The 72,089-nt window shown below is 46.3% G+C and overlaps 1 protein-coding gene across 2 annotated transcripts; it reads right to left on the reverse strand.

Moving 5' to 3' along the window:
* Positions 1 to 24,545: 24,545 nt before the first annotated feature.
* On the reverse strand, positions 24,546 to 58,140 carry Ggta1 (glycoprotein alpha-galactosyltransferase 1 (inactive)). Of its 2 annotated transcripts, XM_038337183.1 has the most exons (7): positions 58,041 to 58,140; positions 47,805 to 47,893; positions 41,564 to 41,596; positions 39,286 to 39,351; positions 38,198 to 38,299; positions 32,956 to 33,093; positions 24,546 to 26,884 (listed from the first exon to the last, which is right to left on the reverse strand). In XM_038337183.1, exons 2-7 carry the CDS (start codon positions 47,882 to 47,884, stop codon positions 26,191 to 26,193), a joined length of 1,113 nt encoding a protein of 370 aa, XP_038193111.1. In that variant the 5' UTR covers positions 47,885 to 47,893; positions 58,041 to 58,140; the 3' UTR covers positions 24,546 to 26,190. The 2 variants fall into 2 exon arrangements, with proteins under 2 accessions (XP_038193111.1, XP_038193112.1); XM_038337184.1 differs by lacking the exon at positions 41,564 to 41,596.
* Between the last annotated feature and the right edge of the window lie 13,949 nt (positions 58,141 to 72,089).

The raw sequence follows: 72,089 nt of genomic DNA on the forward strand, positions 1-72,089 counted from the left end.
CCCATTCATAGTGGAATGTTGACTGGTATTGTCATTGTGTAGGTCTTGTTTAGGCAACCACACTATTGAGATTTCATGGATGTATCTTCCTTGTATCTAGAAGACATTTATCTTGAAGCAGGCATCGCTGTCCTCTGGCTCTTATACTCTTTCTGCCGTGAAGTTCCCCAAGTCTTTGGTAGAGCTATTGGGGCTGGGCACTATGGTCTGTTTTTTTTTTTTTTTTTTTTTTTTTTTTTTGCCCGTTGTGCATCTCTGTGGTAACCTCCATCTGTTGAAGAAAGAAGCTAATTTGGCGGGTGGTGTAAACTGCATCTGTCAATGGGTGCAAGGATATACATAGAGAATATGGCTAGAAAGTAGATTGCTTTAGGACAAATGGCAGGAGTAGGTTTTCCTCAAAGGTGTGTGACCTCTCCAGTCCCAGGTTTACAGAACCAGGTATGAACTCTCTTCTATTGAACAGGGCTTAATCCAATTAGACAGTTGCTGATTATCCCCAGGTGAAAGTGCCACCATTGCATCATCGGGAGCTGTATTCATCAGGGCTCTCTAAATAAACAGAAGTGAGAGAATTGTGTATTTGTGTTCATCCCATTGGTTCTGTTCCTCTAGCAAACTCTGACTGTCCTGGTCACTCTGCTATTGCTGTGAACAGACACCATGTGACCACGGCAACTCTTATAAAAGAAAGCATTTAATTGGGGTTGGCTTACAGTTTCAGAGGTTTGGCCCACCATCATAGAGGCAGGGAACACAGAAGCATACAGGTAGATATGGTGCTGGACAAATATCTGAGAGCTACATCCTAATCTGCAGGCAGCAGGAAAGGTGACACTGGGCCTGGCTTGGGCTTTTGAAACCTCAAAACCTGGCCCCAGTGACACACTTCTTCCAACAAGGCCACACCTCCTAATCCCTCTCAAAAAGTGCCACTCCCTGATGACTAAGAATCCAAATATACAAGCCTACAGGGGCCACTCTTATTTACACCACCACACTGATTTGTCTTTGTGCCCCTTTGAGTCAATGTGTTGTTCATTCAGAAAACCTATAAATAAAATCTTAGAGGAGATAAACAAGACTTTAAAAGATTTACTAGAAAACACTGTCAAAATGAATGAACAAGTAGGAATTCTTAGTCAAGCAACAGAAATTGCAAAAACAATTGACATTCTAGAATTTTAAAGCATGTATTTGAACTAGGCATAGTGGTGCATGTCATAATCCCAGTACTTGGGTAACTGAGGCAGAGGATTACTATGGGTTCTCGGCCATCCTGGACTACAGAGTGAGTTTAAGACCTGCCTAGGTTACATAGAAGACCAGTCTCAAAAAAATGCATTTGAGAACCAGGTATAATGGAACAGAGGCAGTGTTGTGGGCTACATAGCAAGACCCCATCTCAAAAAGAAAACAAACAAACCAAAAAGTACCCATATGAAACAAAAATATTGCTGAATAAAATTATCATCTGACTAAGCTACAAAGACTAAGAGATCAAATAAAATTCTAATCATCTTATATGAAAAAGAGGAAAATAATTGAGAAAATATCGAAACAGAATTCCTTACCTAAGAGATAATCATTAAGAAGGGTAGTATAAATATATACATATATACATACATACATATGCTTATACACACACATACACACATATATATATATAGCTGGTTTCCTAGAGAAAAGGAAGTGAATCAGAGATGGCTCAGTGAGTATGGGTGCTTGCTGCTAAGCCTGAAGACCTGAGTTCAGTTCTTGGGACCTACCTGGTGAAGGAGAGAGCTGATTTCCTCAGAGTGCTTCTGACATTATAGATAACCACACAGACACATAATAAATATGATAAAACAACTGGTACCCACAGAGACACATAATAAATATGATAAAAGCAACTGTTAATTAAAAAGAGAAAATGAAGCAGAAATCAAATTTAAGCACATTTTTTTCTAAATTTGATTTGTTTATTCTTTTTTAAAATTTATTTATTATGTATACAATATTCTGTCTGTGTGTCTGCCTTCAGGCCAGAAAGGGGCATCAGATCTCATTTCAAATGGTTGTGAGCCACCATGTGGTTGCTGGGAAATGAACTCAGGACCTTTGGAAGAACAGGCAATGCTCTTAACCACTGAGCCATCTCTCCAGCCCTTGTTTATTCTTTTTAACTACACTTATTAACATAATATTTTTATTGATTATTTGGAAATTTTACATAATGCACCCTGATCACATTCACTTTCTAGTCCTCCCAGGTCTATACCCTACCCACCCTTGTAACCTCCCCAAAGGAAAAGAAGAAAATACCAAGTTTAATTTGTGTTGCCCATATACTCACTGGAGCACAGCCAAACTCCCAGTGGCCAGCCCCTTAAATAAAACTGAGTCCTTCCCCACCCACCCCACAGAAGTCATCAACTGTGCAGAACTATACTTCAGCATCCCTATCACAATTTTTAAGAGTTCTCGTCAATAGATTTATGTCTAGACTGTTTCTTTTGGGGGCCTGGAGTGGGAGTGAGAGACGGTCACAGAAACCTTCTATGGTTTTCATTCTCAATGGTGGCCATCTGTGTTTTGTATTGTGTGGTTCCATGGAACAATTATGGTCACTGAAGCATGAATTTCAGGTTTAGCAGCAGCAGGGGAGGCAGCTTCTGGTGAACAGACTGATATTGCTTCTCAAAAGGCCTTTTAAATTGTTATACAATTTACGCCTCTTAACAAGTCAATTTCAGCACACCCAAACCTCTTATCTGGAGTTGTGTGAAGGAGCCAAATGCCCCAGCAATTCTTAGTCATGAGAACTCTTGGTTTTCCAAGTCCTCTTGTAACCAATTTTACAAAGGCTTCCAACCATTCAGGAAGAGCTAAAATAAGAATCTAACTCTTCAAACATAAGGTAACAGTCACAAGAGATAGCATCACAGAAGGCAGTTCAAAGCTTAGGTGTTAACACTCCAGAATTCAAGCCAGATGCAATGCTATACAGCATCTCCCACTACATGTGAGTCTGCAGTCATTGACGCCATGGCAAAAGAAGCTTCCTTGCCCTTTATAGTCAGTGGCAGCAAAGATCATAGACTTCCACGTGGTTTCTGGCTATGGCATGGGTTATGGACATGAACACGACTACTGGTGGCAACACAGAACACAGACATCCCCATGGCCTTTGGTGATAACAGCACTGATAGCAGCACTGGCCATGGATGTCAATGTGGCCTCTGGGGCAACACAGGCCACGGACATGGTTCCCAGCAGCAGTACTGACCACAGACATCAATATAGGCCTAGACCACAGCATAGACCATATAAACCTCCATAGCCCCATAGAAGAACAGGCCACAGACATCAGCATGGCCTCTAACAGCAACATGGGCCACAGCCACCAACATGGCCCCTGGAGGCAGTACAGCCCACAGGCATCTACACGGCTTCAGGTGGCAGCATAAGCCATGGACATCCACATGGCCTCTGGTGATAACATGAACCACTGACATTGATATGACCTCTAGCAGGAGCACAGATCACGGATATCAACACTGCCCTTGGCTACAACATGGACTAGATACCATCATGATCCTTAGTGGAAACACCAGTCACAGACATCAACATAGCCTCTGGTAGCAACATGGCTCACAGGCATCAACATAGCTTCAGTCAACAGCACAGACCATGGATATCCATGGCCTTTAATGGTAACAAAGGCCAGAGACATCAACATAGCCCCTGCTTCAGGAGGACCACAGACCCCAACACAGTCCATGGTGGCAGAATGGTCCATGAACATCAACATGGCCTTAGGCAGCAGTACAGGTCACACACATCAACAAGGCTTCTGGAGGTAGCTCAGGCCTCAGAGATAAACAAGGCCTCCAGCAGCAGCTGTCCACATGAACCTCAGGCTTTGACTTGGCCTGGGACAGTAGCATGGACCACAGATACCAACATGGCCTCTAGGGGTCTTTCAAGGGGGTTCATTCTAAAAAATAAACACTCTTCATTCTGGATATCCTGCCATTGCTCACAAGTAGGGCAATCGTGTGCCTGGGCAGTATGTTCGGAGGCTGAGTCTTCACAGTCTCCAGGAGGCTGCACACCACTCTGCTGGTCCTACTCATGGTGGTCTACTGTAGCCTTCCCTCATGCTGGTCACTACTGTTGCTTCTCTAGATCCCCCTCTCTCCACTGTGAAGGTACCTATCTGTTCATTATCTTTCCCACCTCTCCACTGCGTATTTGTTCATAGTAATGGCATTGGAAACTGCTACAATGAGTCACTGAACTGGTTCAAGGTTTCTGGTGGCAAGAGCATCATGAACACTGGACCACTGCCAATATTCATCTTGGGTATTCTGTCATTGACCTGTGCTGTGGGAACTCCTTTAGCTCCTTCAGCCAATAGCCTTTAAGATACCAGCCCACTTGGGCATGGGCTCTTATACTATAAATGCAGCTGTAAAATGTGTGCTCCCTCTCTTGCTTCTGGTTCTTGCTTCTGGCTCTAGCTTCCAGCTGCTAGACTCTGTTCCTGTTCCTCATTTGTGCAGAGGATTGTGATCTAGGACAATGATCTGTGAATCTCCCCTAAATAAATAACCCTTTATTATATGTAATTCTTTAGTGTGGTATTATTTTGTATCTTCTGCCATCATCTGGCACCTGAACATGGGGACCAGTCCACACTTTTTGGGATCGGTCTGCCAGTCGCATGGCACATTAGGCACTGACAATCTCTCATGGCTCTAGCCAGATGCAGCAGGTGGCTGTTGCTCAGCACTCCCCAGCTCGCGACCCACAGTAACATTTCATGCCCATCCACACACTGCTGCCTGCAATCTCCACAGTGCACATAGTCCACAACTTGCACTGACAGAAAACTTTGGGTTTTTTCTTTAGCCTGGGCCCCAACTCTCAGAATCATTTGATTGCCTTAATAACTGCTCTTAATTTGTTAAACAAAGAATATTTGTCAGTACCTAAGTAAGCAACACTTGCTGATCACTGCTGCTAGCGTCTCTAGCCATGTGGCTGCAACTGTGACACCTGCTGGCCGATAACGATTATTACACCTACTCCAATTTATTGTAATTGCTTTACAACAAATAAGATCTGAAAAACTACAAGAAAATGACTGATAACATCCAGGAGTTCAATAATTATTTTGCTTCTACTATGGATGGTATTCTATAATGCTTATGTGATTTTCCTTCTAGATCCCTTTATTTGATTCTAGGAATTAGCTTCATCAATTTGACAAAATTTTCTGGAAGCATTTGTGCTGTTTAATTTAACTATCAGAATCTGTTGAAAAAAATGGCATGTCCAAGAATGAGACATTATCTATACTGGACAAGTTTCATAACTTGGAATCCTCAGTGAGGACATTAGAACAGAAGACTGGACAGGAGATCCAGACTTTAAAAAAGGTAGTAGTAAAAAGAATTAAAAAGATTGAGGAATTTATTGAAATTGATGAGCAGGGACAGAAGGTACAAGGACAGGATTTAGCCTCATCAGTACATGCCAGACTCTGAGATGGCTTACACAGAGTTTCAACTGCATATCCAGTAATTTCCTCAGAAAGACCACCTGGCAAAAGTACCCTAAGGTAAACAAAGAATATGCATGGGAACCAATATGTATGAGCAATCTTAAAAAAATAAAACAAGCAATAGTTTTTTATGGGCTACATTCACCATTTGTCAGGGAAATGGTGAAAACATGGGCTTCAAGCACTAAAGCTACCCCACACAATTGACTTCAACTAATCTCAGTGGTCCTAGAAAATGGACCTCAGCTGCTTTGGAAGTGTTATTGGAGAGGAAAAATTTTATAGCAACAGGGGAAAGCAAAAGGATTTGAGAGTACACAAATTCTTGGTGAGGGTCATTACTCTGATCCTCAAGAAGAGGCTTGCTATGATGAACACACCTTGTCCCTATGTAGCACAGCAGTTTTAAATGCTTGGGACAGGATTCAGGAACCAGGAAAGAGGATTGAGTCATATATTAGTATTAAACAGGGCCAGAGAAAACCCTTTAGTGACTTCTTACAAAGAATAACTAAGGCTGTACAATTAGGAATGACAGACCCTGAAGCTAGACGTGTACTAATTGAATCCTTGGCTTTTGAAAATGCCAACTTAGAATGTAAGAAGATTTTTGGGCCCTTAAAGGTTTTAGATCAGTACCCATAAATAAATATGATGTGAGAGTCCCCTTTGTGTGCTGTGATTACCAATAATGAATAAAGAAACTGCCTTGGCCTGTTGATAGGGCAGAACTTAGGTAGGCGGGGAGGACTGAATGCTGGGAGAAAGAAAGGCAGAGTCAAAGAGATGCCATGAATCTGCCACCAGAGATAGATGTACTGAAACTTTGCTGATAGGCCATGACCTCATGATGATAAAAAGATGAATAGAAATGGGTTAAATTAAGATGTAAGAGTTCACCAATAAGAAGCTAGAGCTAATGGGCCAAGCAGTGATTTAATTATTATAGTTTCTGTGTGATTATTTCCCGGGTCTGGGCAGCCAGGAAACGAACAAGGGGCCAAGTGGCTCCTTGCAACAAACGTGGCTATCTAAATGCACATAAAACCCGAGAAAGCTTGAAAAGGAATTCTAGACGCAAAAATACAGAGTTTAACACAGCTTCTTGCTGTTTGCTGGCAGTGTGCCACAGCTCCTTTAAGAGAGGTTTTTCTGATTCAGCCGTAGCAGGAAAAAAGCTGTGCCATTTTGAAATGTCGGCTTTCTGGGTTGTGCTGCCACTGCAACCTCCGGCTCTTCCAGGCAGGAGGAGCGGCTACAGAGCATTTGAGTGAGGTTTGTGAGCAGCATGCTGCAACTTGCTTGATGACAACATGGACCAGTTTTGTGCCTGGAACTGGGGTGGTGTCCAGTGGCTCTGCCATATTGGATTGTGCAGAGCGAGCAGGAAGCACTGTATATACCATAGTAATAGCGCAGCTTAAGTTTTAGACTATGCAAAGCAAGCAGAAAGTACCATATATACCCTACTAATGGTACAATTTAAGTTTTTAAGAAGCAGTTAGCATTTTAAGAAGTGCTCCTGGACAGTAAACAATTACAGATAATGCAATAAGGACAGTCTCAGACATAAAAGAACTCTAAATGGGTCATAGTGTTCAATAAATGTACATAGGCTTGGGACAAAGAAGAAAAAGAGATAGAGAGTTGGAAAAGAGGTAAATCGTTAAGAAAAAGTCTTTAAAGACAAAGCATGGACAGTAATAAATTAAAAGGAGTACAGAAAAATAATCCACATTTATTTTGGACTATACAGAAAGAGTTTGGATTATGTATACTATTGTGCTTTCTTTGAATTTTTTGACTGCAGAGAGACATTTGATTCAAGGGACTGCTAAGCTAAGCCAGCATATATACTTCAAAGGTATTTTGAATTCAAAATTTGAATCTAAGAATATGCTACTTTGCAAAAGAGGTTCTTCTTTTGTTTTCACAGAAGATGAGAACCTGTGGATTGCTTCCAGATCAAAATGGCTTGATAGAACAAGATCCCCCCCCCGAAAGGTTGCTGTGAACACCCCCACAAAGAAAATACTTCACCCAATAAACAGCAAAAATAAGTTTGGACAGAACTATACCCATGTTCCCAAATATTGTCTATAAATGTTTGTTTATATTTAAAGGGGGATATGCTATAGAGATTTGCATTGGTATGGATCTTGGTTTATTGATGCAAATTTAAGGCCAGTCTTGTTATATGTATATTTCTGCTTTTGATTAAGGTATTGTGATTGTGTGGTTCATTTAAAAATGTAATGTATAATTAAGAAATATAGGTTAATAGATAATCATCTATAATAGTCAAGCTTGTAGTCGTGTTAGTTAGATTTTCTAGATGTATAGAGATATATTTTAGTTAGATAGGTATTGTTCAAATCTTTCAGAGACCTTCAGAATATGGTATTTAAAATGTTTAAGAACTTAAGACCATTCATGATGGTGAAACACATCTGCTTCTGGCAGAACCAGCTTCTTCAAAAGGATGATGGACATTGAAGAGACTCCTTATGGATTTGGTTAGCTATTTAGGCAAGAAACTGCTCTTGCCTGGACTGCTTCACTGGACATACAGGACCCACAGAGAAATGACTGCTGAAATTACCTAAAGGTGAGACAGTCCTTTGGGGTTCCTGATTCATGAAAGAGTCTGCTAGACATTCTGCAGGAAACAGAAAAATGTGACAGACAAACTGCCAGTATAGGTGGAACTGTCTTTGAAAGTTCCTGCTTTGTGGAAAGTCTGCTGGATACTATGGATCTATAGGCTGAAGATGGATGCCCCAGTGGTACAGAAGAACTTTGGATGACTGTCCAGGCAGTGAGATGTCTCTGTAAATTCTAAACTTTTGGAAGTTGCTTACAATGTACTTCCTGTTTTCATAGGTAATATTATATCCTTCTGGGGTTTTTGATGGAGTTGAAGAATTTATAGTTATAGTTTTTCTTAGTTATGATAAAAGATAAAGTAAATAGAAATATTGTAACTGTAATTCTTGCTTGATACCTGTTTTGTTTTACATAATTTTACTATGTTAAAGTTATACCTTCCATTTATTTATTTATTTATTTATTTATTTATTTGGTTTTTCAAGACAGGGTTTCTCTGTGGCTTTGGAGCCTGTCCTGGAACTAGCTCTTGTAGACCAGACTGGCCTCTAACTCACAGAGATCCTCCTGCCTCTGCCTCCAGAGTGCTGGGATTAAAGGCGTGCACCACTACCGCCCAGCCTTCCTTTTTATTTAAAAGAAAAGGGGAAGTGATGTGGGAATCCCCTCTGTGTGCAGTGATTACCATTAATAAATAAAGAAACTGCATTGGCCTGTTGATAGGGCAGAACTTAGATAGTCAGGGAGGACTAAATGCTGGCAGAAAGAAGGGCAGAGTCAGAGAGACACCATGAATCTGCCACTGGAAATAGACATGCTGAAACTTTGCTGGTAGGCCATGACCTTGTAGTGATAAAAAGATTAATAGAAATGGGTTAAATTAAGATGTAAGAGTTCACCAATAAGAAACTAGAGCTAATGGGCCAAGCAGTGATTTAATTATTACAGTTTCTGTGTGATAATTTCAGGAGCCTGGGTGGACAGGAAATGAACAAGTGGCCAAGCGGTTCCTTGCAACAAGTTGGATCTTGTATACAGTGAATGTTGGAACATTTGACTATAGTAATGAAGCTTGAGTAGAAGAAGCAATTTCCAATGGTATGAGACACCAAAATGCCAAATGTTTTAATTGTGGAAGAACAGGACATCTAAAAAGGGACTATAGACAAGGAATTCCTAGGAATAATGTCTCCTCCAGGAATGGCAAGAATAGGAGGACCCAGCCTTCTGCTATATGTAGGAGGTATGGCAAAGGCCAACACTGAACTAATAAATGTAGGCCAACAAGAGACAGACAAGGCAACCTGGTACTACTGGGAAACTCCTTGCGGGGGTATCTCACAGACCTTAATGTCAAACAAGGTCCAGTCCTTCCTAGTCACTGTGGAGAATATATCTCCCCCCTAAAATTGAACAATCCAGTGCCTACTGTAAAAAAAAAACATACTGTTATGATGATGGAGAATAACCTGTAGGATGAGTAAAAAACTCCAGTAGGAAGTAGGAAACATATATTTTTGCAGACTTCTATAAATGATCAAAGACCAAAGCTAAGAGTACATATAAATGACATTGTAGTTGAGGGATTACTAGACACTGGTGCATGGAGTATTATTATTCCAGAATCTTGGAATCCAGATGGGCCTTTTCAAGAGGCAGATATTTAATTCCTAGGAATTGGAACCCTATTTCAAGTGAAACAAAGCATGAGGTGGGTTGAATGCATAAGACCAGAAGGACAGAAGGGAAAGCTGAAGCCACATGTAGGTAATATTGCAGTGAATTTATGGGGCCATGACTTATTGCAGCAATGGAATACCTAGGTTAACATTCCTGCATCCCCCAAAACTCATGTTTTTGGGAAGGATATTATAAGGTATTATAAACAAAGGTCAGAAGTCATTCAGGCTGTACAAGAACACAAAGAAACTAGCAAGTCTTCAGAGGTACTAATGTCCTTGTCTTTAAAATGGTTAACTGAGAAAACCATATGAATTAAACAATGGCCTTGTATGGAAGAGAAACTGCAGGCTTTAGAACAGCTGGTACAGGAGCAACTAGATGCTCACCATATTGAAGAATCAACCAGCCTTTGGAATTTTTCTGTATTTGTTGTTAAATTTAAATCTGGAAAATGGTGGATGGTGACAGATCTAAGAGCTGTCAAAAAAGTTATCCAACCTATGGGCCCTCTACAGTCTGGAATTCCTCTGACTTTTCTATTACCAAAAGGATGGCCTCTTATAGTTATTGATTTAAAGGATTGTTTCTTCATTATACTTTTACAAAAAAAAAAAAGGATAGAAAAAATTTTCTTTCACAGTGCTTCCTTATAATAATTCTCAGCCTACTAGGAGATACCAGTGGACCATCCTCTCACAGGGAATACTCAATACTCCCACCCTATGCCAATACTTTGTAAGTCAACCATTGGAAATAATATAGAACTCTATAATCTACCATTACATTGGATGACATTTTGTTATCTGACTCAAATGCAGACACTTTAGAAAGAATGTTTGCAAAGGTAAAAAAACGTTTGCCTAAATGAGGATTACAAATTGCTCCTAAAGAAATACAAAGAGGAGATTCTATCAATTACCTGATTATAAAATAGGTTTACAGAAAATTAGAACACAAAAGGTACAAATTAGGAGAGACCGATTATGGACTCTTAATGACTTTCAAAGATTGTTAGGAGATATTTCCAGTCTACTACTGGCTGTTGGGATAACACCTGATCTAACAGTTCATTTAAACAAAACCTTAGATGGTGACAAAGACTTAAATAGTCCCAGGGATTAATAGGTGAAGCACAAAAATAATTGACAGTTGTTGAGGAGAAATTACATGAGGCACATTCAGATAGAGTGAATCCAAATCTCACTTGTATTCTAGTCATATTGCCTTCTGGAATTTCCCCTACAGGAATTTTAGTGCAGAGAGAAGATATTATCTTAGAATGGATTTTTTTTACCACATAAACCAAGTAAAAAATTAAAAACTTATGTGGGAAAAGTCTCTGAATTAATTTTAAAAGGAAAATTGAAACTTCATCAACCCAGCAGAGATTACAGATCCTTTTACTGCTGATAAAATTAAGAAACTATGGGAAGACAATGAACCATGGCAAAGAGCTTGTGCTATTTTTTGGGAGAAATTAATAACAATTATCCCAAAAGTGATAGAATTAACCTTATAAAGAGAACCACTTAGATTCTTACCCAAATTGAACATGATGTACCTCTAACTGGAGCCTGTACATTTTATATTAATGCAAATAAATCAGGAAAGGGAGGTTACAAATCAGAAGAATTAAGGTGGAACAAATCCCTTATAATTCTGTCCAAAAGGCAGAATATATTATTCTCATGGCACTAAGGGATTTTAAATAACCTGTCAATATAGTTACTGATTTGCAATATGCAGAAAGGGTTGTCTTGCATATTGAAACCACTGAATTTATACCAGATGATACAGAATTGACTTCCTTATTCATACAGGTTCAAGACATAATCAGGAATAGGTTTTGTCCCATACATAACACACATATGATCCCATATGGGTCTACCAGGTCCACTAACAAAAAGTAATGCAGAAATTGACCGATTATTGATTGAAAGTATGCTGAAGGCCTCAGAATTTCATAAGAAACATCATATCCATAGCAAAGGTTTAAAGAAAGAGTTTTCTATTACATGGCAACAAGCTAAGGAGATTATAAGGAGATGTCCTAATTGCTTTTTCTTTCTTTTTTGGAGGGGGTTACAAAAGCCCTTTTATAAAGCCATTTTAAAACAAAACAAACCAAAAGGTTTATAAAAGAAAAAGATACAGAAAATAACTTGCTTCTTATGTACTCCAAAAGAGAAAAAAATTAAGGGGACAATTGTTGATAGGAGAGAGGGCCTGCTTTTGGTCCCAGCCACCTAGCTAGCATATACCCAAAATAATCACACAGAAACTGTATTAATTTAAACACTGCTTGGCCATTAGCTCTAGCCTCCTATTGGCTAACTCTCATATCTTTTTTTTTTTTTTTTTTTTTTTTTTGGTTTTTCGAGACAGGGTTTCTCTGTAGCTTTGGAGCCTGTCCTGGAACTAGCTCTTGTAGACCAGGCTGGCCTCGAACTCACAGAGATCCGTCTGCCTCTGCCTCCCGAGTGCTGGGATTAAAGGCGTGTGCCACCGCCGCCCGGCCTAACTCTCATATCTTGACTTAACCCATTTCTAATAATTTGTATGTCACCATGAGGTCGTGGCTTACTGGGAAAGATTTAGTATGCCTGACCTGGCATCTCCATGGTAGTTCTCTGTCCCCCTTCTTCCCAGCATTCAGTTTGGTCTACCCGCCTACCTAAGTGCTGCTCTATCAAAAGGTCAAGGCAGTTTCTTTATGCAACCAATGAAAGCAACATGTAGACAGAAGAGCCTCCTACACCATTTACCCTTTTTCTGTTTAAATAGAAAGGAAGGCTTTAACTTTAACATAGTAAAATTACATATAACAAAACAGTTATCAAGCAAGAATTACAGTTACAATATTTATATTTACTTTATATTTTATTATAACAAAGAAGAACTATAACTATCTATTCTTCAACTCTATCAAAGACTCCAGAAAGAGATAATATTACCTAAGTAAACAGGAAGTGCATTGTAAGCAACTTCCAAAACTCTAGAAATGACAGAGACATCTCACTGCCTGGACAGTCACCCAAAGTTCTTCTGTACCATTGGGGCATCCATCTTTAGCCTACAGGCCCATAGTATCCAGCAGACATTTCCATGAATCAGGAAATTTTAAAGACAGTTACCTTTTTCTGTGTCCTGCAGAATGTCTTGCATATTCTTTCATGAAACAGGAACCCCAAAGGATCATCACACCTTTTGGCAAGTTCAGCAGTCATTTCTCTGTGGATTCTTCACGTCCAGTTTATGCAACAGTCCAGGCAAGAGCAGTTTCTTGCCCAAATGGCTAACCAACTCCATAAGGAGCCTCTTCAATGCCCATCTTCCTCAGGAATAGCTTGGTGCTGCCAGGAGCAGATGTGTCTCATTGTCACCACAAACTTGACTATTATAGAGATTATCTATTAACCTATATTTCTTAATTATACATTACATTTTTTAAATGAACTACACAATCACAATACCTTAATCAAGAGCAGAAATATACATATAACAAGATTGACCTTAAATTTATATCAATAAAGCAAAATCCATACCAATACAAATTATTCATATTTATATCATATCCCCCTTTAAATGTAAAATGACATTTATAAACAATATTTGAGAATATGGGCATAGTTTTTTCTGTTAATCAGGTCTTTCATGGTGTATCTTGTATGCTAGGTTCATCTCAGTTGGCAGTTGAGCAAAGTAAGTTTTTGAGAGTGTACACAGCAACCTTTCAGGAGGGCATGATCTATCATACCATATTTGCCTGGAGGCAATCCACAGGTTCTTATCTTCTGTGAAAACAAAAAAAGAATCTCTTTTTCAAAGCATCATATCCTTAGACCCAAATTCTGAAGTCATAATACTTTTATAATATCCATGCTGGTTTAGCTTAGCAGCCCACACAATGAAACATCTCTCTGTACTTAGCTCCTTCACAGTCAAAAAACTTGAAACACAATAATACACATAATGCAGACTCTCTGTGACTCTTCCATTTTTACATGGCTTATTTATTTTTAATCTATGATTATCTGTACTCTGTCTCTTTAAAGACTTTACCCTTTTTTAAAGCATTAACTTTACTTTATGACTCTCTATACTTTTTTTCTTCTCTCTCCAAAGCCTCTATACATTTTTCGACATTGTGACCCATTTAGAGGTCGCTTATGTCTGAATCTGCTCTATTGTGAATCTGTAATTCTTTACTGACCAGGAACACTTTTGTTTTGTGCTTTTAAAATGATAAGCTCTTAAGAATTAAACTGTGACAATCCCAGGTCAAATACGGGTACTGCCTGCTTGCCCTACCCAGTCCAACATGGCGGAGCCACTTGTGCCTCTGAGCCGTGCGCATTGCAGCGCTAGCATGGCTGAGCTGCTTGTGCTTCTGAGTCACTTGTGCCTCTGAGCTGCAGCGTGCAATTCCCCCTTTTAGGTACACTGTAGCACTTTACTCATAAAACCCCATCTAAATGCTGTCTCCTACAAGAGACAGGGGTTTTGCTGGCAGAAAGTCACCATTTTAAAACTGTGTGGCTCTTTTTTTTTCTAGTACAGCTGAATCAGAAAAATCTCTCTTAAAGCAGGTGTGGCAAGACACCAGCAAACAGCAAGAAGCTGTGTTAAACTCTGTATTCTTTTTGAAGCTCTCTCATATTTTAAGTGGAGTCAGTTTACCACATTGGAGTGCCATTTGCTGATAAGAGAGAGGGCCTGCTTTTGGTCCCAGCCACCCAGCTAGCATATACCTGAAATAATCACACAGAAACTGTATTAGTTTAAACACTACTTGGCCATTAGCTCTAGCCTCCTATTGGCTAACTCTTACATCTTGACTTAACCCATGTCTAATAATTTGTATGTCACCACGAGGTCGTGGTTTACTGGGAAAGATTTAGTATGTCTGACCTGGCATTTCCATAGTAGCTCTCTGTCCCCCTTATTCCCAGAATTCAGTTTGGCCTACCCGCCTACCTAAGTGCTGCCTTATCAAAAGGCCAAGGCAGTTTCTTTATTCAACCAATGAATGCAAAACTTAGACAGAAAAATCTCTTACACCAGACAATGCCAACATGCTCAACAATAATGGATTCTTTTCCTTTCTTTCTTTCTTTCTTCCTTTTTTTCTCTCTTTTTCTTTTTCTTTTTAATACAAAATACAGGCAAAGGATACACACACTTAAAACAAAGTTCAGGAGAAGACAGCAGTCCTGGAAATCCTCCAATCAGAGCAAAGCAAGAGTTACTTTTTTGGTTATATAGATCCATACAGACTGAGATATGTGAAACAAACACCATTACCTGTAGGAAGTAATTTAAAGGGTACTCAAAGAAATGAAATCTGGCAAATTGATATATTCCACTTTATAGAATTTGGAAAATTAAAATATGTACACCACACCATTGACTCAGGTTTTCAATGGGCAACTGCCTTGAGCTGATTCAGTAATCACACATTTATTAGAAATCATGGGTATACCTGCACAAATAAAGACAGACAATAATCCAGCATATGTGTCTAAGAAAATGAAACAGTTTTTTGCTTATTATAATATAAAGCATATTACAGGCATACCAAACAATCCTACAGGTCAGACAGTTATAGAAAGATCAAATTGAACTATAAAAGATATGCTAAACAAACAGAAAGTGATGAAAAATACCCCCGATAGATTGCCTAATGCTTTATTAACCTTGAATTTTCTTAACACAAATGAGAAAGGAACAATGGCAGCAGAGAGATAGAAAAAACTTCTGAATTAAATCAGCTGGTATGTTTCAAGGATGTGCTGACCTCACAATGGAAACCAGGAAATGTGCTCTGTTGGGGAAGGGTCTTCTCTGTTGTTTCCATAGGAGAAGAAAATCTAGGCATACCATAAAAATTAATAAAGATTCAGTTTGAAAAAGAGAAACCTCTTGAGAAAGAGAAGTGACATCCACAAAGGTGACAGCCATACATGTTGTAAGAAGGCCTCATAAGCATTGGGGCAGGGTTCTGTTCTTGTCTTTGCAAGAAAATACTCATCTTCCAAGAGTTGAGAAACCCTGAACATCTAGATGCCTAAAGATGAAAAGATAGATACCCAGAAAGAATCAACAAAAAAAGAGAAATCTGGTTTATGATGCTGTATTATCTGCATGGTAAAATTTGATTATCTGGAAATGTATTCATCTCTACTTAAAGGTAAGAGCTGGCTTTGGAGTTGGACAAAGGCTATCCTCTAAATTCAAGCATGTTGTTAAAAGAAAAATTCAGAGTTTCTGTCTCGTTTCAGGAGCCATCTGGTATGAAACAGAAAGAAGATAGATTTTAAGGAAATATTTTACTTTTTTCCTTGCCCATTTTGTCTATATCATATCTTTCATTGAATATATGTCTATATGAATAATGTTTAAGTTTTCTACAATGAACAGTAGATTTTCCTGCAGTAATCTTTGAAGCTTCCAGGAAGAAGATGGGCCCTATAACAATGACTCCACCTGGTTGATATGACATCATGATGCTGATAGCACATGAGACTGGTTTTGGGGTATCAGCTGCAGAAATGGTTCTTACAACGTTCTGGCCAGAGCTCCAAATAAGAACTTCAAAAAACAAACAAAACAACTCTATCAACTACTCAGAGACAATTTGCAAAAACAGCAAACTTGAAACTTAGCCATCATTTTACTTTTATAAAATCCCATAGAAAAAATGTCACCCCTATGGTAGCTGGAAGCAATTCTAGAAGACAATATCCCTCTCCCAACAAAGTTTGTCGTCATGGTTAGGGACACCATTTAGGGGGTGATTATTACTCATATAGGATTAGGGGTTGGGGTAGAGAGCTCAAAAAATAGGATAATAGGTAGATTAGTGTGAACTTACTCACACTTATAATAGTAATAAAGTGAATACTTGTGAGCTATTATTTATGGACAATTTACATTAAGTATAGATTTTTGTATATTGATGCAAGTTCAAATTATATTTGTTATATTGAATATGTGACTATTTCTGTTTACAATATTTATACACCCATGCAAAGTTATTTTGTTATATTGTATGCATGCATGTTTCTACCTCTGTTTAAGACATTTTGTATACTGATACAATTTTAGGATATATTTATCATATTGCATTATATATCTCTACGTCTGATCAAGACATTTATACATTGTTTATATTTTAAGGTCATTGTCCTCCTTTACTGCACAGTTGTTTAAAGATTGTTTAATATTCTGATATGAAGTCTTAATTTTTGTTATATAGGTATTAAGTATTATAGGTCAATAGTCATTCATGTTTGTCATACTTATAGTCAGACTAATTAGGTTCTTTAGATACATAGAGATTGTATTCTACATAGATAGGTAATCTTCAACTGCTTCAAAGATCTGTAGAACATGGCACTTAAATAACTTAGGATTCTGTGATGTGAGACACGATTGCTCTTGGCAGCCCTGATCTATTCCCAAGAGTGTTGAGCACCAAAGACCCTCCACTTGGAGTTTGTTTTCTTCTTGGCACAACTGGCCTTTGGGCAAGGAACTGCCCATGCCTCAACCACTGACAAAGTACACAATGTCCAGACTGGACAAGCAGGATACAAGAAAAAAGACTGCCAAACCTTGCCAAGACAGGTTAAGATGGTTCTGAAAATGTTCCTGCCCTTGAAAGTAGTCTGTCAATTACTCTATGCCTTAGCCAAAGTTGGTTGCTCCAACATTGCAAATGAGACTTTAGGTGATTACTCAGGAAGCCAGTTGTCTCTGTCATCCACTGTACATTTTGGAAGCTGCTTGATTGCACTTCCTGCCTACTCAAGTAATACTATGAACCTTCTCAGGCTTTCGATAAGGTTGAAGATTAGACAGTCCTAGAATACTAGTTACTGTCCTCTTATGATCTAGCCAAGCCATTTCCAATACAAGATTGAGACGCCTTAGGATAGTATGCTTGTTAAAACATTAGGGTATGTTCCTTGCTTAATATCATTTTATGCTGGCGGTAATTCTAATCTTATACTTGATATCTGTTCCAAGTGTATATAGTTTTATATTGGGTTCAGAACTCTCTTATTTAAACAAAAGGAAGAGATGCTGTGAGAGGTCCTTCAGCCAATAGCCTTTAAGATACCAGCCCACTTGGGTATGATCTCTTATACTATAAATGCAGCTGTAAAGCATGTGTTTGTTCTCTTGCTTCCAGCTCTCACTTCTGGCTGATAGACTCTGTTCCTGCTCCCTGTTCATGCAAAGGACTGTGATCTAGGACAGTGATCTGTGGTCTCTCCTAAATAAATAACCCTTTATTATATGTAATTCTGAACTAGTGTGGAATTATTTTGTATCTTCTGCCATCAGACCAGAGTCAGAGAAATCTTGCCCCCAGGGTACTACACCCATCCCTATCTTTGATATCAGCTGTCCCAAGGCTCAGTGCAAGGCCTTTGTGCTGGTAGGCTGCTAGCAACAGGTGGCTGCACTCTCAGTCTCCTAGCAGGGCAAGCATCTCAGGCAGTAATAGCCTGGGGCAGCTCCATGCTGGGGGCCTGCTGCAGGCCATCCTGCACCTCATCCAGCATGATCTCTGTGCTTACAGCCTGTGGACTGAGGCCAGCAGAGAAGGGTGTAGTTTCGTGTTCTCCACTGCATGCTGTTCTGTTCTGCTACCTTTCCTTTCAATTTTGTGCATCCACTTTTTAAAAGCATCATCCCATGAGACTTCACCCTGGCTCCCCTTTTTAAAGTTGTTTTGGGGCTATGGTAGGTCCTGCAGACTCCTTTTCTGCCACTGTATCTCTCTGTGGAGCCTCCTTGGAGCTCCACTGCTCTGCCGGCAGCCCTGCCATCTTTGTTTTTAACTGTATACTTTTTAAAGGCAGCCTAAATTTGATTCATAAGAAGTTTATTAGCTGAAAAGTTCAAGAATTTTAACAAATCCCAAACAATAAAAATACAAAACCTAAACCAAATAAAAAAACAAAAAATCCAAAACCACACACAAAAAGCAAATTGTTCCACCATAATGCAGTCCTTGCTAAGCTTCTTAGCATACATATCAGAATCACACAGGAAAGCTTAAACTCCTGATGTTCAAGTCCCACCCCATGCAGGCTAAATAACAATCTTTGGGGGTGAGATCCAGATATGAATATTCTCAATCCAGGCAACTCCAAAGTGCAGCCAATTTAGTAAACAAATGTTGAGTGTCCCCTGCCACTAAGAAAGACAAAAACTCCTTTGGGTTGATTTTGGAATTTGGAAGCGGTAACCCGCAGCTGTGAATGTCCAACTGCCTCCCATCCACCTAATAAATGTAAAAAGCAATCAGCTTCCCATGAAGGCCTAGAGGTGGTCTCCAACCAATCTGGGCTACAGGCAAGTTACCTTGCCCCGGTAGATGCTGAGTAGGTGTGCAGTCAATGGGACAGGAAGTTGAAGGCTGAGCTTGTCAGAACCCCTGGAACAAGGGCCACTGAATCCGGCTCACTTCTTTAGTTAGTGCTTGGTTCTTGGTGTGGGTTGTGTTCCTACCACAAAATACTGTAGTCTAGGTGCTTTACAAAAGAAAATTTGTGGCCTCTAGTCCCAGAAGTCCAAGAGTCGGTTACCAGAACCTGCCAAGATCCCAATGAGAGCCTTGTGGCAGACATGCTTTGTGCAGAGAAGCACACGTTTGAGAGATGGAAGGGAGTTGGCAAACTTGCTAACAACCCGGCTCACAGAAACCAGTCTCCTGAGCAATGGTTCATTCCTGGAAAGGCATTAATCCCCATTCATGGCCCAACACAACTCAACACTGCCCCCACTGGGCCCAGATTTCAATTTGAGTAGAACCGTATCCAAACCTTAGCATCCTTGGAGCAGATTACCAATGCGTCTCTCGTTTAACCCTGCATTAATTACTATGATTGCCTCCCCTTTCCTCCATGCCTCTGCACTAACTGCAGTATATTTAGGAGTGATTTAAGCTTACTATTGTCTTCACAAACTGCAGAACACACCTGTAGCTGTCCAAGAAGGACACACAGGCTCCCGCCTTTGACGGTCAGATTTCTGAGACAGCACACTCTAAGGAACTGGCATGTCCTCTGTAAGAATCTCATGTTGAGAAAATGAAAAGACTGAAGACTGGTGCCCAGCAGAGGAGGAACCTGTCTCCTGGAAAGAGCTTTCACATAGTTCCACAGCATGTCAGATCTTCCTTCAGGATGGGCTGAGCTGGGACGTGACAACAGTAAAACCTCACCTTGGCCAGCAATGCCTAGCTATGCATACTCCTTGCTTTCTACTTAAACATAAACACAAACCTGTCAGAACTCCTAGGAAGGGCTCGAGGGTGGATGCCATTGGACCTCTTTATTTGTTCCTCTTCCTAATGTGGCCGCACTGAGTAAATCTTCTTTCTGTGATTTTTACCATGACCTACCTATTTCTTTAATTATCCCAGTGTGAATGTGTGGCCAAGCTTAGCTAGTTGAAGCTGCCAGGGCCCAGACTCTGACCCTAAAAACTCCAATAGTCAAATGAACTGCCTACAGGACCCAAAGAAGCAATCATTAAATACTCTAAGAAATCTGTCCCTTGCTACATCTGCAGACCACCCTGTATCCCCTGAGAGATGGGCTGTGCTGAAATGTTGCAGAATAACTTTGGATCATCGTGGGATGTATCTTGGATATGTAGAAATGATACCTGGATTCACATCCAGAAGTGGCAGCTCCTTCTTGAGGGTGGACACCCAGTTCAACTACAGCCATAGAGTTGGTGGTCACTGTTGTAGAATATTAAGACATGCTACATTTGTCTTAAATGTGGAACATTTGTTTAATGATGCAAAAATGTGTTACATTCTTTTATGTTGCATTTGTTTAACTCTGTGAAGCTGTATTACTTTGCCTATCTAAAACACCTGATTGGTCTAATACAGAGCTGAATGACCAATAGCAAGGCAGGAGAAAGGGTAGGCAGGGCTGGTGGGGAGAAAGAAAAAAATAGGAGGAAAAATCTGGGAAGAGAAGAAATTGGGGGAGTGAGGAGAAGAAGTGAGAAACACAGAAGGAGAAGAGGATGTCAGGGCCAATCACCCAGCTACACAGCCATCCACGGAGGAAGAAGGAAAGAAAGGGATACAGAAATAGAGAAAGATAAGAGTCCAGAGGCAAAAGGCAGATGCGATTATTTAAGTTACAAAAAGCTGGATAGAAACAAGTTAAGCTAAGGGTAAACATTCATAAGCAAGAAAAAAATCTCCAAGCAATTATTTGGGAGCTGGGTGGAGGGCTCCCCAAAGACCAAAAAGTGAAAACCAACCAACAGGTCCCACTTACAGCAACTTTCTTAGGACAGCGTTGTTTTCAGCCTTGAGAGCCTCCAGATCCTTGGTTCGTACTCACATCCTGGTTACAGAGATGTGCTAGTTAGCAAAGTGTTCACAGGGACACAAATGCGGTGTCACAAAAGAGAAAGGAGGGGGAGGAAAAGAAAGGTGGTCCAGGGTCTTGCTGACTTCCATGAGGGCTTTAAATGCCAGTGATGTCACCCTTGTCAGGTTCTCACGAGCCTGCTCGTTAGCACCTCTCCCTTGTCACCAGTAGATCACTGCACCAACCTGCCAGTAAGCTCTGGGGACTTGAACACACCAAGGCTGCTCCCGGTCTTCATAGCCAAGACCAGAACCTCCTTCCCTCTGGACAGTCACAGCCAAGTCATTGTAAATGTTCTGACTTTGCATAACTTTCACAGGGGTGTCCCTTAAGCTTGCAGAGCTACTTCCATTTACATGCAGAATCAGCACCATTTCTACAGCTATGACACCCTCAATAGCAACCAGCAGAGTTTTTAATCACTGTGAGTTTTAGTCACTTCAGAAACTGGGTATCTTTGGAACTCCTGCCCTCTGGTGTCTACTAGGGGATACGCCTTTGTCTGAGCATTGGATTCTAGAAAGAAAGTGAACTCTAGAACTCCTGATGCTTTTTCTTTATCCATTCTTCAGTTGAGGGGCATCTAGGTTGTTTCCAGGGTCTGGCTATTACAAATAATGCTGATATGAACATACTTGAACAAATGCTTTTGTAGTTTGATTGAGCATCTTTTGGGTATATGCCCAAGAGTGGTATTGCTGGATCCTGAGGTAGATTAAATCTCAATTTTCTGAGAAACCACCATATTGATTTCCAAAGTGGTTGTACAAGTTTGCATTCCTACCAGCAATAAATGAGTGTTCCCATTACTCCATATCCTCTCCCGCATAAACTATCATTAGTGTTTATGATTTTAGACATTCTGATAGGTGTAAGATGGTATCTCAGAGTTGTTTTGATTTGCATTTCCCTGATAGTTAAGGATGTTGAGCATTTCCTTAAATATCTTTTGGCCATTTAAGATTCTTCTGTTGAGAACTCTGTTCATTTCAGTACCCCATTTTTTACTTGGGTTATTTAGAATTTTAACGTCTAATTTCTTGAGTTCTTTATATATTTTGGAGATCAGTCCTTTGTCTGATGTGGGGTTGGTGAAGATCTTTTCCCATTCATAGGCTGTCTTTATACATTAGAGTACTACTCAAAAGCGGTAAGAAACAATGACATCTTGAATTTTGCATGCAAATGGATGGAATTAGAAAACACTATCCTTAGAAAACCTGGAAATTGGAAACAGACAAGATATCCTGACAAAATTGGGAGTATGGGGGTGGAGGGAGAAGGGAGGGGAGAAGGGGAAGAGGAGGGAAGAAGAGGAGGGTTGAGGAGAACTTGAGGGAATGGGATAGTTGAGATGGAGGAAGGACAAAGATGAGAACAGCAAAGAGTTATGTTGACTGAGGGAGCCATTATAGGGTTAGCAGAAACCTGGCTCTAGAGAAAGTCCCATGAATCCATAAGGATGATCCCAGCTAAGACCCTAAGCAATAGGAAGGGTGCCCAAACTGGCCTTGCCCTGTAGTCAGACTGATGATTATCTTAAATATCACCATAGAACCTTCGTCCAGCAACAGATGGAAACAGAGGCAGAGACCCACATCAGAGCACTGGACTGAGCTTCCAAGGTCCAGTTAAAGAGTGGAAGGAATGATAACATGAGCAATGAGGTCAAGATCATGAAGGATTCACCCACTGAAACAGTTTACCTGAGCTAATGGGAGCACAACCAACTCCAGCAGGACTTGGAAGGAACAAGCATAGAACCAAACTAGTCCCTCTGAATGTGGTTGACAGTTGCATGGCTGGGGCAGACTGAGGGGCCACTGGCAGTGGCATGGGGGTTTATCTCTACTGCATGTACTAGCTTTTTGGGATCTTATTCTCTTTGGGTAATACCTTGCTCAGCTTAGATATAGTAGGGAGGGCCCTGGACCTTCCACAAAGCAATGTGCCTTACCCTCTCTGAGAATTGGATGGGCGTGGGGTGAGAGGGTGTGTGGAGGGAACAGTGAGGAGGGGAGGGAGTGGGACCTTGGCTCCTGACACTTAATCAGGCCATTTCCCACATGAACAAGATGCTTCCTGCTAGTGAAATCTGAAAGAGCAGGGCACCAGGCTCCGACACTGGCACGAAGGACATTTCTTGGGGTGGGGTTTAGCGCCCTATGCATCTGTGCATTGTGAATCCTTTAGAGGTGCTCCTTATATCTACCCACTAAATGCCAGTAGTATCCACACTCACACACCAGTTGTGAGAAGCAAAAAATGCAGATATTGCCACTGCCAAATGGCTGTGAGAGCAGAGAGGGAAGTGAGTCCCAAGCGGAGAGCCACTGCTTTGCGGAGAGGGCAAACACATGCCCCCCAGTTGGCACCAGACTCTGTCTGCTTCAGCTACAGCCTCAGCCTGAACGCAAGCCACAACCCTTGAGTTCTCAGCTTGTGAACCACAGGAAGAGGGTTCTGTCTGCCAGACCCTGAAGGAGGAAGTTGTGGCAGTGGGACGTGAGGCAGCTCAGTCACTCTGCAGCCACAGTCACGAAGCAGAGAGAAACGCTGGGGCTCCTGCTGCTCTCTTTCTCCGTTTTAGTCAGTCTTGGACCTCGCATTGACGTACCAGCCAGTTAGAGTGGTTTTGTTACTTCGGCTAACCCAGTCTATCACTCCCTTATAGACAATGTCTTTTATACTGGGAGGGTATTCTGGGAAGTGGCTGAGAGAATCAACTAGATTCCTGAGAACCCACATAAAGTATCTGGGTATGAGAGCAGGCAGCTGTAGAGACGGCAGACCCTTGTTGGAGCTTGCTGGCCAGCTAGTCTAATCAAATCAGTGAGCTCCATTCATGGTCAATGAGACCCTGGCTCCAAAGACAGGGTGGGTAAGTCCTGAGGAAGACATCGAAGGTCAACTCCTAGCCTCTACACTCAGACTCAGACACAGACAGACAGACAGACAGACACACACACACATACACACACATGGGAGAGAGGGAGAGCGAGAGGACAGACAAGTCTGCTCTTTGTAGTCTTGTGTCTGTACCAAGACAGGTCCAGGAGGTCATGACAGCTTTTCTACAGACAATCATAACTGATCCTTTTGAACATCTTTAGGAGAAAATGCATAATCCATGACCAGACCAGAATATATTGAGAAAATAATTTATTCAATTGTAAACCAGAATTTTTATTAAAAAAATGTTTAAACATTATCTTTAATAACATCCTAAATTTACTCATTAAGGATTTAGATAAACTTTTAAAAATCAAGAAATTCCCTCAAAACTTCTTCAGCTTTCTCCACGCTTTGGTTTGGGACTTAAGACATTTGACTCTCCCACTTCAGCCTGGGTCCAGCACAGCCTCGGCGACAGGAAGGCGGAATCCAGGGCCGAGGTGTGCTCTCCACTTCCTTTTGCAATGCCCACCAAGTCGGAATTTTGTGGGGTCTTCTTGCTGCTGGGCACGTGACTTTTTCCTTTAACAACGGAAGAGCAAGAGGTGGTGCAAAGTAGACAAAATGTAAGATGTTTTTTATTGAAGCCCTTCACACTGTATGTCAATCAGTGCAATGGCTTTTTAAACAAACTGCTTGACAATGGAAACAGATGACAACTGGAAGACAAGCAAAATATAAATAATGTATGGATATATGAAAATACAGCCCGACAGCACCCTTGACACTGACTGGCTTAAGTCACCAAATGCAGCGGTGGTCTCAGCCTCCCCAGTGCCACGACTCTCTACACCACCTCCCCACGCTGTGCTGACCCCAACCAAGAAATTCTTTGTTGCTTCTTCATAACTATAATTTTGCTACTGTTATGAATGATGATGTAAATATCTGGTATGTAAGACATCTGATGCGTGCCACTGTAAGGGTCACTGTCGAAGTTTGAGGATCTTAAGCGTCTCTCAGAGGAGGGGACTGAACGTCTAGCAGCTCGGTTACAGTGACTAGGTTTCCGGTTGCTATAAAGTCAGTACAGACGGCTGCTGCACTTGCGTAGTACAGACAGAGCAGGGGAAAATGAGGTCACATGACCGCGGGCTTTCTCTTCCTGTCAGTTCTCCAGGCAGAGAACCTTAAGGTTCAGAGCAGGCGGCAGGGCCAGAAGATGACAGAATGTCTTCCGGTGGAGAAGCATTCTCCGCCCTAAAGCCACCCCCGCCCCTCACCAGTGTTCAACACTGAATATAACTTGGACAAAACAAAACGCACCTTTCTTTCAATTCCTGCTAGCAGCCATTGCTAAGAATACTGCCTGCATCTGTAACTTAGTTCAGGCACAACCCCGTGCCATGTCCCTCCAGCGTAGTGCAGTCTCTAAGTGGTCAGCCCCACACTACTGGGACTCTGAACACGTGCCACCATGATACGACCTTCTTTACGCACGAACAGAAGCCAAACAATAGACAAACAGTAACTGGGGCCTGGACCGCCAGTGGCCTGAAGCCACCAGCTGTGAAGCCTCTGAGGACCATGCTGGCGTCCTCTTAAGGTCTCGTGCTGTGCCCCAGCATCCCCCACAACCAGGAAGACGGTGAACCGAGGGCACAGTGCACCCCACTCTGACCCAGCATTTCTCTTAGCACCCTATTTTCCAGTAACCAATCTAACATACTGGGTAGAACATTCTGGCTTTTTCTTTACCTATGGCACATTAATTTTGATTTCAGCTTATGTAGCACTTCCCCCATGCCCAGAATACATAAGAAATCACTGTGAATTTACACTCAATCACTTACCATAGCCTCTTTCTCACATATTACAAGGCTCAAAGTTATATGGAGAAACAGTACATGCTTGCCATATTGGTGGGTTTTGATTTTGATTTTTAAGTTAACATTAACCGTTATTACTTTCTTTTGAGGAATTAGCCAGAATAATTCTCTGTCAAATTTAGAAATCTACTGGCACAATTTGAGGTCAAACATTACTTCTAACCAAATTATACTCTTTTGTCTGCCATGCTATCTTAACGTTTCTAATTTCCGAAGGCAAGCCTATTTGATAGTCCCAACAGTACTCGGGGGATAAGATTTTCGTGGGTTTGTTGGAAAGGAAATACTTGTTAAGGTGGCTCTCGTCATGCCACTGTGCTTCGATGTCATTTCTCTTGTCCTGGAGGATTCCCTCAAAGCACTCCTGGGTGAGGTTGAGAATATGGATGGGTGTTCCTCCAAAAATGGCTGCGTGGTAATAAAAATCTCCCTGTCCAAAAGGGATGTATGCCGCCGACAGCTCCCGCCTCTCATAGGTAAACTCGTCATGGTCAGCCTTGTACCACCAGGCCTGCAGTTGAGCTACCAACTGGCCCAGAGTCTCCACACCAAAACTGTCTTGAAAGACCTGGTCTACATCCATGCAGAAGAGGAAGTCAACCTCATGCTGTATGTGGGCCCGGATGTGGTCCCCAATGGTCTTCATGCGCATCATGCTGATGTCCTGCCACCTCTTCTCAGACTTGATCTCAAACACTTGCAAAGAGTGCAGAGGACTCAGGTGTATGGAGGGCATTCTGGAGGCATCGTCCATCATGACATAAAATATGACCCTGTGGCCAACCATGAAGTACCTGTTAGCAGAGTCCAGAAAATCTTCCAAGTAGTGCTCAATGTACCTGCAACAGAGAGGAGCACACTCAGCCATGTGCCATGAACTCGGGTGGGCTGGATGCCACGTTAGGAGGAGACTGTGTACTGTACTCTATTTGTACTTTAATAATAGAGCTTGAGGATCAGGGCACAGAGCTAAGCCACCAGGGCCCAGGGAGTGGTGGCACACACCTTCAATCCCAGTGTCTGGGGGTCACACACCTTTAACCCCAGTGTCTGGGAGTCACACACCTTTAACCCCAGTGTCTGGGGGTCACACACCTTTAACCCCAGTGTCTGGGAGTCACACACCTTTAACCCCAGTGTCTGGGGGTCACACATCTTTAACCCCAGCACTAGGGAGACAGAAACAAGAGTTATATGGTGGGCAGAGAAGACACAGGAAGTCACTGGAGAGTGGGGTCTGAGGGTTCCTGTGAGGATTTAGGAGAGGTAAAAGGTCTCTCTAGTGGGTGGCTGCTTTGCTTTTCTGATCTTCAGCTTGAACCCCAGTATCTGTCTCTGGGTTTTTATTATTTGTGCTACAGGAATGACTTCTCCACACACCAGGTATGTGTTTGCATGTGGAGGAACATGTTAATACAGCATCCTGGCTCCTTTCTACCAGCCAGTCACCCAGTCCCTGGAGAAAGTCGAAACTTCTCTCACTGCCAACTTAGTAAGAACAACTGGGCATGCACAGTCCTGCCCTCTTGCTCTTGGAAGCTGGCCAGCCTGAGAGGTATGTGTTCCCAACTACTGTGCTTCTCAGTAAGCTTCATGCTAAGGCTCCATTCCCGTATTTAGAAGCCTGCCATCAAAGGTGTACTTCAATAGCCCAAAAAGGCCAAAGAAAGTATGTTGCCCAAGTCCACTAGGGATTCATAACATCCTTACCTTTTCTGTGTTAGGTTAAGTCTAAGCACAGCACCACCCCGTCCTCCTGTGATACAGGGAATGTGTGGAGGATGGAGATCTATTCCCACCAGCACCACCCCGTCCACTGTGATACAGGGAATGTGTGGAGGATGGAGATCTATTCCCACCAGCACCACCCCGTCCACTGTGATACAGGGAATGTGTGGAGGATGGAGATCTATTCCCACCAGCACCACCCCCGTCCACTGTGATACAGGGAATGTGAGGAGAATGGAGATCTATTCCCACCAGCACCACCCCGTCCACTGTGATACAAGGAATGTGTGGAGGATGGAGATCTATTCCCACCAGCACCACCCCGTCCACTGTGATACAGGGAATGTGTGGAGGATGGAGATCTATTCCCACCAGCACCACCCCGTCCACTGTGATACAGGGAATGTGTGGAGGATGGAGATCTATTCCCACCAGCACCACCCCGTCCACTGTGATACAGGGAATGTGAGGAGGATGGAGATCTATTCCCACCAGCACCACCCCGTCCACTGTGATACAGGGAATGTGAGGAGGATGGAGATCTACTCCCACATTGCAAAGTCATTCTACTAACCTCCCATGTTTACCCCAAATGCCAGTGTGTCATCCAGACAAATATGATGCTATGAATCCATCCAAATACTAGAACAGTGTCTCATTTCACCTTATTTAATTATTTTAAAGACAGGTTATCATGTTTATGAGGCGAGCCTCAAACTCACTATGCAGCCAAGGATGGCCTTGAGCTTCTTCCTGGTAAGATCACACACACGTGCCACAACATCCGCAGACTTCGTGGTGCCTGGGATCAAACCTAGAGTTCCATGCACACCATGCAGTCAGCCATGCTATACAGTCTGGCTCTATTTTAACACTTATGTTTGAAACACTTTTTAATTCTGAGCAAACTGAGCTGAAAGTATTGAGAATTAACCACACCTCCTGCCTAGACGCATGCACGGCCTCCCTACAGGGCCACCCATGCTCCAGGTGGCAGGTTTGTGACAGCTGCCACACTTCCACTGATGTACACCTAGCTTACACTAAGGTTCATGCAGGGAAATGTGCAAGTGCACAAAGTCAGGTACTCCCACTGCTGTGGTATCACTCAGAACAGCTTCACTCCTTAAGAATCTTCTAGGCCCTTCTTTTTCCCTTCTCTCCCTCAGCTCCCCAGTCGCCAGTCTTGCTTCTGGCACCTATAACTTTGCCTCCTCCAGAAGAAGGAGCAGGAGCAGGACAGCGTAGACCTGTCCCAGGTGACTGGTGCTCTGCTGGAACTCCAAGAGCAAGGGCAGAAGGAAAGAGCAGCCAGTTCACATTCACGCTGCAGCCCATAGACGTCATAGGGAAAGAGCTAGCCAGTTCACACTGACATTGCAGCCCATAGACGTCAGAAGGAAAGAGCTAGCCAGTGCACACTGACATTGTAGCCCATAGACGTCAGAAGGAAAGAGCCAGCCAGTGCACACTGACATTGCAGCCCATAGACATCAGAAGGAAAAAGCAGCCAGCGCACACTCACACTGCAGCCCATAGACGTCATAGGGAAAGAACCAGCCAGCTCACACACACACACTGCAGCCCATAGACGTCATAGGGAAAGAGCTAGCCAGTTCACACTGACATTGCAGCCCATAGACGTCAGAAGGAAAGAGCTAGCCAGTGCACACTGACATTGTAGCCCATAGACGTCAGAAGGAAAGAGCCAGCCAGTGCACACTGACATTGCAGCCCATAGACATCAGAAGGAAAAAGCAGCCAGCGCACACTCACACTGCAGCCCATAGACGTCATAGGGAAAGAACCAGCCAGCTCACACACACACAATGCAGCCCATAGACGTCATAGGGAAAGAACCAGCCAGTTCACACTGACATTGCAGCCCATAGAGGTCAGAAGGAAAGAACAGCCAGCGCACTCACACTGCGGCCCATAGACGTCAGAAGAGCCAGCCAGCACACACACACACACTGCAGCCCATAGACGTCAGAAGGAAAGAGCCAGCCAGTTCACACTGACATTGCATCCCACAGACGTCAGAAGGAAAGAGCCAGCCAGTTTACACTGACATTGCAGCCCATAGACATCAGAAGGAAAGAGCAGCCAGCGCACACTCACGCTGCAGCCCATAGAAGTCAGGACAGAAACTGTAGCAGGGAGGAACCCAGAGGCAGAGCTGATGCAGAGGCCATGGAGGGTGCTGCTTACTGCCTTGCCCCCCATGGCTTGCTCAGCCTGCCTTATTCTAGAACCCAGGACCATCAACCCAGGATGGCACCACCCACAATGGGATGAGCCTTCCCTCATCATCACTAATTAAGAAAATACCCTACAGTCAGATCTTATTGGAGGCATTTTCTCAATTGAGGCTCCTCTCTGGTGACCCCAGCTGTGTCACGTGGAAGCTCCTCCTCTCTGGTGACTCCAGAGGTGACATAACACTGCCGGGACAAGAACCTTTCTCGATTCGGTTCTTCACTTAGTGACAGTGACAAAAAGTCCTCCTTGCTTCCTGTGGCTTCATAGCTCACTTTTCAGCACTGAATAATACCTGGTTGTCTGAGCTGACCACAGCTCATTTTTACAGTCACCTGTAAAGGGAACGCTTGTTTGCTTCCAAGGTTTAGCAATTATGAAGAAAGCTCCTAAAAATATCTATATGCAGGCTTTTGTGTAGACATGCTTTCAACTCACTTGGATTAATGCCAAGGAATGTGATTGCTAGATTATAAGAACATGTTCAGTTTTGCAAGCAACTGACAAAATTTCTTCCAAAATGGCCGCACCATTTTGTATTCCCACTAGCAATAAATAAGGCTTCCGATGCTTTACATATTTTCCAACATTGGTATTGTTGACTTTTTTGCTATTCTAATAAATGAGATATGTCAATTTGACTTTTTTTCTCATCCAAGCGATTACAGTGATGTCTTCTATAAGCTCAAGCTATAGACTGCCTTCCTGAGACACTCAGAGATGAGAGAACTCAGGTCCTTTCCAAACCTCCCACGCACACCCAGAGAACACAGACCACAGTCAGTTTACTGAGCACACAACTAGCCAATCACAGCGCGCTCTGAATGCAGCCATGATTAGTAGTGTTTTTTGTTTTGTTTTGTTTGTTTTTCTTGACACTTGGGTTGTTCTCTGCCATTGAAATAAACTGCATTTTTCCTATTGGCACTGGGAAGCCCCGGGGTTTCTAGTTCTGATTCTGTAGGTGGGCAAATACATCCCAGCGGTAAAAAGAGGTCAAGACAGACTTGTGTGTGTGTGTGTGTGTGTGTGTGTGTGTGTGTGTGTGTGTGTAGGAGAGGGGAATCACTGTGACATGGAGGTTAAAGTATGACAGGTGGCTCCAGGCAAACCTCAAATCTCCCTGTATGCATTGCTTCAGGAAAGTGTAGTCACCACTGCAGCCTCGCCTAGCTGGGAGCACTGCGGCCTCGCCTAGCTGGGAGCTCTGTGGCCTCGCCTAGCTGGGAGCACTGCAGCCTCGCCTAGCTGGAGGCACAGCTCTCACCAGGAGGTGGGATGGACTCAAGGGCTTTTTTGTTGTTTTGTTTTCTGTTTTTCGGCAAAGTTGTGATTGGGTGGTTGATAGCATCGTGGGACAGTGAGTTCATTCTGTTCTTTTGGGGAACATCAGGATCAAATCAATGTGAAATACAGCTGTTTTATCCCTGCTGAGCCCGACAGGTTTGCTGAGTTGAGCCTTGAAACCCACCGCTAAACATCACAAATTCTTCTAGTGAAACATCCAAACCACACAGCCACTGTTTCCCACTGGCATGCCATCAGACCTCAGGGACTCAGCACACTGAGCAATGCTGGAACTTCCCAAAGATAGCACTATGGGGGTCCTGTGACATCATCATAGTGCCTCCTTTTAGGTCCTTGTCAAAGCTCAAGATCAGACCAGCCTGCTCCTTATACTCCTTTTGAACATGGCAGGGGACTCAACATCTTGCTGACGGTATAGCTTTCTCAGAAGAGGGAGCAACACAGAGGACAGAGGGCAGAAAAAGAAACACAACCAAGAAGACTTCTCAGTATGGACGGGTACTTGTGCAAAACCAGAAGGCTTGAGTTGAACCCCCAGAACCTACACAGTGGGAAAAGAGAGCCAACTCCAGAAAATCGTCCTCTGACCTACACACGCATATTAGATACAAAACTTAAAAAAAAAAAAAAAAAACAGAAGCCCACCCCACGCTCTCCAGTGTGCCTTACTTTGTTGGTAGTTCTTTCATAACCCTCACTCAGCCTTTCTTAAAACAGCCTTAAAAACACAACTCTGCCTCAAAAGAAGAAGAGGAGGAGGAGGAGGAGGAGGAGGAGAAGGAGGAGGAGGAAGAGAAGGAGAAAGATGAGGAGGAGGAAGAGAAGAAGGAGGAGGAGGAGGAAGAGAAGCAGGAGGAGGAGGAAAAGGAAAAAATTAAAAATTAAACCTAATGTTTTATTTTAGGGGAAAACGTGTAATTCACTAGGAAAGCAAAATGGGTTATACTTTTAAAACCAATAACACAGCCCAAGCTTCACGTAAGGATGAATACAACTTCTCTGCATCAAATGTTCTGAATGCAGAAATGGAAGCTGCCGCAGCCAGAACTGGTCCAATCTCAGCAGGTTCCAACCATGGAAATGCCAGCTAAGTGAGAGACTGGCAAAGGAAGGGGCTAGCAAGATCCATGGTGACTGTCCCTGAATCCCGATGCCTCCAGGGTGATCAGGTAGACAGGACCAGAGGAACCCAGGGAAGAGCAGCAGCCACACGTTAGCATGGAGGTCAAGGTGCACGCAGCCCACTCCCAGAATTTCTGCAACCCCAGTCCATGGCCCTGGCACTAAAAGCACAGCAGGAGCACTGATGTCCCAGCTAGTCAACAGCTGGTGTTTGCTGCTCCCTAGGAAACCCTGGAGGTCAGGGAGTGGGCAGTGGGCATGCTGCTGGCTCTGGGTCCCAGTGGCATTGAACACAGTTTCCCTCCCCTCTGAGGTGGGAATGGGTGGGCTTACCTACTCTTGATTTTGTTCCTCACCTTCATGGGAAAGGAGATAGAAGTCTCCTGCCCGGTAACTTAGAGAAAGAAGCCTCTGTGGGCTACAGGTCCCTCACAAAGGCTTTGATGGTAGAACAAGAAAAAAATATCAAGGGCAAGTTTGTCAGTTTGCTTACTTTCCCACGGCAAAAACCGTCAGCCCCACGGTGATTTTCTGTCTGGCATAATACTTTTCCAGCCGAGCTCTGTTGTAAGTGCCTTCCCACACAATTGGCGCCTTCCATGGGGTCAGTGTCAAAACCTCTGGGCGGTTCCTGGTGACAAAGCAGGCAACACTGTGGGTCAGAACCTCCATGCTAAGGTGAGAGACTGGTTAAGGAAGAGGAGGCTAGCAAAATCCTCGGCAATTGTCCCTGGATCCTAACTGAAGCTTCATCCCAGAAAGCTTGACGAGGTGTGACGTTCGCACGGGCCACACTGGGTGCGCTCAGGCACCTTTTCGGATTCTCATCATAAGACACTGTCTACTCATGTAGCCAAGACTGACCCCAAGCTCCCCAGCCAAGGATCACCTAAACTTCTGGCCCTCCTCTTTCATCTTCCAAGTGCTGGGGTTACAGGCGTGTACCCTAAACCACCTTTAGGAGATGCTGGGAATAGAACTCAGGTTCCATGAACTCTTGGTAGGCACCCTACCAGCTGATCCACATCCCCGGCACCTTTGCGTTTCTCTCCAGCCCTAACTGTCATGTTTGGGTTGTTATTTGCCCTTGAGAATATCATCAGGGTCTAAGACCCTAAGATGTGATGCAGGGGGATGAGAGGAAGAAGTTGGAGCTGAGAGACAAAGGCCTCTTCCTGTTTGCCCCATACTCAGGGGCTGCTGGTGTCATCAGCCTGCAGGGTGACACACTCTAGAGATGTGTGTCCCTCTCTTAGGCTAGTAGGCTATTGAGACGTGTACCTGGAGACTTCTCCAGCAGTCTCCTGCTGTGGGAAGAGAAAAGCCCAGGCCTGTAGCAGCCAGAGGGGAACAAGGTCTCAGAAGTTCTAACAGCTTGTGAAACCACACAGGACAGGCTGCTATGGGGACAAGGATGTCTCAATGGTGGGCAGGACCGTGCATCTACCAGTTCGTTATGCACACCTCTTGCCTAGTACTTAAATGACAGTCAGTGCCCCCAAAGACAGAGCTAGGGGGTCACTAGAATCTTTACGCGTTCCTCTTCCCAATATGGACACATCACATGATCCCCGTCCTCTCATTTCACTATTCTCTCACTTTAAGAACTTAAAAAAACTTTGCACATGTGGGATGCATGTATGTATGCATGTCTGCATGTATGTAAGTGCAGTGTGTGTACATTCAAGGTTGATGCTGGCAGTCTTTATTCCCTGAGACAGGGTCTCTCAAATGAAAGCAGAGTTCATCGGTGTGGACTAGTCTCCCCACTCAGCTGATCTGGGGTTCCAATCTCCCCTGAGCAGTGACTCTCTGGCGGGCTGTCACACCCAGCCAGCATCTCACACGGCTGGGCTGCTGGGGGTCTGAACTTTGCCTAGAGCAGAGCAAGAGCTTCATCCACATATCCTCTCTCCAGTCCTAGTCCTGTCTCTGGACCACTGACGTTACAACTCCATTTACAGACAAGGACACAGAATGCCCCGAAAAGGAGGGACTTCCTGGATTGGAGCACAGGCGTGGCCAGAAAGCAGGACTCTGGCAAAGACCCTTTCCCCTGCCTACAGTCTCTTCACTGGGAACACAAAAATGAGCAGGAGGCTTGTTTTCATTACTCAAATGAGACAGCAACACCAACAGGGAGCCAGGCAGGTAGCAACAGTGCCTCCGAAGGCTGAGTGTGGAAGGACAGGAGGCAGCAGAGCCCAGCAGGGAGGAATTAGGCAGGATTACAGTGTAGAGCCAGACTGGAGCTCCACAGAGGACAGGCCCTGGCTGGGTGGGATACACCCTGACCAAGTTTGCTCGGCTTTGCACAGTGTTTGCCTGGTATTTAAACCCGAAGAGCACACCCGCCCGTGTGGTCCCGGCCTGCTTGTGTTTCACAGGGGAAAAGCCACCAATGAAGCGGCGAGTGGGTCTGGAGGGAGACTGAGACAGGACACGCACTGATCCTCCCTGAATGCATGCATGTGGCCCTGCTGCTGGAAGGAGCCAAGGCAACTGTCCCCTTCCACAGCAGCTGGAGGGCAAGTGTGCACTGGCTTGTGCCCGCCATCATCACAGCTGCCATGCACTCCAGAGAGCCTGAGGCAGAGTAGGGAAGGCTCTGCCTGCTGACTCTTGAGATTACCTTGCCCCTTCCTTCCCCAGGACAGCTGGAAGTAGTACCTCTTCTTGGTATAGTGGCAGGGCAGGGAACGACCACTGGCCACCTGCTCTCCCAGCCACCTGGTGCCAGCACACCAGGTGTGCCTGCTGCAGTGTGCACACAGGTGCGTGGGGACCCTTCTGTCATGAGAGATGACACAGTGGACTCTGCCAACCCTAGCCGGGCTCGTCCTTATCATGGACCTGTGACATGCTGTATCCATTATCCAGCATGAAAAGCAAAGCTCAGAGAAAGCCATGTAACTGGTCACAGATATTAACAATTACATAGATGCACACGGAGCACGTCCTGTGAGTCTTGGCACCATGCGTTTCTCTGAGACAGGTCACATCTGGTCAACTCTACCCAGCAACTCATTAGGCAGTATTATCGGCCAGTGCTCTGAACCAGATCTACAAGGTTACATTATGTCAATGCCATGTGAAAGTAACTAATTGGCTCCTAGCTAATCGATGAAGGACTTGGAACAGGAGGGTTAAGTAACTGGCCTGAAGTCACATAGCTACTAAGGGCGAAAGCTCAGACTCGAACCCAGAGAGCCCCAGCCTGTATTGCTCCCTAGATGGACACTTGCAACCTCAGGTTTGCCTTTGTCCACAGTGGCTGCCGTGGAGTCTTGTCAGTACTGACATGCTGAGCCTCTGTGTGGCTGTGTTAGGCACTCACAGGCCCGGCTTTGTTGGAGTTCTCTTTAGAGCTTTGCCAAGGTGATGGACGTCTCAGGAGCCAACCGAGCCAGCATCCTCAGTCAGTCTTGATGCTGCGTACGAGCCACAACATTGTTTGCTGTTGTCTATGAGCAGGCAGTAAGTCTTCTTAATAGAAAGAGGGGCAGGCACACATTTAACGTTTCCTCCTGTATACCGGGGGCTAAGAACAAGCCTTTCACTCCTGCATTTAATCTCTGCCCCAGCCACTGCCAGTACCCACTTTACAAGTCAAGTGAGGCCATGGAGGGGAAGGGGACTGAAGCCAAACTGAAGTTAAGCACTGGCCCACAGAAATGACACCTAGTCCTTCCCTTTGAGAACCCGAGTCCCAGTGAGTGCCCAACCTGCCAGCACCCTCAGCCACATGGCCTCTCAGGCCCCACCTTCTAGAAGCCGAGTAAGAATCCCAGCAATCACTTCGGGTACTTGAACAGGAAGACAAAACAGCGCTATTAAAAATTAATGCTAAATTAAAAATCGAAACATTCCACTTCCCAGCAGTTAATTGTTGGGTTCCACTGACAATCCCAGCATGTTTGCCACCCTTGACTGAGAAGCCAGACACAGCCTGGAAGTGCAGGTGAGGAGGTGGTGGAAGGATGAGGGGGAGGCCAGCTTCCAGGAGCAACCTGTGCATGAGGCAACTTAGTCATCAAATTCTGCAGCCCCATCCCCCAAGGAAACCACCGCGATATATCAACTGCCTTAGCTAAGATCAGAGTTCTAAAAGGAGGGAGGAAAAGTACCTTCCTTCTGAATGGGTACTCAGCACTGTGTGACCTCAGCACCCAGCTCCACCATACACAGCAAAAGCATCCAGAAAAATCCCAGAGCTCCTGGAGAATGGGTCTAGGGAGTTGGTTTTCAATTGCATGTCTTTATGCACAGGTACATTAATGGTGGCCAAAGGAAGCATTAAAATCCTGTGAATTAGGCCAGCAAGACAGCTCAGCTGGCAAAGACACTTACGGGAACTCTGACAAGGAGAGATGGATTCCCCAGAACCCACAGAGTGGAGGGAGAGAACCAGCTCCCACCAGCTGTCCTCTGACTTCTCCATGCTCACAAGTAAGGATGTATTTAAAACTCTTTTGAACCACATAGTAGACCGAAGAAAAGGTGCGAGACAGCATCACCCAAGCACCAAAGAGCATGGCAGCCTGAGCAGGGGTGGTGGCTGCGGAGTGCAGAAAGCTGCAGAGAGAACTGGGAACAAGAACCGATAAAAGAAGGAAGCCGTGATGGACAAGGGGCAGCTCTCCTACACTCAGACTGAACTCTTTGCTGAGACCGGAAGTGAGAAACAGGGTGAGGTGGAATTGAGAAATCTGTGTAGGTCTCATGAAGCAAACAGAGATGGCAGGCAGGCAGGCAGCTACAGGTCAGGGCTCAGACACGGCTGGGAGAGTCAGCGTCTCCAGGCTGCCGGATGCCAGGAAGTAGAGAGAGGCCTAATGGAAAACAGAGCACCGAGAATCTGCCATGTGGAAATGAGCAGAAACTCCTGGGCAGGAAGACGGAAAGCAGGCGTGGTGATGTGGAAATACACATGCCCTGCATGCCCTGCTGTGTACCGGCTCTGCGGGAGTTCACAGGGAGGTGCTCATTCATGTGACATAAACATGCACATTTACTCATTCATTCCTTCACTGGTCCTCATCCATGAAATAGATTTTGGAATCTTGAGAAGGTTTCAATGCGATGGTGGTTCAAGCTAATACTCTTTATTTGTGTGTATATGTAGGTGTGTGTGTGTGTGTGTGTGTGTGTGTGCATGTGTATGTAGATATGTGTATGCATGTATATGCACGTATATGCATGCTACTGCATCTGGCTTTGCATGGCTTCTAGGGATCTAAACTCCAGTCCTCACACCAGTATGGCGCCAAGTTCCTAGTTCCTGTTTTGTTCTAAAAGCCGGTGTAGGCTAGTTTCTGGAAACATGGGTAGGTATTTTCCACAAGTGTGGAAATACGAGCTACCATATCCTAATTTCTGATGAACACTGGCTGTTTGCTTGTGTGATGAGTGAACTCATGGCCCTGAATTCCTTAGCTCGGGATTCCTATGCCACGGATGAGTTAACTGAATCTACAGAGCATCTCCTTGGCCCACCCCAGATCCTGCAGAGGTCCACACCATCCTACGTGGCCTATGTGCTGTCCCTACCTCTGGCCATTTCTTGTTGCAGTTACCACAGTGCTCAGGCCGTTTGGTTCCAAGTACCCAGACCTCAGTCTCCTTGCCCAAGTCCACGGATGAAGGTCTAATGGATGCTAAGACACCCCTGTCCCAGGGGACCACACTCCGTGTGCCCCAGCCCCGACTTCAGCGCACGCAGTCTCTGTCCTTACTTTGGGCTAAACCAGTCCCACAGCGGAAGCTCTGCACTGCTGTCTTCATTTCGCTCCTTTCCTCTCCCTCTTTCTAGGGCTTCTTCTCGATAACTGTGGGTCCTGTGTACAAAGAGAAAGAGGCCAGGTGAGGCCAGGCGGCTGGCGGCAGGGACTCTTTCGAGACTCCTGCCTCAGGAGAATGCATCACTCGGGCACTACATGCTGATTCTCATACTTCAGGTAAAGGTGCAACATTTGTCTCTCTTGCCACCGTGCAGGTCAGCAGTTAGGTTTCAATGATCCTGCAACCCTCGGTTATTCCAGGAGTAGGACATCGCTCCAAGGAATGAATGTCCTACTGAAATGTCTATTCTGAAATTTAAACTTCCGCCTTAACTTCACCCTTAACTGGAGAAAGGGAACTGGAGGGAGGAAGGGAGGGAGGGAGGGAGGGAGGGAGGGAGGGAGGGAGGGAGGGAGGGAGGGAGAGGCGGGCGGGCGGGCAGGCAGACTCAGAATCCCACCTGCAAGGTAGATTCTTCTGAACTAGACGGCTCCTTCAGTCAAACTGCTTGTCAGGAAAGCCTGATAATCTAAGTCTGACCTTCAGAACCCACAGTGGGAAGACAGAATCGCTGTCTCCTGAAAGTTGTCTTCTGACCTCATATGTGCTATGGCAAGCATGTATCTGCATTCATGGGCAGATCACACACACACACCACACACATACTCACATCACATACACTACACACACACATTCACACACACACATCCACATCACACACATTACTCATACACACACTCATCAAACACATACACACATCACACACACATCACACAATCATATACATACATTACACACATATAAACACTATACACATATATCACACATAAATACACATAATATATACACACACAGACACAGCCATATACACACACATATACACATCGCGCACACACATCATACAGAGCACACACACGATAACAATAGAAATTAAAAACAACAACAAAAGAGACTCCTTGAGTGAGTTCAGGAAGCCAGAGAGAGTGAGTGAGGAAGCCATGGCTGAGTATTAAGGATGGAGGGACCCATCCAGACCCCTTACCTATTGTTAAACCAGTTCGGGAGCCACCAGTCCCTCGGCCTGCTGCTGTCACCAACCTCTGGAGTTCTAGGAAACGGAAAAGAACAGGAACACTTTTAGAAAACAAGGCGGTCCCTGGCTGGCTGAATGGAGTTTCCAACATTTTTTTGAGTGTCCAATATGACTATTAAAAGTGAACAGGGAGAAGCAAAAGTGTGAACTACAAGGAGTGACAGACCCAAGGAGCCTCAGCTGTCCCCTTCCAGGAAGCCCCCAGCACTTGGCTCTTCCCTGGGACCCCTGAAGGATGAGGGGCAGGAACAATGATGGGGACCAATCAGACACACAGTGTGGGATCCAGAGCTCTGCTGCTAACAGAGCACCTGTGGTGATCAATGAGACAGCACACGTGTAAGAGCTCGGGAAACTGAACATGGCTGCAATGAGGGGTAATCTTTTTTAATTATCTATTTTTATTTCACGTGCACTGATGTTTTTGCCTGCATATACGTCCATATAAGAGTGCTGGATCCCCTGGAACTGGAGCTACAGACAGTTGTGAGCTGCCATGTGAGTCCTGGGAATTGAACCTGGGTCCTCTGGAAGAGCAACCAGTGCTCTTAATCACTGAGCCATCTGCCCTGTCCTTTGGGGGGTAATCTTAATTAAAAAAACAACAACAAACCATGCACTTTCCCAAGAACGATAGTGCAAGTGTGCATGCATGCGTGCATGTGCCTGTGTGTGTTATAAAAGGCCAGTCTGAGAAAAATCCCAGTTGCCCAATCAGTGACAGCTTTGGGAAGTCCAAGGATTGCCAAAAGAGAAGTTAGAGAACCAGTTAAAAACATTTTAGCCCCAACTTGAGATAGTTTGCATAGTCTCTCTCACTGTGAAAGTTTCTAATTTGGGGTCTCTAGGATGAGAAAAAGGGGAGCGTTGGATAAGGTGGCAAGGTGACCCTGAACAAGGACACAGTATTAATGGGGAGAGGGGTCCTGTTGTGCAGCTGAGGCTAACCCTCCCTCTTGGCCTTTGCCGCGATGACAGGCACACTGCACCCTTCCTAGTTACGAAACCCGCCACAGAGTTCATCTGGAGGTGTCTGCGATGATCAATGACTAACGGTGTGGTTATAGGTGAGAAACAACGCAAGAATGAAAATCACAGGAAATAGAAAGGCCAGCAAGATGTCTCAGTGAGTAAAGGGGCTGGCCACCAAGTCTGAGGACCCAAGTTCAGTCCCTGGAACCCAGAAGGTAGAAGAAACATACCAAGACATCCTGATCGTCACATGTACATGTGCATGCCCACAAGCATGTGCACATACACACACACACATACACAACACAGACACATAACTTTTTAAAAAGAGAAGCACTGGTGGCTGGGAATATTGCTCTGAAGGCAAAGCACTTGTTTCAGAGCATGGGGACCTGCATTCTGATCCCCAGCACCACACAGAAGTCAGAGAATGGCGCACATCTAGACTCCCAGCTCTCAGTGGGGGTCCTGGGGCGGGCTGGCCAGCCAGTGTGGCCAAAAATGATGATCTCTAGGTTCAGTGAGAGACTCTGTTTCCAAAACTCAGAGAAAAACAGGAAAAGATCCTTGAAGCTGTCTTCTGGTGCACACACCTAGACATATGAGCACAGGTGTGCACATATCACACACACCAACCCCCTCCCCGATTTGATGACTCCAGTATGTATGGATTTTCATATGACGGTGGCCATCCCAAATAAAAGTTTCACATTTATTTTCATTTTTCCAGCTGAGGTATGGGTTTAGTGGGTTTGGGCCTGTGGCCAAGGTCCCTGAGCAGGTAAGGAAACACTTCAGATGTAATACCTGGAAATGAATTACACTCAAATGAAGGCTAAAGCGTGTTGCAAGCGGTTAAGAACAATTTGGTCTGAGCTTCCTGGCCACCGAGCCAAAGACAGGAAAGTAGAGCTTAACATAGCTCCTCCCTCAGTCCCTCACCCAGGAATACAGGCGCCTGCTACAACACCAAGCTGCCCCATCTGTCAGACAACAATGATCCCCAGATGACACCATCTGAATAGAGTCACCTGGTCAGAACTGAGGACAAAGCATGTTATTATTCTACAGAGACCAGTCTGAGGACTGGCAGAGTACAACCCTGAGCCCAGGGTCCTAGGTATCTGCTTCCTCCTTGCCTCTCTCCTCGCTGCCCCTGCACTGTGGCCTGAGCACCCAGCGGCTGGCATGTGGAGAAGCAATAGCGTGGGTAGGAGACCAAGAGATGGAGGCGTCCGGAGTTCAGAGCACTTACTTTGTGTGGTATATCCACAAGGAGCCTTCTGGGCTGAGGGCAAACAAGAAACAAAACACGTCACCTTACTTTTACTTCTCAGAGAGGCTTCACTGCCTTCTAACTCCTCCCAGGCTTCTCCCTCCCTTGAGACCAGCGGCAAATGCCCTGGGGATTCCCACAGCACCGCCAAGGATGGGAAGGGACTTCTGGCCATCTCAATTCCTGTTTTTTGCTTTGGGGATTCCACCCCTCAAGCCCTCCTTCTCTCGTTTGAGGTTGGTCAGCTGTTACAGACAGGAAGGTCCTCTTCTACCACATTCTCCAACGCTGGGCAATGAGGAAGCCCGGGAAGGTGGAAGCATCATTGCCAACCACCCCACACTGAGGATTTATCCCCCCCCCCCTCGGAGACAGAGACTGGGACATTTAGCTCAGATCCCTTCTGCAGAGCAGACTCCAAGGGCATTGCTTTAACCAGCCAAGGCAATGAAGCTAACTTGATGCCCGGCTAGGCCGGGACTTTAGGGGATTACCTCCCTTCCCTCATTCTCTAAGTACTTGCCGGTTATGTCCTCCACAACGAGTGAAGGGACTCACTGCCGGCCAGGGCAGAACCCGTCCTTGCCCATGAGTGCTATACAATGTAACAGAAAAGGCAGGGCAATCACGCGGCTACTTAAGTCACTAACCAAGAAGTGCAGGTGAACATAAAACCATGAGCCCTTCTCAGGAGGACCTGGCAAACTTCCTGGAGAAGGCAACACATTCTGAAGGACGAGGAGAAGTTCACCAAGGTGAAAAGACATAAGATAAGAGTGTTCCCCAAAGAGCAAACAGGACGCACAGGCCCTGAGGAGGACGCACAGGCCCTGAGGAGGACGCACAGGCCCTGAGGAGGACGCACAGGCCCTGAGGAAGGACGCACAGGCCCTGAGGAGGACGCACAGGCCCTGAGGAGGACGCACAGGCCCAGGAGGACGCACAGGCCCTGAGGAAGGACGCACAGGCCCTGAGGAGGACGCACAGGCCCTGAGGAGGACGCACAGGCCCTGAGGAGGACGCACAGGCCCTGAGGAAGGACGCATCCGTGAGGAAACGGGGCCAGAGCTTGTGGGACCTTCTGGGGGTTTGCTGAGCAGAACTGTCAGGAAGCCAATGTAGAAAGTGTGGCTGGAGAGCAGAGCTGTAGGAGGTGGTGGGTGAAGCAGTGGAGCAGCTAGGGTTGCAGTGGCCAAGACGGCCATGGCTCACGATGGCGCTGACCAGAGAGACTTCTGGGGACATAAACTACAGATGGGTATGGTGGCCTGAGGCCTGTCATTCCAGCCTTGGGCGGCAGAGGCCACAGGTTGGAAGCCTCCCTGGTCTGCACAGCAGTGACCAGTCAGGACTACATATTGAGAACCTGTCTCAAGAAAAGAAAAAAAAAGTGACAGGACTTGGTGCCATACTGAACCATTCAGTTCTGTGCAGAGACACTGTGCCCAAGTCCTACGCCTGACTTTGCTCATTTGGTAGATTCTACCAGGATCTCTTTGGCCTTTATCTCTTCTCCCCTCTTCCTCCCTGTGCTCCAGGGAGCAGGCACCTGCCTTCCTGCCCTCTAACCCTCCCCATACCTGCCTTCCTGCCTCTTACCCCACCCCAGCTTCTCCCCAGACCTGCACTCCAGGATCAAGCCTTAAAGTTCCTGGCTCCTAAGCCAGCGTATAGACATGGGGTGAACTCAGCCAGGCACTGTGTCAGGCAGTTTACATCAGTGGTTCAGGAACCCTCTCACCACGGCAGCCACTCCTCTGTCCCGACCCTCAGGGACCCTCTGACCTCTGCAGCACTCTGCCGCGACCCTCACCCTGAAGAGTGGGGGCAGTCCGGGAGCCTTCTCAAGGTCATTCTGCTGACGAAGTACAGAACCCCCATATCTGAGCCTGGGGAGTAACCAACTCCACATCTTGCCATAGGAAGGCAAGGAGGGGGAAGAGACAATCAACAGGGGGAGGATACAACGAGGAGAAAGAGGGAGACATGAGAAGGGAAAGACAAGAATGAAGAGAAGGGGAAGGAGAATGGGGAAATGAGGAGACAGTGAGGAGAAGGGGAGACCACCTGACCTTCAGAGCCCTGCCTGGCACTCTGGGCACTATTGTTTTGTAGTTAAAGGGCTCCAGCTTGTCACATCACACCTCTTTAACGACCTTCCTTCTAACTCCTCCTGTCCTCTCCCAGAATCCTTCACCGATGACCACACTGAACTGATGCTCTAACAAGCACTCATCCACCAGGCACAGCTCAAAGCCACCTCTTCTGTGCCTCCTGTCCTCCGAGCCCAGCGTGGTGCCTTGTCCACAGGACCTGCTTCCTAAGCGGCTGATTGAATGTGTAAGTGAATCTGCTTCCAGGTCAGGCAGTCTCTGCCCCCTTGATCTCATGACCTCCCCTCTACTTGAGTGTCCTTCATCCACAGGTCTCCCCAGTTCAGATCAGGCATCCTATGGGGAAGAGCCACATCTGGCTTCCATGTCCTTGTGCAGTCGGCAGACAGAAGCTCCAGATGCAGTCAGGACAGAAGATCACCAGATCTAATTCTACTTAGAACAAAGATAAAGACCACTAGTGAGCCAGCCCCCAAGGCTGGTCTCCATTTGGTAGCCTGAATATAAATACAGAGGAAGGTATTAAGTAAGTAGTAGTAAGTAGAAGAATGACTGATTCACAGGCAGGTAACGGGGGACCTAAGTCTTCCCAAAATGTGATCATTAAACTTTGAGACCTGGTGTCCTCACTGAGACATCCAGAGTCGCTCGCACTTTACAGTTATCCTAAGAGCAGGTGTTGTACATAGCCTGGCACTCGGCACATGCTCGGTAACTGCCAGCCACCTTCATCATCTTCGTTGTCATTGTTCCAGCTCAAAAATATAGCACTGCATTTTCAAACAGCTTCAAATCAAATGCATCCCTGGGTGATTCTCTCTCTCTCTCTCTCTCTCTCTCTCTCTCTCTCTCTCTCTCTCTCTCTCTCTCTCTCTCTCTCTCTCTCTCTCTCTCTCTCTCTCTCTCGTTAAAAATGTTTTAGGTATTTTGCCTGCATTCACATCTGTGCATCACTCCTGTTCCTGGTGCCCATGGAGGCCAGAAGGTGTCAGATCCCCTGAAATGGGAAACAAACCTGGGCCATCTGAATAACCCTGAACCATCTCTCTAGCTCCTAATATTATTTTTTGAGATAGGATCTCACTTGAGTCCTGACCGGCCCCATAGGCAACATTACTTTTCAATGATTTATTTACTAGTTGCTGGGTGCAGTTGCTTAGTTATATTTAAATCCCTTCGAGCACAGAGCCATATGCCTCTCTATAGTGCACTGCATGGCCAGTTTGGACAGTGGCAGACACCTGCTTCTTCTCAGAATTCTTGCAGAAAGTCAAGTGAGTTCATGAGTTAGAAACAAAGTATCTACAATGTCAATATCAAACAATTGCCCTGAAAAGCAGCCAGAACCTCCTCTACTGTGATGCTCAGAACAGGTTCCTGGCAGCAAAACATAACTCTCCTGAGACCCCATGCCCATACGTGCTCTTGAGCCTTCATTTTTCGTGTGTGTGTGTGTGTGTGTGTGTGTGTGTGTGTGTGTGTGTGTGAGAGAGAGAGAGAAAGAGAGAGAGAGAGAGGCCAGAAGAGGATGCCGAAGCCCCTGGAACTGTGAGCTTCCCAATGAGGGTGCTGAGAACTAAATTCTGGAAGAGCGAGCGACAAGCGCTCTTAACCCCTGAGCCCTTTCTCAGGCCATCCCGTCTCTATTTTATGAGCCATTCATAACACAGAGGCAGTTATAAGTAGACAACACCAAAGCCATCTAATCAAACCCAGTTCCAGAGCGTGCCAGCTATCCAAACAAGCATTCCAGCCCCGGGGGGGGGGGGGGACGCGTGTCTACTTGGACAACGGCAGTGGCTGGAGTCACTACTTCTACCTGCCACAATCTTGATGCCATGTTTTGCCCATTGGTGCAAATACTGCTACTGTGCAGTGAATGCCTGTGGCCACCCTAACTGTGTCTGTTGAAGCCCTGTCCCCAGAACGATGGCACTGGCCCTCTGAGAAATAACTAGGTTTAGATAGGCATTTAAATAAAGGTGGGTCCTCATGATGGATTTAGCGTTTTTATCAGAAAAAAAAATTACAAATTGCTTGTTCTCCGTAAACTATGGGCCAAGGGAGAAGGTCACTAGCTGTTTGCAAACCAAGAAAGCTTCACTTGGGCACTGAGTCTCTGGCCTTGAGCATCCTGAGAAGTAAGTTCCTGTTGTCGAAGTCGCCCAAGTGTGTGATGAGTGTTGTTAATGACGGAACAGGAATGTTTCTTGTTTGCTCATCTAGGGCGTAGGTACTGAATGAACCACTGCACAGTCCAGGCAAGTGCCCTACCACTGAGCTGTGGTTTTTGTTAATTTGTTTTTGTTTCTGTTTTTAACATAATGCCTTATTCTGTAGTGCAGGCAGACCTCAACCTTACTATGTAGCCCAGGTTGGTTCCAACTCACAGTGATCCACCTGCCTCGGCCAGTCAGGTGTGGGGACTGCAAGCATGATATTATCCCCATTTTTACAGGCCGGGTACTGAAGAACAGAAGAGCTGTGTAGCTATCCCAGGGTCACACACACATGGGCAGCAAAGGGAAGACTGGGACACAACAGGCAGTCTGGTCGTATGATCTAGCCAGGATGCTCTTCAGCCCCCAAGAGCCTAAGGGTCACACCCAACAAGTGAATCATCCCTTTCTTAACTAACTTCCTCAATTCAAAGGACCCACTCTCCAGACATTTTAAGTGGGTCACACGCTAGCTTGTCTCGCCTTTTCTCAAACTTAGCTACTCAGAATGAAACAGCAGAACATCCTAGAAGTGGTTACATATCTGTCACCTCTTTGAACCTGTATCTTTTGCATTCTGACTAGAGGCTGTCCCTCCTAGGCCTGTACCTAAGGTAAGGACACGGTTGCTTTTTTTGTAGCCAGGGGAGGTCTGCTGGCTCATTCAACTTAGAAATCCAAAATTCTGAAAGAGGCAAATCAGATGTTAACCCAAAGCACCAGAACTCCGAGGCCACTAAAACATCCCCACTGTGAAGATGGCCATCTCAAGACAGCTCCTACAATTAAAACATCCCCACTGTGAAGATGGCCATCTCAAGACAGCTCCTACAGTTAGCTGTACAATTAATGCACTCGTTGAAGCTGAACAGCACCTGCTGGGGCTTTGCTATGAAGCTGGGTCTCCCTGAGGCCATTGACACGGGAACTTCCAGAGGCAGACTTTAATTGACAGATGAATTTGGTGACTGAGAGACTTTTGCTTCATCCTGCTGTCCAAAGCCGAGGGAAGGAAGGGAGGGAAGAGAGGGCTTCGCCCAGGCACAAATGAATCACTAGTAAAATGTCGTATGGATTTTTGCACCAAAGCCAACCACTTGGACAGCTCCTTTTAAACGTCACAGATACTTTAGGACTGCAGAACTTAGGGGTAGTTTCTTGTGGAATTCCTATCTGAATTTTATCTATTTCTCTTTTTTCCTTTATTTTTAACTCTTTTTAAATTTTATGTATGTGAGTGTTTTGCCTGTATGTATAGGTTTGCATCACTTGTGTGTCTGGCACCCATGGAGGCCAGAAAACAACTCAGGATCCCCTGGAACAGAAGTTACAGGTGTTTGTGAGCCATCATATGGGTGCTGGAAATTAAACCCGGGTCCTCTGAAAGAGCAGTCAGTGCTCTTAACTGCTGAGCCACCTTTCCTGCCCCTTTATTTTTTTGAGTCAGGGTCTCCCTGTAAAGCTATGGCTGACCTGGAAGTCACTATGTAGACAATCTTGGCCTCAAACTCATACAATCCTCTTGTCTCTGCCTCCCAATTACAAGAATTCCATGCATACACCCCAGCCTGGCTTAAAATGTCTTATATAAGCTTATACAAATTACTCGAGGCTGTTTTGGGCTTAATGTGCCTTCTCTCTGGGTTTAGCCTACAGAAATGCAAGGTACTAGGAGCACGGCAAGAAAAGAGATGACTACTTTGGCAGAAGTTACTTGGATGTTCTGTGGTTTGAACGACCATCCAGGGCTGGGGACTACAGGAAGGGTGGAATCCTGTTTACAGCTCAGATCCTCGCATTCACCCGCTTGGTCACTCTGCTGACACCAGTCACACTGAATAAAAACAGCCTTTCCATCCCCATAATTCTAGCCAGTTTCATAATTACCTGTTGACATATTCCCAAAACACGACAAGCACAGTCGAGACAACCAGCATCGACAGGACTACTTTTCCCTTGATATTCATTATTTTCTCCTGTGGGGGGAGGGGAAAAAGAGGGAAAATAGATTAAATAAATTAAATCGGAGTGAGAGATGGCTTCTTGGGGGTGGAGAAACAGCTCAGCGGTTAAGAACACTTTCTGGTTTCCTTTCCCAGCATCTAAATGGCACTCCCAGCCATTGGTAACTCCGGTTCCAGAGAATCTGATGTCCTCCCTCTTCTGGCCTCCATGGGTACCAGATAAATAGGTGGTGTACATATATACACACAGGCAAAACCCTCATACACATAAAATATTTTAAATAATAAAAATAACAAAAGGCCTCTGCCCACATCATTTCTAACAGGATACATGTGTGTGCAATGCACTAGAGATGAGAAGTGTATGTGTACCTGCTCAAGTGCACAAATAAAGCAGATGTAGTTAATGAGACTGCATGCTCTGGGAAGGATGCTGGAGGCGGAGACAGAGCCGGAGCCACAGCCCCGGGGTCAGCAAGTGAGGAGGTAGCTGTTAGAGTTCCACAGAACTCCAGCTACCTCAGATTTGGAGCACCTCTGGCTCTGGGGGAGGTGTTCCCATTCCCCAACTCTGTAGTTCCTGGAGTACTGAGGACACAGCTAATGCCTCTTTATAACCTAGGCTTTACCTACTTTCCACCCCTACCCAGTTTGCTCCACCACACACCCACAAGCAAGCAAACAACTGGAACTACAGGGGGAAAATTGTGAAAGAAAGGGGAAGGGCTGCTTGGCAGGAAGGCTGGGAAGTCCTTCAGTGTGGGGTGATCAGGAAAGGCAAGCAGAAGGAACATGGAAGGGGAGTGCTGGATATGAAGATAAGAGGTGCCCTGTGGAACAAGAGCCTAATGGGCTGGCCAGAGAGAGCTTTAGACCAGAGAGTGAGCAGGGGTGGACAGAGGTCTCAGAGGTCCACAGGGAGTTTGGGAGGAAGAACCGGATCTGTGTTCATGTGCTGAGGGATGGGGAGAGGGTACCGGAACCCCAACATTAGTGGGGAAAGTCAGATGATTCTAATGGCCACAGAGAGTGAGCAACTGGATCATGATCTGCTTGTCACTACTCCTATAGTGGGAAGATTTGATATAACACGTTGATACCTTACTACACTCTTCCGTGTAGGGAGAAATCATTCCTGGAGACTTGCCGGCTCTCTGAGATTCCAAGAGCTCAGACGGAATGAGCCTTTTTGACCCACAGTGAGCCAGCCATTCCGGAGCCAGGTCTTCTCCATCTGGTCCATGCACCTCACAAGGCAATAGGTACCTGGCCTCATCACCCAGAGTACCAGACACCTAGAGACCAGGCCTGCCTAAAGAACTGAGCACATCTTAACTGCTCGCTCTGCCCTCCTGGCCGTTCCTGGAGATCCCAACTTCCACCTCTCAGTATCACTATGGTGGGTGGTGCTGCAGACACCCCAAGAAGAAAGGTTAGCTGAGAAACCTGTAAGAAGGCAGGCTGAGCAAGCCATGGAGACCAAGCTGGAGCAGCACTCCTCCTTTGCATCAGCTCCTGCCTCCTGGCTCCTGCCTTGAGCCCCTGCCCTGACTTCTCTCAGTGATGGAGTGTGACCTGAGAGTTGTAGGGTAAAATAAACCCTTTCCTTCTTTTGTTTTAGGCCATGTGTTTATCACAGCAATAGAAACTCTAACAAGACAGGGCCCCAGGTCCTCAGGTTTGGCAGTGAGCACCTTCACTTGCTGAGCCTTCTCATTTTCCTCTTTTTCTAGGCAGCTAGGAATAAGGCCTTTCGCAGAGCTGGTTTCTTAATGAGCTCAACACAGACATAAACTGTGGGATCATCTCAGCAGAAACATCCGTAAACCAGCAGAAGGCTTCCAGATTAACTCTAGAAGAGAGCTCAGAGACCAGATCCAAACGCTGTACATTAGCCAATCTGAGCTCAGAAGCCCTCCTCCCGCACATGAGCTCTGGGCAGGCCTTGAGAGCACAGCTTCTGGGGGACACAGTTAATTCACTGTAAGTTTAGCCCAGAGGCCATGGAGTGACCAGGACACAGCTGGTCCCCAACCCTTACTGTGATGCTGGCTGATCCCCAGTCCTCACTCTCACATCCTAAGCCTACTTCCCCTACCTTATCTCCCACCTAACCAGAGAGCCCCACACCCATTCTGAACCAGTGAGAAGCCTGTCCACCTGTCCATGGCCTCCCTAGTTTACTACAGGCTAGAGCCTAGAACTCAGGAGGCAGAGGCAGGTAGATTCTGTGAGTTCGAGGCCAACCTAGTCTACAGAGTGAGTTCCAGGACAGGTTCCATAGCTTCTGAGAAACCCTGTCTCAAAAACCAACCAAACAAAAAGTGACAGCTGTGTGTAAACCACCAGAGAAAGCCTGTAACCTGAGTTCATACCCCAAATGTACCATGGAAGGAGTGAACAGGCTCTTATGTGGTTTCCTCTGACGACTATATGTGCATTCTGGCATATGATGCAACACACACACACAGATACACACACACACATTTAATCCCAGAACAACTAAGGAGGTGAAGCAGGTGAGTTTCAGGGCTACATAGTGAGACCCTATCTCGGGAGAGGGGAGGGAGAAGGAGGGAAAGGAAGATGGAGAAGGAGGTGGGGGGAACATAGTGACAATTTCAGAGCAGGGTCATAAAATAGGATACATGCTCTTTTAAAATGTTAGTCTTCATTACTGATGTTCATAAAAGAGGTTGCTGAGAGGGGGCTGAAAATGGGGGCTGATACTCAGAAAGTGCTCAAAATATTTGGAGGAAGGAGAACTCTAGGATAAGAACAGCTTATATAAATGGATGCAAATCAAGGTTTCACCATCTATATTGTAATGGTAAAAATAAAATGCAGCAGGATCCCCAAAAGGTGAGTCATGGCACCAATGTTATGGTGAAAATAAAATGCTGCAGGCTCCCCAAGGGGCACAGTGGCAGAAATGCTGCAGGTCCCAGAGTGGCGGCAGTGGGTAGCAGTCCCGAGTCCATGGTGGGCCATGAAGGCAGCCAGGTCCCAGGCAGGGAGCTGCATGGTGGGTGAGAGACCGAGACGGATAGGCACGCCATGCAGAGAAAGTGGATATTTATTTGTTGGGTTATGGAAGGGAAGGGAAAAAGAGGGGAAGGGGAGAAGGGAGAAGAACAGAGAGAGGCAGATGAGGGGAAGGGGAGAAGTGGGGAGAAGGTAGAGAGACAGAAGCTGCCTCGTTGGGAGAGAGACGGAAAGGGAGGGACTCAGACTGCAGGCAGGAAGATCTGCCCACAGTGGATGGGGGAGGGAGAGGGCGGTGCTTGTCTCTTAAAGGGACAGGACAGACCATTACATATACCAGCTCAGCCTGAGGAAGAGCTGCTCTAAAGGGAAACTAACTCCAATTTTCTCTAATTAAGTTCTAGGACACCCCGTGCTTGCTGAGAGACAAGGGCGAGCGTTGGCTTTCAGGCTCGGTTGTGCCAACTTACCAAAGATCAAAGTAAAGCTTCTGCCAACTAGAAGAGAGATGACACAGAGAGACAGTATCACCTATGCCATCAGAGGCGGTCCAGAGCAGCACATCTCCCAATCCCCACCACAAACATCCCAGTAGGTGCGGGTGATTGCTGGAGCCCACAAGACTATACAGTAAATGTACAGGTTACAGACCAATAGACTAATCGACAGAAAGTGTATATGTCCACATGAAATAACCTGTTTTGCAGAGCTGCAGGAACACTTGTCTTTTGGAAAAGTCGCTGTCACATCTGTAAAAACCTTGTGAAACTATGATTCTTCTCTTTGAAATGGGATTCATTTCCAAAACACCTCAGCAGTGTGACTTCTGCACAGGCAATGGAATGACCTTTCCATTTCCCCACATCATGAGGCCTTAGAGTTATAACGTTCACTCTTTGTTCTAACAGTCAAATTTACATAGAGTCAATCCCACAGAATTCCCTGCTAAGAGACCACATAGAAATTTCTATAGAAGGCAGGCACTGAGCAGGAAGGCAGTGTGCCCCCCACCTGCTAGCAAACAAACATGGGCATCCCCAAAGCTGGTTATCACAAGAGATTAGATGAGGAGAATGGGTGAATCCAGGATTCAGGGATGTTTAGTAACTTTATCTAAATATGGAATGTCAGGTATTTCCCTCTGAATGCTGGCTCTTTCCTGGGTGGTGTCACCTGTTCCTAAGTGCTGCTTTGTCAGGTTCTACCTGCCCCTTTTTGTGATCCTAAAATCCATGTGATATCATTGTCTTTGCCTACGGAAATTTCCAACTATGTCTGTAAAAAACTAAAAAACTCAAGGAGATCGTCCTTCGCTTCACTTTTCCCCTCGCTGGAAAAATAAAGAACATGCAGAGGTAACATGCTTGAGTTCATTTTTTTACCCTCAGATCTTTTTTTTTAATTTACTTATTTATTATGTATACAATATTCTTTCTGCATGTATGCCTGAAGGCCAGAAGAGAGTACCAGACCTCATTACAGATGGTTGTGAGCCACCATGTGGTTGCTGGGAATTGAACTCAGGTCCTTTGGAAGAGCAGGCAATGCTCTTAACCGCTGAACCATCTCTCCAGCCCCTACCATCAGATCTTTGCTAGCCATAGACGTCCTATTCTGAACCCTAGGGGAGTTGCTGAGGCTGGTGACCCAACTGGTGACCTTTTTAGATTTCAGGAATTTACATCAGAGGTGACTCTCGGGAGTACATTTCTTTTTAGGCTTCACTGATGGCTTGAAACCACCGGTGGTGGCTAATCACAATGCTGGTGAGAGTCTTGCCATCTGAAATGCTGTCAGAGTGAAGAGCTAGAAATGGGCACAACATGCTTTCCAGAATCTTCCTAGAAACTCAAGTCTCCAGGGAAGGGAGGGTCGGCTGGATGGCCAATTAGTCTTTTAAAACCATTTTGTATTTCTCTCTGGACCAAAATGAGCCATTTGGCAGACAATGTGGCCTACAAGTTCTTCGACATTTGTTCCTCAGAACTTTGAAAACTGCACTTTTGAAGAGGGGTAGACGGCTGTGCTCCCTGCCATGGAAAAAATGAGTTGGCTTCTTTTGGGTCTTGGCTCCAAGATAATAATAATGTAATACTAATGTCATAATTATGATGATGAGAAGAAGAAGGTAGAGGAGGAGGGAGGGAGAGAAGAAGGAAGGAAGGAAGATTGAACCAGAAAGAGCCTCAGGCATGTGCAGCCAGGTCACCACACAAACCGTGCCTGGTGTATGCCAAGGACAGACCATTAAGAAGTTCAACATTTGTAATACCATAGAGGCTGGGTCCATCAGGGATATTTCTTAAGAAAGAGTCTTTGATGTTTATGTGCTCCCCAAACTCTATGTTGAGCTGTATTACTGTGTGAGCTGTGCCATTCATAGCAAGGGGGTCAGGAATCGATCTCATGAAGCTAGGCTGGAAAGACTAAACATTGCCACCATGATTTAGCCCTGCTGGTGCTGCCCCACAACCTCCACCAAAGACTACTTAAAAAGGTAGCTTCAGATAGGCAGAAGAAAAAACATCTGGAAAAATAAAAATGAAAGTTATACTTTAAAAAAAGAAGAAGAAAGAAATGAGTTTGAATCATGTAGGAGACCCCTGGGTGATCTGAGCTGGCCCAGTGGTTCAGCTTGTGATGGTGTGGGGCTCTGCTGCCAGCTCTGAGACCCTCTGACTCTGTGATCTTGTTGTCTGTCTATAACTTCATCCTCTGGTCACTCCCAGACTCACCCCTGCAGAGCTTGTGTGGGTTCTCATATGAGCACCTGTACCCCAACTTCTGGGTCATACGCTGACGCTGGTGGCATTTCACAGGACAGAGCCATGCTGTGAAGCCTCCACCTTCCTGACTCCACCTCATGGTCCAATGACCACCCCTCAGAAAACCTCACAAAGTCACACCAACCAAGTGGCAACATTTCTTCCAAACAGTTCCTCTCTGGAGGGGATGCTGGGCAAGCCTGTTTTCTCCATCTCATATCGGGGTGAAAGGTGACCCTCAGCTGGAAGCTGGATGCAGAAGGGCTCTGGAAAAGCCATTATCATTATTGTGGAGAGCAGGGGACAGGCGGGGAGAAAGCACTTGCCAAAGAAACCAAACCTCCTAGGAAGCATTTGCCTTCCTGCCTACAAGCCTGCCACCACGGCCTGGAATCCACCCTTCTTCCCCAAAGAATGTCCAGGCATGATGAGTCCAGGGCGGCACTGCAAGGTACTCGGTAGGTGCACCGATATGTTTGTGAGGTGAGCAAATCAGTGAGAGCCACCCAGACCCATCAACCACCATGGACTAGGCTAGTGGGTACTAGTAACCAAAGACACATCTATAAACAAGACCACCATGGAACTACCATTCCAGAGGAGGAGACAAAGACTAAACGGGCTACAGAGTGTCTGGTAGTGACCAATGTTACAAAGGCAAACAAAGCAATAGAATAACAAGTAGGATATTATTGCCTATTGACTGCATGTGCACGCACGCGCACACATAACACATACACACACACATACACACACACACTCACATGATGGAGCTCCACACTTCACCACTATATAATCCTCGGCCTAAGATAGCATCCTCTGGCTCCCTCAAGCCCTCAGTTAACCAAGAGTGTTAATTCAGCACTACAGGTAAAAAGTAGATTAAGTGGAGTAGATTAGGGGGAGACTCTGAGCCCAGCAAAGTCCCAGATGTATCCCCTGGGGAAGCTGCTTAACCTGAGGCTCTGTCTCATGTATAATATGGAGACACAAACATCTTCCTTGGGGCTTTGCAAAGGACAGAGGTAGGACCAAGCCTCATTGGGTCAGGCAATCAGCATTTATGGCAGCCATAACCATAACAATGTTCTTGAGAGAGAGAGGGTCCAGTCATGGGTGCAGAGACAAGAATCTCAGGCCCACATAACAACACCTCACAGAACAGCTAGAATGAGCCCAAGACCCCATTGCGGGCTGAGGGAAACCCTGCTTTGCCCAATCTGGGACAAGGTTGCAGTCAAATATACCCACTGCTTCTCATGGGTGCCTCCATTAGGGTGCCAAGATCAGGCAGGAAAAGTGGCTAAGGCCCATCCTGTGCAAAGACCAAGGGAGGCAGAGTTTCACAGTGGATAAAGAAGTCTTTGGACTGATCTTTCACCCAGGCCTGGACAAGAAACCAGTCCCAGGGCATATCCTTTAGGCATAAGAGCTCACCCTGCTGTCACGGTCCATTCGCTCTTGGTAGACTGACTGGATAATTAGAGGACAGACTCCGTGGTCAACCAATGTATCTCAAGTACAGAGGCTGACGTACCAGGCCGCAGGAAGCTTGGGCCTCCAGGTCCCCTCACGATGGAGCTTTCTCATGTTGGAGCACAGATAGGAACAAAACTCAAGAAGATTCTAGAGTAGTCTGGAGGAATCCCTCGTTAGCTCTGGCAGCTGTCGGAGGCAGTGGCAAGGACCCACCTTCTCCCGGCTGAGGGGTCACAATGGGCCAGGCGTCTAGTGCCTTCCCAAGTGGCACCCAAACCTAGCTGCCCAACTGCCCTACATACCAAGGATAAAGGGCTACCCTCTCAGATCTGCCTGAAGCCACCTGAACAGGGCGCTGTCCAGACCGTCCCAGATGTGGCACCCCTATCAACAAACTAAGGAGCCAAAAGCAATTCTGCCCTGTGCTAAGCAATGGACAGCAACCACTCGTGAACTATGATGAACTAATTTGTCTTTTGGTTTTATTGCTCTTTTTCTTTTTCTTTTTGCTTCTCTCCACCCCCAGGTCCCAGGGTCTCACAAGGTAAAGAGAAATGACATCTGAAAGCTGTCCTCTGCCCTCCAAATGCACGGCACAAAGTGCCCTCCCAGCCCCCAACATGCTAAATAAATGTAACTTAGAAGATAGTAGAACAGCAGTTCTCAACCTGTAGGTCACGGCCCTTTTAGGGGTCAAATGACCCTTTCCCAGGGGTCGCCTAAAACCATCAGAAAACAATTACATTACAATTCATAACAGCAGCAAAATTAGTTATGAAGTAGCAGTGAAAATAATTTTATGGCTGGGGTCACCACAGCATGAGCAACTGGATTAAGGGGTCGCAGCGTGAGGAGGGTTGAGAACCACTGGGCTACAACGTCTGCGTCAGGACACTGATAAGATCGAGGAGTCTGCGGTGGGGTGCAGACAGGTTCAGCAGCAAAGAGTGTGCACTGCTCTCCCAGATGACAGTTTGGTTCCCAGCATCCACCAGGCCACAATCACTGCAACTCCAGAGATTCGACACCTCTGGCTCTGAGGGCACCTGGACTCGTGTGCACACAGACACACATGTATGGACATAAGTTAAAAGTAATAAAAATATTTTTTAATTTGCAGTCAAATATAGCAAGTTTATCAGGCAGCTCCACACAGCTCATCCCTTTTCCAATTTTTCTACCATTTTACACTGTTTTCTGAATGATGTGTCTGAGGCCTTGGCCTCTTTTCCTACTTCGCTATCCCTTCTCATAGTCTACACACTCACTTCTCCACCTGATAGTGATCTACAGCTTTAAATTCTTTTCTTAAAGCGCCCTGCCCCACATCGAGTGAGCTTCCAGACTACAAATACCTGCATTCTTCCTGAGCCGGGCCGAGCTGGGCTAAACCTTTCTCCAGCTGTCTTCCAATGCTGCCTCAAGGACCCTGTGATGTAACTCCACTATTAATCCCATTCTGCAGATGAGAAAACGGCTCGGAAAAGTTAAGCAACCGCCCGTACGCTCAGCACTGTACAGTGCCGGGGCTGGCTCCCACCCAGGGAATGTGCCTCCAAGACCCTGTCAACCATCACAGCCAGGCTCAAGTCTCTTTAGGCTGCTCAGGATTACCATCTAGGGCCAGCTTTTCCTCAGATCAACTGGGGAGCCTGACTGGATCACTCTTCTGCCACTAGCAAGGTATCTCCTTGTGTGTCTGGTGTGGGGAATCCTCACTTGTGGCGCCTTTACACTGTGGTGACCACGGCTTGGCTTTCTGGCTAAAACCAAGCTAGACTGAAGGGGCAGCTGGCATGATGCTGCTGAACACACTCAGAAGCGACGGATTTTAAGGGCAGAGAATCTGCCTCTAGATCTTGTTCTTGGCAGGGGGCCGTGTCAGGGTAAGGGGGAACCATTTTATTATAAAATTCCTTGTGGGGGAGAAACATGATACAATTGATGGAGGAAAAAAAATAGAAGCCAGTTTCCAGGTATGCTTTTCACTAAGAAGACTGGAATCAGGCTGGAGAGCCGGCTCCGCGGGTAAGAGGCTTCCTTCTTACACAGGGCCTACAGCTTGGTTCCCAGCACCCACATCAACAGCTCACAACTGCCTGTAACTCCAGGGGGTCCAATGCCTTCTTCTGGCTTCTGTACTCACACATGTGAATGCACAAGCATACACACACGTTGAGCATACACACACACACAAACACAGAATATTAATGACAATAGGGTCAGAATAAACACAGATGCAGGAAAATGAGGGCCAGGTGCATGGTCAACTGTCACCCCAGCCATTACACACGACACAGGCTGTACACACCACAGGCTGTACACACCACAGGCTGTGCACACCACAGGCCGCGCACACCACAGGCAGCGCGCACCACAGGCCGTGCACACTGCAGGCAGCGCACACCACAGGCCTTACACCCTTACTAAGAGGTATCTCATTGCTTCCACTTCAGTCTCCTTCAGGAAATCCAAATGCAGGATCCAGCTACCATTTTTCCTGGCTGCCCCAGGAATCATTCATCAAAACATTCTCTACATCAAGAGACATGCTGGGGTGTTTTGTGCAGTCTCGAGAAGACTCGGCGCTCTCCCAGTGTCCTGCCCCTGCAAGATTCAGTCCCTGCCCCTGCACTGTCAACTGGAACCCTACACAGAGAGCTCTAGGCTGCAGCCGTGACCGCACTTAGCCCTGCCAAGAGAAGCGGAATCAAGTGGAACTTACAGCCAAAATCCCTGAGCCAGCATTCCGCCAGCCCCTGCTTCCAGAGGCACTGGGGAAAGGAGAACAAAGCTACAAAGGAGACTAGGGAAAGGTTAGGGAGAGAGCAAGGATCGTCCCTCAGGTGGGACCACTTTGCTGCCTAACAGTAAGTAGTTCCTGGAAACCCACGACTGGCAGACACAAATCCTTTTAATCAAGCGCATACCTCATCGTCCGCCGTGTTCCCTCCAGAGCAAACGGCAAAGTTCTACTGAGCAGGAGGCAGGGCTCAGAGGAGGGGAAGGTACAGTGTTCCAGCTCCTGTCAAAACAATAAACAGCTGTTTCAGGAAGAGGGGGGCAGCCACAGGCTTTGTTTCCTCGGCCCCGGGAAACGGGCTGTTGACAGGATCTGCATGCCCAGGCAGAACGGGTGCTCTGGGCCATCCTCGGACTCCCTCATCAAGGGGAAAACCAAACCAGGTCAGGAGTCACAGGAGACCAGGTCGCCACCCCTCCGCATCACCCACTCCTGGGGAAAACTGGGAGCCGTGCGTGCGGGATGCAAACAACCTCCTGTTATACACCCCAGGGACGGCCAGTGGAGCCGCATGCAAGAAGGCCCAGGGCAGAAGCAGGTGAGCAGACGAGGACTTTGATGAGATTGCCTACAGGTGGTGCTGAGAAAGCTTTGTCTCCACAGCCTGGCTCTGGAGGTCACACTGTTTTGTGGAACACTGCTTGAAAAAACAATGTGAGCCAGGTGTGGTGGCGTATGCCTTTAACCCCAGCATTCAGGAGGAATAGGCAGGTGGATCTCTGTGAGTCTGAAGCCAGCCTGATCTACAGAGTGAGTTCCAGGACAAGGGACAGCAAAGATACACAGAGAAACCCTGTAAATAAATAAATAAATAAATAAATAAATAATAAGTAAAAAAGAAACAAAAAGGAAGGAGGGGAGAAAGGTGTGAATCTCCATACAAAAAAGTTTACTATATGAACTTGGAAAGGCCAGAGGCCACACCTGCTCCTAAAGGGCTAAGACTTTTCCCTTCCCACCCCACTGGAGGCAATTTAAGAAGGGATTTCTGTCTAGTGCTTTTTTCTTTTTCTTTCTTTTCCCCTTCTTTTCAAGTAGCCCATGAATTCGCTGTGTACCAAGGATGGAACTTCTGACCTCTTGTCTGCCTGTCAATAGTACTAGGGTGCACCCCCACATCCAGCTAAGCAATGCAAGGGATGGGGCCCAGGGCTGCGTGCATGCTGGGTAAGCCCCATCATCAGCTGAGCTTTTCCAAAAGCCCATTGTCCCCAGCAGCACTGCAAATGGCACACATTAGCTCAGGCAGGGTCCCTGCCTCACTCCCTCCCCAAGTGGCTGGGACACTGCCGGGAAGTCTGGGAACCCTAGACGATGAGAAGGGACCAATGCCAGACAGGAAGGAGTCAAGGCCTGGCCTCCTCCTCCTGTTCGCAAAAGGAAGTGTCACGGCTTCCTCCTTTGAGGGCAGGAGCCAGCTGACCACCACCTTCAGGAACGAGAAGTTCTTCCTAACAGCTGACTTAAATGCTTCTGATGACATCCATTCGACCCACAGGAACACAGGCCTGTGACAGCCATTCTGCTCTCAAACCTACTCCCAAGAGATGAGCATCGGAACACGACACACCCCGCGCTGGACCCAAGGCCCATCAGAAACGGTAAGTTGCCACCAAGTGCCACAATGACATCCTGTCTGAAACAATGAGAACAAGCAAGCTACAGCCACGTCACGTGAACAGAAAAACTTTGACACTCAGTACACAGCAAAAAGAACTGACCCAAAAAAGGATGTAGCTGGGGTCAGGCATGGTGGTGCACGCCTACCCATGATCCCAGCACTGGGGTCAGGCACGGTGGTGCACGCCTACCCATGATCCCAGCACTTGGGTCAGGCACGGTGGTGCACGCCTACCCATGTTCCCAACACTTGGGTCAGGCACGGTGGTGCACGCCTACCCATGATCCCAACACTTGGTTCAGGCATGGTGGTGCACGCCCATTTATGATTCCAGCACTCAGGAGGGTAGAGCAGAAGGGGCAGGGTTCCAAGGCCAGTTTTGGCTACATAATTAGTTTGTGGCCTGTAAGCATTACAGCTCAAATGCGGAGGTATCCTGGCAGCCAGGAGCCAAGGAATAGCACAAAGTCACACCACACAACAAACCTCACACAAGAGATTTATTGGGAGGGAAAAAACCAGGAGGGTGACTGCCTCTGCTTGTGTGAAAAGCAGCAGCAAACTGAACAGGATACAGGGCTTTTAGGTCTTATAAACAGGGAGATGATTTGGGGTTCCCTTCTGTATGCTATGAATGTTTTATTACCATTGGTTAATAAAGAAGCTGTTTCAGCCAATGACTTAGCAAAGCCAGGAAACAGAGGGGGGGCGGGGGCAGAGTCAAAGAAATGCCATGTAGCTGCCAAAGGAGACAGATGCCAAAACCTTAACAGTAGGCCACAGCCTCGTGAAGATCCACATATTAGTAGAAATGGCTTAATTTAAGATGTAAGAGTTCTCTGGCTATACAGGGCTTAGAGTTTCTTGGCATGGGAGTGGAACTTTCCAGGGTGGAGATTGGTGAGATTTCACATCCAGAGATTGGGCTTTTTTTTTTCTCTGTAGGATGGAGGCGGGAACAGCAGTTAGAGCATTCTGTGGGTGAAACCTAGTAGATCGAGGTCCTGGGGGAGGTTGGCTGCTCATGTAGCTAGAGGGGCATACATTCCCCTCTTTTTGTTTATTACTGATAAACAATTAGGTCATCGGAAAGAGGGCAATGTTATTATTATGTATTTCTGGCTGAATCAGGGCGTTAGAGTCCTTTGGGTGAACTTGATCTTCACCATCAGGGAGGGTATAATCATGAGTAGTTGGCCTCTGGCTCTGTTGATAGGGGCTGGTAATCCTGTAATAGCAACTGATTAAAAGTCTGGTTGTGGATCTTTCGAATCTGTTGTTGAAGAAATCTAGACAGGAAGTTTATAAGGCAGGGTGTAACTATTAGGATTAAGAAAAGCGGGAGAAAGCCGGTTTCGAAGAAAGTGAGTCACTAGCCAGAGGTATCAAGCTGTTTCTTACATTTCTGGAGGTTCATCTGTAGTTGCCAGATCTTGTTTTTTACCATACCTGACTAGTTAACACAGAAGCAACATTCCTCCCTGAGGAAGACACAAAGGCCACCTCCTTCTGCTCTTAGTTAATTCTCGATAATTTTGTAGCAGTTATGGTGACCCAGTAAGTTTATCTGGTCCTGTAGGGTAAGGATGGTCTGAGCCACCCATTGGAGATCCTGGAGGAAGTGAGAGGGAAACCAATGGTAAACAGCTAGGGAAGTAGTCAGTCCTGGGTTTGGGCACCAAAATATAAGTGTTGGAGCTCGGACAGAAAGGAATCCTGGCATTCAGAAGCCAAGGAATACCCATTGCTCAGGAGGGAAAGGCATCCTGACTGTTGAAAGCCGGGCTATTCCTACAAACAGCTGTGAAGGGAATGGCATCCTGGCTGTTGAAAGTCAGGCTATACCTAACAGCTGTGAAGGGAAAGGCATCCTGACACACTTGTGTGGCTTTCATAGTAAAAGAAATGAAGCAGGGAGCTCCACAGAGACACCCAGTAGAAGAGGAGAGACAGGTGGTTAGAGCAGGTGGAGGAGAAAATAGCTGGAGAAGTACAAGCATCTTAGTAAGTATTGCACACGTGGTGGGCAGCCCAAATGTGGAAGACTTTCCTACAAGGTCAGAGATAGAAGCTTAAGTCCCCTGAGGCTATGGAGAGAATAGTTATTGAGTCTGAGTGACATATTTGGTTGGATTTGATAAGGCTGATAAAACTGTGACCCTATGCTGACAACAGGGGAATAAAATATGGGTCCCTAAAACTCCATCAGGACTAAATAGGTGGCCCGAGTTCCCAGAGGGAGACAGATCACCCTGATACTGTGATGTCTAAAGGCTCCCAGTGAGAGATGGCAGTGGTTAAGTCAAGGGAGTCTGGACCCCTCCTCAGTGGTCCATGGACAGATCTAGGAGGTCAGCTTAAGGGTCACCTGGGCTTTACGTGCCCACGCTGCAAGGAACATGGACACAGTCAACACCCGATGCCCCTCTTGATGGCACCTTGTACATACATGGTCTGGGTGGTTTTTGAAGGATCAGACAGGCCTGGGTTCAGTGACCCTTCTGACTTCATTTGGAACAGGAACTCGGAGGTTCTCTGGCTTTGGGGGGTTAGGGAGCCTGGGCAGTTGCTATGGGCAGTCAAAAGGCCTTGGTTAGCACCAGGTACTTTTAAAGGCTTTTTCAGCTCCCCCATGGCACACCTTAAAGCCTGTGTAGTCAGGGGGCCTTTCTCTAAGTTTGTCCCTACCATCAGGGAAACTCTAGGAGAAGAAGGTCATAAAGAGCTGTTTTCCATGTGGGGGTCTCGGGACCCAGACTGGCATATTGTAAGAGAGCCTTTGAGAAGTGGTCCAGGAACTGAGGTGGTTATCATGCTTGTCCTGGATAACCTCTTGGGTTTTTTCATAATTTACTTCTTTAAGGGTGGCCAGCCAGGATGCAAGTTACAAACCGATCCCTAGCATGGATGCTCTCTGGGGTATAGTAATTTCATTCAGGGTCCTGGTCAGGGACTACCTGAGCCTTGACTGGGTAGGCAGCCTGTGGATGAGAAGGAAGAAAGGGAACCAGAGACGCTGGAGAGTAAGAGAAGGGACTGTGGGTTGAGGCTTGCTAATGCAATTGAAAATAGTGGAAGAATCGTCTACTTGGGGGCCTCACAGTTAGGAGTTGTTTTTCCTTAGATGGTTTCTGTCATATGGTCACATTCCAAGATGGCAGTGAGGTCATCCTTTCCAACCCTAGCAAAGGTGACTGTCAGTCACATGGCTACCTCCATCCCAGGGTAGGGAGAGCAGCTAAGGTAGCAGTGAGCCACATGTTTCTTTTAAGATTACCTATATAGAGATCTTTAACTATCAACCCTGGTGTTAGGAGCTTTAAATTAACTCTTTAGTTACAGACTTTACAGGGTTTTAATCATACACAATATGCTTACAACTCTTGAGGCAGAGGAAGTTTACACTGTAGTTTTACAAATCTTGAGATAAAATTTATACCTTAGCAAAAATTTTAGAGCGTTAAACCGAAACCAAAAGAGTAAGGGATAAGTAGCAGTAGTTCCCATTGGGAAGAGTCTGCCCCTTTATCTTGCTTTGCTCCCCTTTCTCTGTCACACAGCAGATGGCTCACCTGATACCGGACAGAGATTCTAGAAGAAACTTAAATAAGCATGCTTGGGTCTAGAGAAGGGGGTGCTATACTCTAACTCTGGAGCCAGATTTTAATTCAAGTGGTTCAGCATAAAACAACAGTCTAATGCCACTCATACCTAAAAGACACCTGAATCCTTGTAAAACTGAATCGAGTAAGCTGAGAAGAGAGGCTTAGAGTCCTGGCTAAAGACAGGATGCCGCTGCAGGGGCTGAGAGAAGCACCTGTCAGTCAAGAGTGAGCACAGGGTGTGTGCGAGCTGCAGCCGACCTTGTCTCCTGAGGGCACGGAGATGCCGATGGTGCCTGCTGCACTATTTGTAAAGGTCCCAAATAATATTAGGATCTAAGGTGTCACTAGGTGGTCCTTTGGGTTGATTATCTAAGGGGTAGTGAAGCTAAATTTGATTGCAAAAGTGAATAAATTCAGGCCAGGTGTCAGTTAGAAGGCTGTAGGTTTTCTAAGAGGCATCCCAAGGGGGGGGGATGAGAGGGTAGAGAAGACATGTTCCCATGGACAAAAGAAAGAGAAATGTCACTGCACCGTGTAGTGGTAGGCATCCCCAGGACTCAGGGAGGACCGAACGAAGACCAAATCATTCAGTGGGTCATCACCAAACTCAACAGGGGTCAGGTTTAGCCTATCTAAGCCAGAGGAAACTTGGCTCCTGGTACCAGGGATTTCCTAGAGGTGAGACAGCAAGAAAAAAACCCAAAGCTCTAGAAGGAGGGTCTTATCCACAGGAAAGGGTTGGGGAATGGGGTCACAAAAACCATGAGGGCCTAGAGGAGCTCTGGGATTATAGGCAGCTCCAGGGGGTAGGTAGGAGAAGAGGGCAGGAAGGGTTAGCGTGGTTGGGCCTAAGGAAACTTCAGGATTGCCACTCCAAGGCTGGTAGGATGGGGTCAGGTGAAGAGGGTCAGTCTTAGCCTTAAAGACCATTGATTGTTAGGGATACCTATGCCTGCAAGAGTACCACAAAGGTTCTGGACACTCAATGGCCACTTCCTCAGACTCAGAGACCTGTTTACACTGACCAAAGGGGAAACTTACCTAATTGTTGCTGGTGGATGGGGTGCTGAGCGATTGGTAAGCCAGAAGGTGAGTCTTTTGCTGTAGGTGGACCAGAGATGAGGGATGGGGCCGCAGTGAGTTTTAGACCATGAGGGGAAAGGCACTAGGAGAGCCAGTCTGAGTCACAGCACCAAATTTAAGCATTGCAGCTTGGATGGAACAGAATCCTGGCAGTTGGGAGCCAAGGAATACCACAAAGTCAGACCACACAACAAACCTCACATGAGATTTATTGGGAGAGAAAAAACCAGGAGGGTGGCTGCTTCTGCTTGGGCAAAATTACAGCAGCAAACTGAACAGGACACAGGGCTTATATAGAGCTTCTTGGGAAGGGAGTGGGACTTTTCAGGGTCGAGCTTTCCAGGGTAGAGACTGGTAGGATTTCGTCCAGAGATTGGGTATTTTACTCTGTAGGGTGGGGCAGGGTCCAGCAGTTAGAATAGTTAGAGTATTCTAAGGGTGGAATCTGGCAGTTGGAGGTCCTCAGGGAGGGGATCAGTCACTCATGTGGCCCAAGGAGCTTACAAGGCCAGCCTGGGCTACATGAACCTTGTCTTAAAAGAGGGAGCCAGGGCATGAGCCAGGGTGTGAGCTGTATGTTTCGACCTAAAAGTCTATGCAAGTAAATTAACCGGTTTTTGAAGTGGGGGTGGGACTCCCTAGGGGTGGCAAGTTCTGGTCTGGGTAGTGGTTACACAGACCTGTCCACTTGACGCGGGCACACAAGTGGGCCTCCTTAACAGACTTTTTCCATGTGTATGTTCAGGGTGGAAAATTCCAGAAAGCTCCCAAGTGGAAGCTGTGTGCATTTTTTTGGCACTCTCTCCCTGCCTTGTCCCTGAGGGGCCCTAGATCATGGGTAGGCCCTGCAACTTCCTTCTCCTAGATTCCTCATGCAGACCGAACCCCTTAAGAGGATGCAGCTATGGTCTGCTATGGGACCAAGGCCATGGAGGAGAGGCAGCAGAGTAGACCCAAAGGTCCTCTTTAAATGTTTGCATCCCCGGGGATGGAATCAGGGCTTTGTGCATGCTGGGCATGCCCCAGGGATGGATCAGGGCTCCATGCATGCTGGGCATGCCCCGGGGATGGATAAGGGCTTTGTGCATGCTGGGCATGCCCCGGGGATGGAATCAGGGCTTCATGCGTGCTGGGCATGCCCCTCACCTACTGAGCCACACTCCAGCTCCTCATGGAGCTCCCTGAGGATCCCAAAGCCCCACACTCCACAGTGTGGTAAGCAGCCCCCTCCTTTACCTCGGTGAGTCCTCGCTACTGCCCTCCACATGGGCTGTAAGATGTTCTCCACCATTTTCACAGATGAAGGGAGAAGTTCTGAGGGGTCAGGGTACCCAACCGGGATACTTCCTCCCCGGGGCCTGCAGGGGATGCTCTCCAGGTCAGCTGGTATGCTCAGTGAGGCAGGCAGGTGCTCCTCAGAGGGACGGGGTAAGGACTGTTGCCATGCCAAGAGAGTCTTTGGGTCTGTCCACACTGTCCATCCCGAGAGGCCACAGCTGCTGCCCAAAGCGGGGAGCCCTGGCTTTGTTTCAATTCACTTCTGGGAAGGAAACATGAAGATTAATTCCCACCCCACTTACCTCTGTGGGAATGTGGGGATTAAGTGTTCTTGGCAGAAGCACAACTAACACAAGGCTGGCTGGCTGTCATTTGTAGAATCCCAAATCTGCTTAGGATGATCACAAAAGACAAGCTCTCAGAGCAAGGGGATGAAGTGATTTGGTGGGTTTCTTGCCTTGTGTGACAGGGATGATCATGTCTCAGGGTGACTGAGGGGCTGTACCATGCCAATCATGGCTCTGCCCCAAGGGCCATGCTATCCCGGGAGAGTTCACACCTCTGTGCCTGCATCGCTGTCTGTGAAATGGGCTTGCCCTTGTGAAGGACACAGCTTTGCCTCAGCGCCATCGCGAGGACCCTGCAGCACGCAGTGAACCCTGCGGCACGCAGTGAGTGCCACCACTCATTCTGTTTACACTGAGCAGGAATGTGCGGCAAGCTAACCGTCTGTCTTGGGAAGAGATTCCTAAAATGCTCCTCCCATGGCTGCTAGAACTGTCGCTGACACAAACTAAAGTCACCCCAGAAGAGACCTCCATTAAGAAATTGCCTCCAGGCTGGGCGGTGGTGGCGCACGCCTTTAATCCCAGCACTCGGGAGGCAGAGGCAGGCGGATCTCTGAGTTCGAGGCCAGCCTGGTCTAAAAGAGCTAGTTCCAGGACAGGCTCTAGAAACTACAGGGAAACCCTGTCTCGAAAAACCAAAAAAAAAAAAAAAAAAGAAATTGCCTCCACTAGCCTGGTCTGAAGGCACGTCTTGATTGCTAATCAGTGTGGGAGGACCCCGCCCATTGTGGGCGGCACCATCACTGGCGTGTGGAGCTGAGTGGTTAAGACGGGTAGCTGAGCAAACCAGGGACTGGAAGCCAGGAGGCAGCACTCCCCCTAGGGTGTCTACTTCAGGTCCTCCCTCCAGGTTCCTGCCCTGGTCATGGCTTTTGTCACATTGTACATCTCTGAAATGATGGCGGTGGCAGCCTCAGAAAGTACTGTGGTCAAGAGCATTTGCTCCCTTAAGTCTCTCTCCCAGAGAGGACACTAAGCCCTCTCTGAGAAAGTGAAATTAGTGTCTTTTGTTCAGTTTTTGAAAATTACATTTATCGGTTAATTTTGGGGTGTACATTTGAGGGGTGCATATGCCATAGCACAAGTGATTAAAGGACAACTTTTGAGACTCCTATCTATTTACTGTGTGAGAGCCAGGGACCAAACTGGTCAATGGGCTTGGCACCCACTGAGACATTTCACTGGCCCCCCGCTGCTGAGTCTTCCCAAGCAATACCACACATCTTGTGCTGCCTGTCCTGCCTAGCTTCAAGACAGACTCCCCCCCCCCCCCCCCCCCCCCGTGACCTAGGGTGAATCTAATCCTTCGCTGTAAATGAGGAAGAGGCCAGTCCTGCTGACACCTTAGAGGCTGTGAATGCTGGGCTCCACAGCGAAGGGCCAGCAGGTCCATCCCAGCTCCAACGTCCACTCCACTCAGAACCTGTCAGTAATGTGCCTGCTCGATTCCTCCTTCGGCTCTTCCAGATGGAAAGGGGGCAGCTTTTCTCCCTGAACACCTGGGACACAGCCCTGGGGGACCCTGGCACCTGGAACATGCAACTGTGCTCCAGGTGAGGCTCTGGCTTTGGAACCGTTGATCCCTTCGGACCTAGATGACACGATGTGGTCCAAGAGGATGAGAGCGGCCTTGGGGTAGAGGGCTGCTGTCCACCCAGGCAGGCAGGAGCAGAGAGCACACTCTGGCTGGGCAAGGAGAGCAGCAGGCACACTTTCCTGTGCTCTGTTTATCTGAGAGTCAGAGGCACCAGGAGAGCCGAAGATTTCCAGACTGGCCTGTCTGTTTCTCTACCATGTCTCCCAGGGCCAGTCCTACACCTCAACCTTGCCGTCTGAGTGCTGGGCCCCCAGATGGCCAGCAGCAAGGCCTTCTCGGTGACCTAAAGGGAAGAAGCCACGTTCACCTTTCCTGCTTTAAGTCTCAGGTTTTAGTGCCAGTGGTAACCTGTCACTCCTCCCAGGTCTCTGCTAGCCCTCTCTCCCCATCCCTGCTTTAATTCTTCTAGGAAAAGGGAACTTGTCAGCCAGCTGCATACCTGTTTCAATTCTGAACATACATCTGAACATACAATTCCGAACATACAATCATAAAACATACATCTCAGTGTGAGATCAACCTCATCCTCATGAGATGCTTTAAAAAGGTATGGAGGCTATGGAGGTGCACGCCTTTAAACCCAGAACTCATGAGGCAGAGGGAGGTAGATCTCTGTGAGTTCAAAGCCACTCTGGTCTATATAGCAAGTTCCAGGCCAACAGGGTGAGAACTTGTCTTAAGTCCTTTATGCATGAGTGTTTTGCCGTATGTTCTATACATGTGTGCACATGTGTGCACTGCCTGCAGAGTCCAGAAGAGGCCATCAAATGCCCTGGAACTGAAGTTACAGACGGTTGTGAGCTGCCATGTGGGGGCTGGGAATCAAGCACAGGTCTCTGCAAGAACAGCAAGTGCTTTTAACCTCTGAGCCTATCTCCAGCCCCAAGATAATCTGAATAATGGTCTGACTTCATCCTCACTGCAGTCCGGGGGCAACCTTCCTATTCCCCAGGCCAGTAAACTACAGCCTGGGCTTGGGTAACACTGGCTAGACCCCCCAAACCACTCCTACCACTCCTCATGTGAGTGCTACCCTTCCCATAGAATATAACAGTTCCTTCTGGACGTCCATCAGGGACACCTGCAGCACTGCTTAGTTTTATATTCACTTGACACAAGCTAGAGTTATCATCTCTATAAGACCCAGATATAGGGCATTTCCTATTTAATGATTCATGGGGTAGGGCCCGGCTCATTGTGGGTGGGGCCATACTTGAACTGGTAGTTCTGTGCTGTGGGATTATCTTTCTGTGTGCTATGAATATGGATTCCTCTCATTGGTTAATAATAAAAGTTGTTTGACCAATAGTCAGGCAGGATAAGTTTAGGTGGCACAATCAAACTGAGAATTCAGAAAGGAGAGGTGGAGTTGAGAGATACCAGCCATTCGCTGGAGGAACAAGATTATTAAACACAGGGAAAACCATGAGACATGTGGCAAGACATAGATTAATAGAAATGGGTTAATTTAAATGTAAGAGTTAGTAATAAGCATAAACTATAGGCCAAACATTCTGTAATTAACATTAAGCCTCTGAATGATTCTTTTTTTTTTATTTTAAAATTAAAAATTTCCATCTCCTCCCCTCCTCCCACACCCCCACTCCCTCCCTCTCCAGGACAAAGAGCAGTCAGGGTTCCCTACACTATGGGAAGTCCAAGGTCCTCCCAATTCCCCCCAGGTCCAAGAAGGTGAGCATCCAAACTGACAAGGCTCCCACAGAGCCCGTCCATGCAGTAGAACCAAAGCCCAGCGCCACTGTCCTTGGCTTCTCAGTCAGCCTCCCCGGTCAGCCACATTCAAAGAGTCCAGCTTGATCATATGCTCCATCAGTCCCCTCTGAGTGATTCTTTAGAAACAGTTGTGGGATGGGGTGTTTCATTGTCCAGGTTTCAGAGCTGTAAAGAAGGCAGCTCAGGACAAGTGTTTCATATACTTGTAATTTTGTTGTTATTATGTCTCTTGGTGACCAAACCTTTCCCAGTGCCTGGAATGCAGCCCTCGCTATTCCTATCTGCCTCCTAAGACCAGCGACTGAATGTGTTTGAGATGGCATGTCTCAGGAGGATTCTAGGCATCACACAAAGACATAGGCTATACAATAATAACGTTAATAAACATCTCCATTTACAGAAGAAAGTAAACTACAGGATATGGCAACGGCACTTGAAATACTTTGGCCATGTTATGAGAATGAATAATGGCAGATACCTGAAGATAGCACTGCTTGGAGGAGTGCACAGGATAAGGTGAAGAGGAAGGCCCAAAAAAACTCTGGATAGACAGCATAAAGGAAGACTGTGGAACCTTGGGTGTAAAATAACACAAGCATCTAGGACTGCCCAGGATAGGAACAACTGGAGAACTGCCATATGCAAGTTGTCCATGCGTGCTTAATCTCACAGTCTACGGCTACGATGACTCTCACAGCCTAAGCTACAGCCCAGTCTGTGGCTACGATGACTCTCACAGTCAATGGCTCACAGTCTGTGGCTATGATAACTCACAGTCTGTGGCTATGATGGCTCACAGTCTACGGCTATGGCTCACAGTCTATGGCTATAGCTCAGTCTGTGGTTATGATGACTCACAGTCTGTGGTTATGATGACTCACAGTCTGTGGTTATGATGACTCACAGTCTGTGGTTATGATGACTCACAGTCTGTGGCTATGATGACTCACAGTCTGGCTATGATAACTCACAGTCTGTGGCTATGGCTCACAGTCAGTGGTTATGATGACTCTCACAGTCTAAGCTATGACTCACAATCTGTGGCTATGATGACTCACAGTCTGTGGTTATGATGACTCACAGTCTGTGGCTATGATGACTCAGTCTGTGGCTATGATAACTCACAGTCTGTGGCTATGGCTCACAGTCTACGGCTATGGCTCACAGTCTATGGCTACGGCTCACAGTCTGTGGCTATGATGACTCACAGACTGTGGCTATCACAGTCTACAGCTATGGCTCGCAGTCTATGGCTATCACAGTCTATGGCTCAGTTCACAGTAGGGAAGGCAACTAGCAGGAGAATGAGGCAGCTGGTCACAACTGCTGTCAGGAGAATGAGGCAGCTGGTCACAACTGCTGTCAGGAAGCGGAGATGAATACCAATACTCAGTTGGCTTCTTCCTTTTCTTAAAAAGAGAGAGGGGGGTTAATTTTATTGTTTCTAATTATGCGTATGTGAATGCAGATATCCTCAGAGGGCAGAGGTGGCAGGTCCCCATGAAGGTGAAGTTACCGGTTGCCCAACGTGGGTGCTGACTGAATGCAGGCCTCTGTAAGGGTAGTATGAGCTCTTAACCGCTGAACCATCTCTCCAGCCCCCACTTTCTCCTTTTTGTTCAGTCCAAGACCCCAGCACACAGAATGGCGCTGCCCACAGCGTAGCTCTTCCTTGCCCACTAGAACCTTTCTGGAAACATCTTCCTCCCAGACATAATCACAGGCATGTTTGCATGGTGATTTTAAATTCCATCAAGCTGATATTCACAAATAACCATCACTAGACAAGAGTGAGGGCACACACCTTTAATTCCAGCATTTGAGAGGCACAGGCCAGCAGATCACTGAGTATGAGGCCATTCTGCTCACTCTTGACTCAAAGGGGAGAAGGGGACCATCACAAGTGCCCTCCCCTACTCCTTCCTGAACCTTTGCTCCCCATGGCCAAAGACTGGTGCTTCTCATCAGCTTCCACCCCACAGACTCCCGACCAGCCAACTGCACAGGCTGTTCTTGCCTCTCTAGTGACTTCTGTAACTTCTCTGATTTGATGCTTCAAAAAGGGAGACAAAGAACCTCAAAGGAAGCTGTGCATGGCCCAAAAGTATTCAAATCTAAGAATTTACTGGAAAATCCTGAGATTGTTCTGTATTGGATTTTTTCCTCCTATTAGATTTTGCTCAATCTCTTATAATAAACAGCATAAAAACACATTTAGGAAATTATGTCTAATAGAAGAGGTTCTAGCAGGAAGTTAAAAAAAATCTCACAAACCAACCAACAAACAAAGTAACTCTAATTCAGGCCATAGGGAAATGCTTTACAGCCTGTCTTTGGAATGAGACGCTCTTATTCAAGCACCTCATTTCCTTCCCTATAACCCTGAACATCCAGTAAATTCTTAGATTTGAATACTTTTGGGCCATGCACAGCTTCCTTTGAGGTTCTTTGTCTCCCTTTTTGAAGCATCAAATCAGAGAAGTTACAGAAGTCACTAGAGAGGCAAGAACAGCCTGTGCAGTTGGCTGGTCGGGAGTCTGTGGGGTGGAAGCTGATGAGAAGCACCAGTCTCCCTGAGCCCCGAGTACTCATCTATAAACAGCGGTGACAGAGTATGGTGAAATGTTTATTTGCTTAGCATGAGTGAGGCCCTGAGGTGGGACCCCTACACTACAGAAAAAGCATGAAGGGAGACAGAGAAGAAGAAGGGTTGTCTTAGCCAGGCTCTCTGGCTCATCCTTAATCACAACAGCTAAGTTGTGTGGGATGTCTTTCTGTCTATGTGTTGCTTTTATTGGTTGATGAATAAAGCTGTTGCGACCAATGGCTTAGCAGAGTACAGGCAAGCTGAAAATCTGAACAGAGACATGGAGAGAGAGTAGGCGGAGTCAGGAGAATTCTGCCGAAGGAG

This window comes from Arvicola amphibius, chromosome 7, assembly GCF_903992535.2.
Source record: "Arvicola amphibius chromosome 7, mArvAmp1.2, whole genome shotgun sequence".
NCBI classification, from domain to species: domain Eukaryota; kingdom Metazoa; phylum Chordata; class Mammalia; order Rodentia; family Cricetidae; genus Arvicola; species Arvicola amphibius.

Excerpts from the sequence above, each read along its gene's own strand:
- Ggta1 (XM_038337183.1), bottom strand. The coding sequence starts at position 47,884 with ATGAATATCAAGGGAAAAGTAGTCCTGTCGATGCTGGTTGTCTCGACT. Across the intron at positions 39,352-41,563 it reads TTGTGGATATACCACACAAA|AACTCCAGAGGTTGGTGACA; the intron begins GTAAGTGCTCTG and ends TCCGTTTCCTAG. Across the intron at positions 38,300-39,285 it reads CCGAACTGGTTTAACAATAG|GACCCACAGTTATCGAGAAG; the intron begins GTAAGGGGTCTG and ends CTTTGTACACAG.